The 72,089-nt window shown below is 39.0% G+C and overlaps 2 protein-coding genes across 4 annotated transcripts; both read left to right on the top strand.

Annotated features, from left to right (window-relative positions):
* The first annotated feature begins 28,106 nt into the window (after positions 1-28,106).
* On the top strand, positions 28,107-48,833 carry GPX4 (glutathione peroxidase 4). Of its 3 annotated transcripts, XM_010257572.3 has the most exons (7): positions 28,107-28,415; positions 28,554-28,646; positions 28,738-28,814; positions 28,962-29,023; positions 29,617-29,735; positions 48,244-48,411; positions 48,534-48,833. In XM_010257572.3, exons 2-7 carry the CDS (start codon positions 28,593-28,595, stop codon positions 48,564-48,566), a joined length of 513 nt encoding a protein of 170 aa, XP_010255874.1. In that variant the 5' UTR covers positions 28,107-28,415; positions 28,554-28,592; the 3' UTR covers positions 48,567-48,833. The 3 variants fall into 3 exon arrangements, with proteins under 3 accessions (XP_010255874.1, XP_010255873.1, XP_088751402.1); XM_010257571.3 differs by lacking the exon at positions 28,107-28,415 and having other exon boundaries at positions 28,487-28,646; XM_088895276.1 differs by lacking the exons at positions 28,107-28,415; positions 28,962-29,023 and having other exon boundaries at positions 28,592-28,646.
* Positions 48,834-54,418: 5,585 nt separating this feature from the next.
* LOC148804169 (small polypeptide DEVIL 14-like) lies at positions 54,419-55,096 on the top strand. Its single transcript, XM_088902647.1, has one exon. It carries the CDS (start codon positions 54,669-54,671, stop codon positions 54,810-54,812), a length of 144 nt encoding a protein of 47 aa, XP_088758773.1. The 5' UTR covers positions 54,419-54,668; the 3' UTR covers positions 54,813-55,096.
* Positions 55,097-72,089: the final 16,993 nt, after the last annotated feature.

The following is a 72,089-nucleotide window of genomic DNA, read 5'->3' as shown; positions in this document are numbered from 1 at the left end:
GAGCTCCTTCTTGGTCTTCCCGTCCAGGATGACACCAGGGTCTTGAACGGCTATCCTCCAATCGGTGGGAAAGGGCCACCCTGTGTTGCTCCGGACTACGAAGTAGTCCCGCTTCCAAGTTGGGACTTTGCTCGGGAGCTTGTGCATGAGTTTAAAACCCGAGCAGGGGGACAGGTAGTAAGACCGCCTATGCCCGGGGAGAGCGCCGGAAGCGCTCTTCTTTATAGCCAAGATCGTACTAAGAACATCTAAATCTATGGAAAGGGAACGGTCAAAACAAAGAGAAATGGACCCCACCACATTCTGTATGGAGTTCGGGTGGAGTTGGTCCAGGGTAATGTTAAAGTGTACCAACACCTCAACAATTAAAAGGTGAAGTGGAAGTCTGAGCCCGGCTATCAGTTGCTCCCTGAAGATCACGATCTCGTTGGGACCGTGCTCCCATGGGAAGTTGCCGGTGGGAAGACTATATGAGTACTCGGCAGGGAGGCGGAACCTCTGTATGAGGTCCTGAAGCCTCTCCGAGGTCATTATGGAGGGCCCGAACTGATCTGGTTCCCGACCTCGGTGGGAGGTAGACGCCAGATGACCCGAAGCCACCCGTACTTCAGATGGCTGGGTAGCAGAGGGGATATCCCGAGCCGAGGTACCTACCTCGGGCTCATCGATGAGACTGTCTACACTAGACGACATATCGGACTAACAAAAAGAAGCGAACTAGAAGGGAAAAGGGAGCTCGGGAGGACTCACCGAGGAAACGCAACCAGACTGGAAGAACATAACGAACTGGAGGACCCGAGCTAAGAAACCCCTGGCGCGAGCTCAAACACTAACGATGAAAGCTTTGTGGCGAAGAAAATGGCCAGGGGACCCCCTATTTATAGCCGCAACCGCGGGTTCTTCGAGGCGAAAACGATTTAGCGCGTTTTTGACGTCCGCAAAGTCCAAGTCGCGTGAAGTCCGCGCGTAACCCAGACGCGACTCGAATCCCTTTTTGGTCAAGCTAGGTGCTAGACCGGTACAGCTGGACGGAACGCACGACAATGCAGCACAAAACACCGACGCCAAATCCACCCGGCACGTCATGATCTCCCCATGCTGGGTCACTGCCGCCAGCGCAGGGAGTGGGGGGCAATTGATGGAGGGAGATTTGGCCCAACCTCGTAGCTCAGGTACACGTAGGCGTGACCTAGCTCAAACAGTGACTCAGCATGACAGCACAACGGACGTAAGCACAACTCGGTGGGGAGGTCCCACCGAGTTCAACACGACAACTCGGCAGGTAAACTACTCGCCGAAAGCCGCCTCGACCGCACCTCCTCCCCAGGGTTAAGGCACTTCGGGGGGTCCCGAGTTTGGGGCACCCTGACCCCTTTTGAGACCCGAGCTCCTCCCAATGGACCTCGGGCCACTCCCAAGCAAAAACGCACTGATTCTTCTTCGGACGCCCCGAGGCACAAAGACCTCGGGTTGGCTAGCTCGGCACAACCGGCTGCACTTAGCCCGTCACTCAAAGGACAACCCAGCTCAGGGAAATTCACAGGAGAGCAGCTCGGTATACCATAGGAGGGCTTCCTGCCCGACCGCCGTACCTGACAAACCTGCGAATTGTAGGCATGTCCCCTCACCACGCCTGCCACCTTTAGAAAGGCGTCCCACACCTGACAGACACGTACCTTGCATGACGGCCCCGCGCGTGCCACCTCAGCCCTGCCCGTAACGACTATGGCAGACTAACAGTGGTGGTTATACCTGCCCTGTCAGAAGTCAGAGGGCCTAGAGCAACGGAATTCTGTTATAAGGAGCTTATCCTCAAGGAACAATGTATCTGGAATAGCTAGCGCAACCTACACTCTTAGTGTTCACTCTCTTCTAGCTTCTTGCACACAGTACTAACTTAAGCATCGGAGCGTTCCCGCCGAGAAACCCCCCAGGAGTTCTTCCTCCTTCTTCTCGTTTCAGGTACATCTCAAGAGCCACGTGAGCGCCAGGTAGGAGTGATCGGATTGTACTACATCAATATACAATTGGAGTGTTGAATTGGGATAAGGTTGGGGTGGGCTCAGGCTGTGTCTGGACTACCTAAGGATAGGCCTGAGCCTAGTCGAAAAAAAAAATAAAACCCTGAAGTTTTGGACATAGCCTAACTTGAGGATCAAAAGTTCAAACCCATTACATGTAAAATTGTGAATTGGATCTGTCCAGGCTTAGGTTGGGCCCGCCCAAATTGCACTTCTATGTATCCCAAACTGTGAATGATCCATTACTCCCACAGAGTTGGACCATTGGCAGTTTGGCACAACGACACTGGATGCCTTCTTTCTCTTGGACCTCGTGAAGGTGGAAATTTAATTTATTGCATAAATGAAGATAATTTTCCCCTTCTTTGTGTTCCCAGTGTTAATTGTTCTATGTTATGTTAGAATGTATATATAACATTTATGAAATTTAGCTTCATATTAATGGATTGAGACTTGAGAGTTTATTTGCTATATAACAATTAGTAGATCTTTGTATTATATTGGGGAGTCCCATTTTTAACGTGGACTCTGTGGCTTGTTCCAACATTGAGATATTCTTTCTGGTGAATCATTTTCTCCCTGTAAGATCTAGAAAGGTCTTAGGAGGGAGGATACACACAGAGGTGCTAACTCTAACATGTTCAATGCTGTAACAACACTGTTTCCTGGTTTTGATCAGGTGCCTACTCCAATAAACCTTTAATTGTAATTTGACTGTCAAGTAATAGACGGATGGTCTTTTAATGTTTGTTTTAATTTGATCAGGTAAGCTATTTTGTGCTGGTTTTTCTATTCTCATCACATTTGACCACTACATTTTTGTCCAAGTCGTGATGGAGAAGCTCAGAAGCTGGTTCAGTTTTGTTGGCTGATGTTAGAGTAAACCGATATCCACTGCAACCGTTTGAAATAAATTCAAACTCTCTCACCATTTATCTCTGTATTTATCTCTTATTTTTCTTTGTCATTATCACTTCAGTAATATAGTCACACTCATCATACTGAACACAAGGAAAACTGTTCTCTCATAACTCCTTTATGGTATCAGAATCTTGAAAGACTCGAACTCTCCCTCTCTTTCCTGATCACCATGACAACCTCAAACTCCAATCAAACTTTCACCTAAGTCACGGCATTATCCATACCTGAACCAGTGAATTTGTGCTCCAATGTCACGGATGACAACTCAATAAGGGGAGCCTAGTCGGCGGTATGCGGAGTTCGGATGATCGGCATAAAGTCACCTTGGCATAAAGTCACTTCGGTGCCTAATCGAGTTCGAGGCCCGGGAACTGAAGTGACATGTAATCAATCCCAATAGCTTCCCAGCAGACTTCGAATATTACGGAATCACACTGCATAATGACAAGACTTATCTTCTCCCCGTCTGGGTTGGGCGGCGACAATAAGGTTCATTGACTAATACGTTACTCCCCGACTAAAGCGGAAACGGATCTTGTCCATTCAGGCCGCAGATCTCGGAATTGTTCCGGGAAACCTGCAATAACTCAGCTATATAAAGGCATCAATCCCTCCATGGTCCAGGTACGCGCGATTACTTGCATCCAAGCTCTCTAGCACTCAAATTCTAGCTCGCAATCACAACACAATACTGACTTAAGTATCGGAGTGACCTCGCTGGGTTAGCCGCCCCGGGTGTGCTCTAATCCTCTGTCTTACAGCTTGGTCCAACTCGCTACACGACTAAGGTCCAGGTCATCTTCCAGCTAGGAACTTATAGATCATGCATCTTCAAAACTATATATCTCCTATGGTGTCTGCAAATGTTGGCTATGCTGGACGGTGAACAACTAATGTCTTATGTTGATGGCAGTCTCAATTAAGTTCCCACCTCGATACATAGTCTCAACCTCAACCGATACTGACAATCAGAATGAGAACCCTGCCATACAAAGCTTGGAGAATCCAGACCAACTTCTACTAAGTTGGATACTCTCCTCTCTGACGGAGCATGTTCTGTCTCACGTAGTGGGCTGCATACATTTATCAAGTGTGGTCTCTCCTCGAAACCACCTATGATCCCAAATCCAAGGCAAGAATCATGCAGCTGCAATTCGAGTTAAATGAATTGAAGAAAGGATCACTCTCTATGGGAGACTATTTGCTAAAAATCAAGAACATTGCTGACTCCCTCTCTACAGCAGGGGAACCATTATCTGATTCAGATCTGGTGTACCAGACAATAGAAGGACTCTCATCTGAGTACAACAGTTTCACCACCACAGTTCACACTTGCCTTGATGGGATTTCATACGGAGTTTTACAGTCTTCTACTGCAATATGATCTCAAACTTGAATGATCCAGAAAATCACATGAACTGGATGGACATCACTGCCAATATGGCATTCAAAGCCAAAGGGAGTCGAGTCAACTTCACACCTGAACGGATTGAGGAGCACACCTCACAAGTCACAACCAACCTCCAATTCCAACCGCAGATGCAAAGGGACTCCATGTAAGATATATCAGATATGTAAGTTGCCCAACCATTCTGCTCACCTGTCGACAAAGATTTGATACATCTATTAAATACACTCCCAAGACAGTTCTAGTCTACAACAGTAAAATTTCATCCCCTAAAGCACCATTTACTGATTTGTGCTGGTATCCAGATTCAGGGGTGACACACCATGTCACCAATGACCTTAGCAACATTAAATTTCCCCCAGAATTTTCAGGACTAGATCAATTGAAAATTGGAAATGGCTCAGGTTTGAAATTTTATCACATAGGTACCTCCACTATTCCTTGCTCTAATAAGTCCTTACTTCTCAAAGATAAATTGCCTGTTCCAGATGTCACCAAAAATCTTTTATTTTTGCTCGATTTTCTAATGACAATGAGGTCTTCCTTGAATTTCATCTAACTTCTATGTGAAGTATCAGAAGTTGAAGCAAACTCTATTGGAAGAAACCACTGATCATGGCTTGTACGAACTCCGAGTACCGGATGCGAACATGGACCCATCTGCCTATCTTGGAGAACAGGACCTGAATATATGGCATCAAAGATCAGGACACCCTGCTACAAGAATAGTGAAGTAAATAGTTCGTGCCAATAAGCTTCTTGTCTCTCTTAATAAAGGTTTTTTTGTTCAGCTTCTCAGTTAGGCAAGAGTCACTGCTTGCCGTTATTTTCTAGTTCATTTCAAGCTATTAAATCACTAGAACTTGTATACTTAGTGTAGGCACCCCATTTTGTGCCCTTTACTCTTTTTGCAGCACTTCAAGCTTCAAGCATGCTTCAACTAACCTCTCAGCCAACCCGAGGGAATTTATGAAATTTTACAAAAAGTTTTGATTTATAAGATCTGACACCATAGGTACATAGATCCCAAAATCCAACGATATGAAGATCACCCAAATCTGATGCCATTTACCCCTTCACCTTAATAATACCCAAAACTGGAATCGATTTTGATCGTTCAATCAGTGTCATTTTAATCCTAGACCTCATTTTACATCAAACCATAAATCCAACACCATAGCTACGTAGAACCCAAATCCGACATTGTTTACCCCTTCGTTTTAAAAATTGAACTTAGAACTGATTCCGATCGTCCGAGCGGAGTCATTTTGATCCTGAACCTCATCTCATATCAAGTCATAAATCCAACACCATAGTTATGTAGATCCCAAAATTCCAAACCTGACAACACTAGGATCACCCAAATTTGACACCATTTACCTCTTCATCTTAAGACACAAATTCAAAATTGATTTTGATCGTCCGGTCGAGGTCATTTTGATCATGAACCATATCTCGCATTAACTCAGAAATCCAACACTATAGCTACGTAGAACCCAAAATTCCAAATCCAAAGACACCAAGATTATCCAAATCCAACACCGTTTACCCCTTCATCTCAAGACTTGAAGCTAAAATCAATTTCGATTGTCTGAACATGATCATTTTTTATCATAAACCATATCTCTCATGAAATAAGAAAATCCAACCCTATAGATGCATGGAACTTGAAATTTTGAGTCCAACAAAACCAAGATCACCCAATTCTGACACTATTAACCCCTCCATCTTGAGACCCGAAGATAGACTCAATTTGGATCGTTCATTTGGAATCTTCTTCACTACAACTTTGAAGACCCCCATGACTAGATATTTCTCTCAGCCTCTAGAATCATCTTAAAATTTAAAATTTAACCAGCTAAGGAGCCTCCAATCAATCAAGCCAATCACCTTAATTTGGAATGTTCAATTTAGGCAAATTAGTAAAATTTTCCACTTATTGATTGATTAAGAGGAACTCTCCCAAAGATGTCTTGACAGACTCTTCTCTCATTCAATCTCCCTCCAAAAAATTTTAAATTTGAGCCATTGATCTCCCCAATCTCAAATCTCAACCTTCCATTCCTTTCTAGAGTCCTCCCCAAAACTCTATAAATACCCATCCCTTTTCACACTAAAAGACACTCTAACCTAGGGAAAACCCATGCAAGCACATTCACACAACCATTAGCCATGTCCCAAAGCTTCTCCACTCACTCTCCAACTTCCCAAAGCCTCCCCACTCACTCTCCAATGTCCCTAGAATCCCCCCATATTAGTTTGAAGACGAGAGAACCCTTGAGGCTATGCATACATTTAAGAAGAACAATCCAAAGCATTCTAAAGTAAAGATTTTGTTGCAGAAGAATTATAGTTATCTAGCATGTTTCCCACCACTTGGGCCACATTACATCACATCACACTAAAATGACTCCAGATCTTGCAAAGAATGAACCAAAGATCTAATTCCAGTTATGCATTAAATCAAAGTGAGGAACTAGAGCAATTATGGTCCAAAGCTTGCTGAAATGGACTGTGAAGAATTCAATCGTGATTTACACCAATGGCTGCTTAACTCAGGTCAGTTTTTGTCTCCATTCCATAAGTCATTGAATCCATTTTACTTCTTTCTCTTTGTTTGATATTCTTTATTTTTTTATTATATGTCTAATTTGTTGGCTAGTTTTTGTTTTAATCTCTATACTAGTTTTTTTTTGGTAATAACATGATTACAGAGCAAAGGGAAAAGAAACAGAGTTCAAGGAAATCCCTTTCCCCAACCATATAGGCAAAGCATCAGTGAAGCAACCTAAATCCCTCAAACCTTTCCTCGTAAGCAAATGCACTAAGACATTTCCTTCCTTATTTACAAACATGCATAAAATTTTTCCTGGGTAGGAGATGAGCAATTGAAGGAGCCAAAATCCAACCAAAATGATTCCTTACAACCACTCCAAAAGCTGTTGAACCCACCTTCTCAAAGCTACCATCCACATTAATTTTAATCCAACCTTCTTGGGGAGGAATCCAATAAAGATTGTTGCTAGGCTTCTCACTAATTTGTGAAGAGCTTTGTGAATTTTTCTAGAAAATCATCTTCCTCTCCTTCCAGAATTTATTGCATAAATGAATAGACAAATTTAGATCACATTTTCAAACATAAATCTATTTCTACCCTTTCATACAATCCAGAGCAGGATGGCAGATTGAGCCAGGAGATCAAACTTTGTAGACTTGTCTAAGAAACAGATTTTTACCCAATTTTCAAACCATTGAGCAAAGGATGAAAAATTAGCCACCTGATCAGTTTTGTAATTAAGAATAGAGCCAAACAATGCTAATTTTGCATGATCACACATAAAAAGGGCATGTAGGAGTATTTTCGGGTTCTTACCACATATTGAGCAAATTGAGGAATTAGAGAGACCCCTTTTTTGAAGATTTTCTCTGACTGCTAAGGCATTCGAAGCACATCTCCACAAAAAATGTTTTATTTTAGGATCAATTTTTATGGCCCAAATTTTCTTCCAGGAATTACTGTTATTTTGACTTTCCTATTCTTGATTTAAGGGAACATTCAGCTTGAAGTTTTGCTCCTTTTTTGCCACAAAGTATGCTGATTTTATTGTGAATTTACCATTTCATCTACTTTTCCAAACCAGCCAATCCTCCCAGTTTTCTATAGCAAGAGATATACTTAGAATTTGGTTAGCAATTGCCTCAATGAAGTGGGATCTTGTTAGATAGTTTTGTATGCCCTTAGCTCCAATCAGTTTGATGTACTTATGACATTTATTGTAAATGAATAAAGTGCATATTTGATTCATGTTATGTGGTGTGTTTCTGTGTAATACCCCTAAAACCGGACACTTATGAGACTTGTGTTGGTTTAGAATGTTCACAGCCTGTGGGTCGGAGTGGAGAGACCTACCCTGATAAGGCTGACACTGATGTGCCGCGAAGTCGGTTGGGGTGGCCTGTCTCTGCCACCAGGGTGAGACCTGAGGTACATGCAGTGTGGGATCAACTTGAGACCTTGAAGCAGACCAGAATTCCAGTATTGCCCTGGACCTTGGCGATTAGTGGGCAAAACTACAATGTTACACCTGACTCCTAAACTCGATTATGGTACCGCACTGGGTGGCGGATTGGGCCATCTTTGATATGCCAGTGAGACCCTTAGAGGGGGTCAAAACCTGGGTATGTTGAGATGGTTCATGAACCCATCTGAGTGAGTGATCATAGTGACAGGATCAGCCCCTTTGTCGGACAAAGGTAATGATCGGGGAAATGCACTCTCTCTGATGGAAACCAAAACTGCCGATAGTTGATTTCAATCGTTGAAATTTTGTTTTCAAATATATTTATATAATATATATATATATATATATATATATATATATATATATATATATATATATATATATATATATATAGGTTTCCAAAAATTGCTTGCAAAAGGTTTTAATCCCCGGGGTCCATGTAAGAGGAGAGTGCGGCACTGTACCTTGCAGTCAGGGGAGAGGTCCTCCCTTGTTGGGCAGTGTTTGATCATTATGGGCTGAGAGATTAAGTGTATGGCCATTGAAGGTTAAACCTGATGGGCTAATCTTGCATCTACCCACAGTCCTTGGGTGTTACAAGGTGGCTTGGCCCAAGGACCACTTAGTGTAAGTGTTGGGCCCATAGAGTCCATATGATGAGCTCAAGGGGTTCACTGGGCTTTCCAGTGAATTCGGCTAGGCCTTGTGATAAAGGCTGGGCCGAACCCTTGTGGCTGATGTGTAGATCAACGTTTGGGTCCCACGCCATATAGAGAAAGCCCAACTGGGCAACAATTTGGAAGGCTTAAGTGAGCACATACACTTAATGGGCCAAAAGCCCAATATGAGCTGGGCTAATTAGATTAGCCTGAATGGGGCGAATCTGAGATATGGACCAGCTTTAAAGGATGAGGGAAAGTCCCTATCCACTCAGTAAGAGTCCAGATTTGAATATGATTCATAACTGGAAACTCCTAATCAAATTAGGAGGGTTGATCATGATCTGTAGATTAGATAAGAACTCTCTACCTTATCACTTAAGGGGATCAACATCTCCTAATAGGATTAGGATCTGATCCCTTTAGGGTTATAAAAGGAGGAGGGGGCGGCAGCCTCAAAACACACACTCATTTGAGATACAGATACAACAGAGAAGAGAGAAATCAACATACAGTGAGACTGTGCCAATTTCTCGCTGCCACCTCCTTCCTGCCGCCGCCGCCATTAGTAGTTCGTCTCCACTCACGTGGGAGTCATCAAGAAGTGTTCTTGATTTCAGTTCTTTGTGAAAGAATTGAAAAGAAGTTGTGCTCACCTACCATCCTGTGGGTTCTTGCGAAGGATCCAGTTCTTGTGAAGAACGTTGCTGATTCTGCTCCGTCTTATACTGCGCCATCTTCAGTGGGAGCAGTCTTTGGTGACTTTTCTGGGCGTGAACACCTTCGTTGGGGGATACTAATTCTCCGTATCAGGTATTTCCCTCTCCTACTGTTTTGTTTAGATCTGGTTCAGTTTTTGATTCAAGATTGATCCTTGAAAATTAGTTTTCTAAAATAGGGAATGCGATTCCTAGTTGTAGGAAGGAAAGAATTTTTTTTGAAATTTGCCCATTCTATTCCGCATTATCCGGGCATCCATACGATGGATCTTTCCATTCCTTCAGTGGTATCAGAGCAATGGTTCAAATCTTGAATCAAACTTGTTTAGATCTAAACCTGCGCAAATGGGCAGAAGGCGTTCTACCCTATTTGCGCAGTTTTTGTTTTTTGGGAAATTGCTCCCATAAATATGGGCGAATGATCTGGAATTAAATTTTATATAAATCTGAATTTTATATGGAATGGTTCTTTATAATTTTCTTGATTTTTGGGTTGTTCGTACAATGGAGATCGAAATCTTTTGTTCTTGGCACGTGGATATCTGTGATTTGCAGATTCTTGTTTATTCTTTACATTTGGTCTATAAATATTTTTTTTTTATTTTTTAGACTGGATGTATAGGATTCGATCTGATATAATAATTAATAGAAAATTAGGTATTTCTATTTCTGTATTATTTTGGATCAAAATTGGCTGCACTGGAAGGAGAATTCGCAGATATGAAAATCGCTATTTGCAATTTGCAGTTTGTGAAATTGCAAACTATGAATTAACCTCTGTTTTGCAGGATGGAGTGTGCAAACAGCCCTACTTGACTGATTTGTGTTTTTCTTTATCAGTATTTAATTTCAGATTATTAATCTTGATTTAATTCTTGAATTAAAAATCAAACCTAGACCAATTCGAATTAGATTTGGACCGAATCTAGGGTTCGATGGGGGCTGATTTCAGTCCTGATTTCTCCCACTTTTGGGTCAGGGATTAATGTTTAATTGTAAGTATTAATTTGGCCCAACCTGTAAAGGCCCAGTTTTAAATTGTTAAAACTACAAAAGCCCACCATTCGCATGGAAGCTATATGGGCCGAACTGCTAACTACTATTCAACCCATATACCTAGATAATATTAAATGTTAATATTATGTACTTTAAATGGGCTTTATAGATATTTAATTGATTGGATCAATTCTTCCTGCATGTGATGTATGGATGTGTGATGTGCTACGTTCATGGGCCGTAAGCGCTTGGCCCATGCGGATACGATAGTGGCTCTTGCGCACACCATGGCTGAATGCACATCATTGCCATGGTGTCCCTTATGGTCATTGGATGGCCTTCCCTTCATAGTGGGCCCCACACCCCTGAAAAGGACACGTGCGGAAACCCTAGCCGAATTGGGTCACCAGAAATCTGGTTTTATGAAAAACCAGTGGGAGCCACTCAAGTTTGACTTAAAACTAGGGCGTAACTTGTTCCCTCCTGAAATATGAGTGCATGTGATAGGGAGATCCATATGATGGACTCTCTAAAGGCTTTCTGTCATTAGCATGAAGACAGGTCCTTCAAGTGATGAGGGGAAGCACCAAAAAATGGGCCAACTGATTTGCTGCTGAATCTGTTGGATTGCTTCATATGATGATAGGGACATCATAGACCGATGTGGGAGGGGCTTCACTAGAAAATGGAAACTCTCTCATGGTACCTTGGCGTGGTCAAATATGATGGGTGAACACTCACTGGACAGAAAGGTTTACCCATAAACGGCTATGAACCTTGTCTGACAGAGGCCAAAGGGAAAGCTCATGTGATGAGTGGATATGATCCTTCACAGAAAGGTGGTGGGGTTATGCAGCTGAAACAGTTGGCTCCATGCACCCTATGTGGTTTCCCACATTTCCAAGAGACATAATTGTCACTGTCTCCATCATTGAGATAGGAGGGAAATCCCGGTGATGAACAAATGGAAATGGAACATATATTAAAAGCCATATCTATGTAGATAACATTAATCAAATTAGGTTGTGGACTGATGTCTTGCTATTTTACCAGAAAATGGCTAACGGACAATTCGCCAAGCTTCTTGATGACAACAAACTTAAAGGCCCTAATTATGCTAACTGGTACCGTAAGCTTATGTTGGTACTGACTTCTGAAAATTGGATCAAGTTGCCAAAAACCTAGCCCTAGAGCATCCGGGTGATCGGGCTTCTGAGGCCCGCAGAAGGGACTACCTTGAGTGGGAGGAAAAGAACTCCCTGGCCCGTTGCTATATCATAGCTTCTCTAGACAATCCAATACAGAGGCAGTTCGATCAGATCAAACTGGCCAATGACATATTGGACAGTCTAAAAGCTATGCATGAAGAGTAGAATCGTTCTACTCGGTAGAATGTCTTGAAGTAGTTCATGACCGCTCAAATGACCAAGGGACAGCAAGTGCATGACCATTGTCTTCGGATGATGAGATACATAAACGAGCTGGAGGCCCTAGGGTCCGGGCTAGACCACGTCACCAAGGTAGACGCCATTCTGAATTCTTTACTTCCATTCTACAATCAGTTTGTTATGAATTATAACATGAATAAGCTGAACGTCAGCTTACAAGAGCTCAACAATATGTTGCAACGAGCTGAAGAACTGATTTGTAAGGATGAGCCCGTGGCCATGCTTATGAAAGCAGGCAAGCGTGGCAAGAAGAGGAGGTCTAAGAAGAGGCCTCAAAAAAAGGGCAACAAATCCAAGAGACAAAAGAAGGACAAGGCATCTGATGCCTGTCACCATTGTCACCAGACTGGCCACTGGAGAAGGAACTGTCCTGCCTACCTGGAATCCAAGAAAGGTAATCCTGAATCCTGTGTCATAGAAACCAATTTGTTGGTTACTTCTTCTTCCCGGTGTATTGACTCCGGGGTTTCGACTCATGCATGTAACACATTCAGAATAAGCAGAAGACTAAGTGAGGGAGAGGTGACACTCTTCTTGGGAACTTCTGCAAGCGTTGCAGTTGCGGCCATCAGAACCGTAGAATTGTTTTTTAGATAAGGATCACTTGTACTTAAAGATTGTCTTTATGTACAGAATTTTAGAAGAAATTTGATTTCTGTCTCAAAATTGTGTGCTGGTGGATATTTTGTTTTCTTTAGTAATACGATTACTATTAAAAGAAACAACAAATTCATCGCATATGGAGAACTGGAGAACGGTCTCTATGTTCTGCATCCTTTTCTAGAAATCAACATAGCCGAAACTACATCGGTTAACGTTCCCAAGAGAACTCGTGATACGGTTAGTCCCACATGCCTGTGGCATTACCGTCTTGGCCATACCGGTATTGACCGAATCACAAGGTTGGTAAAGGATGGTCCTTTGGATTTTCTAACTGTAGAAGATCTTCCCACCTGTGAGCCTTGCCTTTGTGGTAAGATGACAAAACAGCCATTCGGCGGCAAAGCCTGAAAGATGTACAGGCACGCTTGACCTCATACATAGTGATGTATGCAGGCCCCTGAATGTTAGGAGTTGTAACCAACACGTATACTTCATCACCTTCACCGATGATTATTCGCGGTATGGTTATGTGTACCTAATGAGACACAAGTTTGAATCCTTTGAAAAGTTCAAGGAGTTTAGACAAGAGGTCGAGAAATAGTTGGGGAGAGAAATTAAGACCCTTCGATCCGATCAAGGTGGCGAGTATCTCTCTGACGAATTCAGGGACTACCTAAAGGTCAACGGGATAGTATCGCAGTTAGCTCCTCCTGCTACACCACAACTCAACGGTGTTTCAGAGAGGAGGAATATGATCTTACTTGATATGGTCCGGTCACTTCTCACACACTCAGAGTTACCCACATCCTTTTGGGGATACGCATTAAAGACTGCGATTTACGTGCTGAATAGTGTTCCAACCAAATTGGTTCCGAGCGGTCCATATGAACTTTGGAGCGGAAAGAAACCAAGTGTTAGACACTTGAAGATTTGGGGTTGTCCGATACACGTTAAAAGAACGAGCCTGGACAAATTGGAATCTCGAACCAGTCGTTGCCTATTTGTAGGCTACCCCAAAAGCTCTATGGGCTATCTATTCTATGACCCAGGAGAATAAAAGGTGTTCTGTAGTCGGAATGCCCATTTCTTGGAAGAGGATTACATCCTGAACAATCATCGTCAAGAAGTTATTCTTGATGGGGAGAGCTTAGGAGTAGTGGGAGATGTCCCACATGTTCCAGGTAGTGACCAACCTAGAAGATCTACCCGGGTATCCAGGTCACCAGTCCGTTATAGTTATGACCAGGATAGTTACCTAGTGGAAGCCTTAACTAGTGAGGAGGATCCTGTGACTTACGCGGAAGCTATGTTGGACATAGATTCCCAGAAGTGGGTAGATGCCATGAGAGCTGAGATGGACTGAATGGAGGCCAACGGAGTCTGGACTCTAGTAGATCCGCCCACTGGGGTAAAAGCAATTGGTTGCAAATGGATCTATAAGAGGAAGAAGGGCCACGATGGCAATGTTGAGACCTACAAGTCTCGCTTGGTAGTGAAAGGGTATACTCAGAAAGAGGTCATCGATTATGAGGAAACCTTTTTGCCCGTGGCCATGCTTAAATCCATTAGGATCCTGCTAGTTGTAGCAGCATACCATGACTACGAGATTTGGCAAATGGATGTCAAAACTGCGTTCCTGAATGAAGATCTTATTGAAGATATCTACATGCAGCAGCCACAAGGCTTCATTGCTGCTGGTCAGAAACACATGGTATGTAAACTTAATAGATCCATATATGGACTTAAGCAAGCTTCTAGGAGTTGGAACATCCGGTTTGACTCTGCCGTCAAAATGTTTGATTTTGAGCAAAACCCGAATGAGCCCTATGTATACAGGAAGTCCAGTGGGGATAAGGTTACGTTCTTGGTTCTCTATGTGGATGATATCCTACTCATTGGGAATGATGTGGGAATGTTGACCTCGGTCAAAGTATGACTTTCACAGTAATTCTCCATGAAAGATCTTGGAGAAGCGTCATATATACTGGGTCTTCGACTCTATAGAGATAGATCAAAGTGGATAATAGGATTATCCCAATCTGCTTACATTGACAAAATTGTTAGAAGGTACAGCATGGAGAACTCCAAGAAGGGAAACGTTCCTTTCAGGCACGGAGTTACTCTCTCCAAGAAGATGTCTCCCAAGACATCTGAGGAGATCGAGGACATGAAGAATGTTCCCTATACCTCAGCCGTGGAGAGCATCATGTATGCCATGCTGTGCACTCGCCCCGATATTGCTCACGCGGTGAGTGTAGTAAGCAGATTTCAGGCCAACCCAGGGTAGGAGCATTGGACCGCTGTGAAATGCATACTTAAGTACCTTCGTAGGACAAAAGAGTTTTGTCTAGTATTCAATGGTACATCACTACAGATCCAAGGGTATACCGATGTCGACTTCTAGTCAGACCCAGATGATAAAAAGTCTACATCTGGTTACGTATTCACGATAGGATTGTGTGCTGTTTGCTGGAAAAGCAACAAACAGGGGTCCACAGCGGATTCCACAATCGAAGCCGAATACATTGCCACAAGTGAGGCTACCAAGGAAGTCGTGTGGATGAAGAAGTTCATCCAAGAGTTGGGAGTAGTTCCATCCAGCAAATCACCCATCCCGTTGCTGTGCGACAACAATGGGGCCATCGCTCAGGCTAAGGAGCCACGAGCCCACTCGAAGTCCAAGCACATCGAGAGGAAGTACCACATACTGCGGGAGATTGTTGGTAGAGGGGACGTCAGAAGGTAGCTTCAGCGGAGAATGTTGCAGACCCATTGACTAAGCCACTCACACAGAAAGTGTTTGAGAAACACATGGAAAGTATGGGGCTTCGGCTTATTCTAGATTGGACCTAAGTGCAAGTGGGAGCTGTTAGACAGTTTTGTATGCCCTTAGCTCCAATCAGTTTGATGTACTTATGACATTTATTGTAAATGAATAAAGTGCATATTTGATTCATGTTATTTGGTGTGTTTTTGTGTAATACCCCTAAAATCAGACACTTATGAGACTTGTGTTGGTTTAGAATGTTCACAACCAATGGGTCGGTCTGGGGAGAGATAACCTGATAAGGCTAACACTGATGTGCCACCAAGTCGGTTGGGGTGGCATGTCTCTGCCACCAGGGTGAGACCCGAGGTACATGCAATGTGGGATCAGCTTGAGACCTTGAACTGGACCAGAATTCCAATATTGCCCTGGACCTTGGCGATTAGTGGGCAAAACTAGAATGTTACACCTAACCCCTAGACTCGATTATGGTACCGCACTAGGTGGCGGATTGGGCCATCTTTGATATGCCAATCAGTGAGACCCTTAGAGGGGGTCAAAACCTGGGTATGTTGAGATGGTTCATGAACCCATCTGAGTGGATGATCATAGTGATAGGATCAGCCCCTTTGTTGGACAAAGGTAATGATTGGGGAAATGCACTCTCTCTGATGGAAACCAAAACTGTCGACAGTTGATTTCAATCGTTGAAATTTTGTTTTGCAAAATATATTTATATAATATATATAGGTTTCCAAAAATTGTTTGCAAAAGGTTTTAATCCCTGGGGTCCATGTAAGAGGAGAGTGCAGCACTGTGCCTTACTATCAGGGGAGAGGTCCTCCCTTGTCGGGCAGTGTTTGATCATTATGGGCTGAGAGGTTAAGTGTATGGCCATTGAGGGTTAAACCTAATGGGCTAATCTTGCATCTGCCCATAGTCCTTGGGTGTTACAAGGTGGCTTGGCCCAAGGACCACTTAGTGTAAGTGTTGGGCCCATAGAGTCCATATGATGAGCTCAAGGGGTTCACTGGGCTTTCTAGTGAATTTGGCTAGGCCTTGTGATAAAGGCTGGGCCGAACCCTTGTGGCTGATGTGTAGATCAACGTTTGGGTCCCATGCCATACAGAGAAAGCCCAACTGGGCAACAATTTGGAAGGCTTAAGTGAGCACATACACTTAATGGGCCAAAAGCCCAATACGAGCTGGGCTAATTAGATTAGCCTGAATGGGGCGGATCTGAGATATGGACCAGACTTAAAGTATGAGGGAAAGTCCCTATCCACTCAGTAAGAGCCCAGATTTGAATATGATTCAAAACTGGAAACTCCAAATCAAATTAGGAGGGCTGATCATGATCTGTAGATTAGATAAGGACTCTACCTTATCACTTAAGGGGATCAACATCTCCTAATAGGATTAGGATCTAATCCCTTTAGGGTTATAAAAGGAGGAGGGGGCGGCAGCCTCAACACACACACTCATACAAATACAACAAAGAAGAGAGAAATCAGCATACAGTGAGACTATGCCAATTTCTCCCTGCCGTTGTCGCCGTTAGTAGTTCATCTCACGTGGGAGTCATCAAGAAGTGTTCTTGATTTCAGTTCTTTGTGAAAGAATTAAAAAGAAGTTGTGCTTACCTGCCGTCCAGTGGGTTCTTGCAAAGGATCCAGTTCTTGTGAAGAACGTTGCTGATTCTGCTCTGTCTTACACTGCGCCATCTTCACTGGGAACAATCTTTGGTGACTTTTCTAGGCATGAACACCTTCGTTGGGGAATACTAATTCTCCGTATTAGGTATTTCCCTCTCCTACTGTTTTGTTTAGATCTAGTTTGGTTCTTGATTCAAGATTGATCCTTGAAAATTAGTTTTCTAAAATAGGGAATGCGATTACCGGTTGTAGGAAGGAAAGAAATTTTTTTAAAATTCGCCCATTCTATTCCGCATTATCCGGGCGTCCATACGATGGATCTTTCCTTTCCTTCAGATCTCACAACATCCTCCCTCCAACATCTTCTTTCTCGATCCACTAGATCTTTAACCGAAACTAGGTTCTCTACAAGTAGATGAGGCCCCATGGTTCTAAACTTTCTAACATCTCCAAGCCATGGGTCCTTCCAGATATGCACCTTGTTTCCTGTATTAATGTCCCAGCAAGCTCCTTTTATTATGATTTCTCTACTTGCTAGTAGACTATGCCAGCCCCAACATCCCTTCTTTTGCAGGTTATCATGGGCTCTAGGCTTGTTTGCTTAGGGGAGCTTAATTAAAACAGTGGGGTCTTTGAATCCCATACCTCCATCATTTTTGTTCTTGCTGAGGTTTTCCCATCTGATCCAGGCTAATTTTCTTTTTGTTGTTGATGATTCCCACCAAAAAGTTCTTTGAGCTTTTGCCATTTCAGAACACACTTTCTTTGGGAGTAAGAAGTAGGACATTGTGTAGGCTGGGATGGCAGCCACCACCAATTTTAATAGCACTTCCTTCCCCCCTTGAGACAACAAAAGATCATGCCATCATGAGGCTTTTGCTTTGATTCTATCTGTTAAATGATTAAACAAAGCAAATTTGGATCGACCAATGTTAGTTGGCAAGCCTAAATAAATAGCAGGATTGTCTACTTTCTTCATGTTTAGGATCCTAGCTAACATTTTTTGTAGTCTTCAATGCAAATTTCTACTAAAAAAGATCTTGGATTTAGCAAGGTTTACTTGTTGACCAGAGGTCCTTTCATATTGATAGATTGTATCCAAGAGAATGTTCCCTTCATTTGGGTCAGTCCTCGTAAATAAATAGCTGTCGTCGACAAAGAAAAGATGGGAGACCACAGGGAAGTCCTAGTTAGCTTTGACCTAGAAATTTGATTTTGCATGACAAGATCATTTAACTTTGATGATAATGCTTTGGAGTAGAGAAGGAAGAGATAAGGCGATAAGGGATCCCCTCATCTTAGACCTCTTTCAGGCTTAAACTTCTTTGTGGGAGCTCCATTTACTAGGATTTGATAAGAAACTGTAGAAATGCATTCCAAAATCCACTTTGTCCACTTACTTCCAGTTCCCAATTTTCCCATAACCTCTTTGATAAATTTCCATTCAACCCGATTGTAGGCTTTGCTCATGTCTAATTTTATGGCCATCCATGTTTTCTTTCCTTTTGTTTTTTTCATAAAGTCTATTACTTCATGAGCAGTTATCCTGAATTAGTCTGCAGGGGTGAAGGCACTCTGATTTTCTCCAATCAATTTGTTTAGTAGAGATTTAAGCTTATTCACCAACACTTTTGCTATGATTTTGTAAAAGGTGTTACAGAGACTAATAGGCCTATAATGAGCTGCACAATTTAGGCTTTTTACCTTTGGAATTAAAGTTAGGAAGGTTGAATTTAATTCTTTGGGCAAGTGGCCATTGCTGAAAAATATTTACTGCATTAAGGACATCATTACCTACCACATTCCAATATTTTTGGAAAAACAGGTTTTGGAAGTCGTCTGGGCTTGGAGCTTTTCTAGGTTCCATTTCAAAAAGGGCATCTTTAATTTCATCATTTGAGATATCTCTTTCTAAGGCCCTGAAGAAACTCCTCACAACCCAAAGGGTTAGATGATTTATAAATATCCCCAAAGTGGTTAATAAGAATTTCCTTAATTTGATCATCTTTTTCTATCCATTCACCAACCTCATTTTTTAGATTTATTATTCTATTTCTATTTCTTCTTTTTAGAGTAATGACATGGAAATATCTAGTGTTTTTTAACCCAGACAGAAGCCAATTGGTCCTAGATTTTTTATACCACATCATTTCTTCTCTTTTAAGCCGTTTGTCCTATTCCTTTTCAAGCTCTCTGGTTTTTTTTTTTTTTTTCATTTGAAGCTTTGGGATTTTTGGCTATCTCTTGTAGCTCTTTTTTTTTTCAGATTTTGATTTTTTTCTTACATCCCCAAATACTTTCCTATTCCACTTTTTCATGTCCATCTGTAACATCTTTAATTTTTGCCTCATTGTAGACTGATCATAACCTTCTTCATCACTAACCTAGCAATCCTTGACTAATCTTTCAAAATCTTCATGAGAAGTCCACATTTCCTCCATTCTAAATGGTCTTCTTTTCCAACTTGTTTTTCTCTCATTACTAATTAGAATTGGATAATGGTCAGACTTGAGAGGAAATACAATTTTGACAGAAGTTTCTTCAAAAGCTTCCTTCCAAAGTTGATTACAGAAACCTCTATCCAATTTTGCTTTAATGTTTTTTTCACCCTCCCTTTTATTTGACCTGGTAAAGGTGAGACCATGACTCTGAATTTCTTGTAAACCATAGGAATCAATAAACTCTTTGTTTCTAGCAAGGTAGTACTGCCTACAAGGTTTGCCACCAATCTTCTCTTCTCGGTGAAAAACTAGGTTTTAAATCACCACAACAAAGCCAAGGCCCTTTAACGAGGTTTGCCAGAATTCCCCATTTTCGAAGAAAAGATTTTCTTTTTTGTTTTTTGGCTCACCATATATGAAGGTGCAATAGCAATTCCTTTTGACTTTCTCTTTACTTTAACATGAATGAAGTTTTTATCAACATACAAAACTTTATCAATTAAGTCATCTTCCCAAAAGATAGCTAGACCATCTTTTATTTCCATAGAATCACATCCCCAATAATTCAATGCTTCAAAAAGTTAAGTTTCCTAATTGGCTTATTATGATTACTGTTCTCTTTTTCTTCTCCATTTCATGACTTTTTAGCCTAGTAGGATTGGCTTATACCAATTGTCCGAAGGTGAATATAGGATTTCTAGATCTTCTTTTGCATAATCTTATATATTCAAACAAGTTCCTTCAATCATTTTTAGTATTTATATGTCATTGTCTTTTTTTGGTGTTAATTTACAAGCAGCTTATCTCACCCAATGATCAGATTTAGTCATCTACCATTTAGAAGTATGTTATGGGCCCGCAAATAGGATCTCGTCACGGGTTGGTCCACGGGGAAAACTCTCTGTTTTCCCTTGTTCCTCCCTGCTCTTGATGGACCTATCTAGGCGCCCTAATGGTGATTTGTTCAAGAGATCACCTAACTCTCCTTTACTCTTTTTCTCTACTGAATATTCGATATCCTCATTCAATAATAGTGTCTCCTTAAATAGGAGATTACAAGAGTCCTAATCTTAGGGAGTCTCCTTGCTGAATAGGGAGACTTCCAATTCTATCTTGCTAAGGATAAGATAAGCTAATCCTAATCTGATAATAAGATAAACTAATCCTAATCTGATAACAAGATAAACTAATCCTAATCTAATAATAAGATAAACTAATCCTAATATGATAACTTACTAAAAAGATAAGATAAGAGCAATAGAATAAGATAAGAACAAGCAAGATGATCTAATCTAATCTGGCGGTGGGTCAGGTTCCTATTGTTGCCGGCGGCGATGGTACGTCTTTCCGAGGAATGCATCCATAACATTACTCCCCTCTTGGACTATGGGATCCATGTGGCTTTGGCCGATGGTAAGATACACCATTTCACTAAGACTTCAAGAACTCCTTGATTGAAACGAGAGCGAATGACAGCTTTAGGTTGGGGAATCAGTTTGCCATCTTGCAGGGGTGGCAGGGAGGGGACTTGGTCCAGAGGAACACCCGTAAATGGTTTCAGCAAGTCGATGTGGAAGACATCATGAATCTGGCTGGTCTCTAGCAGTTCCAGTTGGTAGGCCACACTGCCAATCCGTCGTAGAACCTTGAAGGGCCCATAGGACTTAGGGGCCAGTTTCGAGGCAACTATACTAGGACTAGTAATAGCTGCTCGGAGAAGCTGTTGTTGCTGTTGTTGATCATGTTGTTGCTTCTGCTGCTGCAGTTGTTGCTGTTGTTGGTTGTCTGGCTGTTGTGGCTGAGGGTGTTGCTGCTGCTATGGACCAAGAAGAGTCTGCTGCTGCTGCTGTTGTTCGCCAGACGGCTCCGTCAAGTCTGGTCGGAGGCTGTTTGTGGTTACAGCCCCTTCTGGATTCCTCTCCCTGTTAGAGAAATACGATTCCAGCAAGCGTCGCAACTCCCGGACATCGTCTTTGACCTCACGAACCTCCCTGCTGGTTTCTACGAGCCTATGCTCCAATTCGTGGACCCTGGATGATAGCTACTGCAGATCTCCCATGACGACCGGCTCTGATACCAAGTTGTTATGGGCCCGCGAATATGATCTCATCACGGGTCGGTCCACGGGGAAAACCCTCTGTTTTCCCTTGTTCCTCCTTGCTCTTGATGGACCTATCTAGGCACCCTAATGGTGATTTGTTCAAGAGATCACCTAACTCTCCTTTACTCTCTTTCTTGACTGAATATTCGATATCCTCATTCAATAATGGTGTCTTCTTAAATAGGAGATTACAAGAGTCCTAATCTTAGGGAGTCTCCTTGTTGAATAGGGAGATTTCCAATTCTATCTTGCTAAGGATAAGATAAGCTAATCCTAATCTGATAATAAGATAAACTAATCCTAATCTGATAACAAGATAAACTAATCATAATCTGATAACAAGATAAACTAATCATAATCTGATAGCTTACTAACAAGATAAGATAAGAGCATTAGAATAAGATAAGAACAAGCAAGATGATCTAATCTAATCTGGCGGTGGGTCAGGTTTCTGTTGCTGCCGGCGGCGATGGTACATCTTTCTGAGGAATGCATCCATAACAAAGTAGCACCAGGCTTTCACTTTCAGTAATAAGTAGTGTAGGATATAATTAATTTCTTATTGAAATCATCATATTTTATTATTTTTTGTATCATCAAATATGTTGTCTCCTCTCATTTTAGTTTAGCAATCATTTGGCACTTAATAATTAAATTTCATCTTTTTATAGCACTTTGCAAAGCCAGCCCCCTCTTTTTTTCTATCTCTTTAGTCAATAGGCCACTAATTTCCTAATGATCAATTCTAGGATCAATTATCTAGTTTCATCCTATGAGTCTTTTTAATTCCAGGACTCATCCCCGTTTCCTTTGGCATTTAAATTAATACCATGCCTAGTTTTTATTCTTTTTGTAGGCTTTTCATCCATCCATAACATCTAACTTCTAGATAATTGCATTTAGTAGACTGTTTCCTTACTCGTAAATTCTTCTTTTGCATACCTTATTAGCTAGTTTCATCATCAATCATTCAGTCTGCTAACTCTGCATAGCTTCCTTAATCACTTAGGCTGTGTTTGGTTGCTATGCAATTTTATTTGCTCTAGTACAAATACATGGGAGTGCAAATGTAAAAAATGCAAATTTTTGTTTAATTTTGTTTTGGATTTTACTTTATTCTGCTTCATGTCTTAATTTATTTCATTTGTACTACGATCAAACAAAATAAGCTAAAATTTGAAACAAAAATAGGTTAAAATTGACACTCAAATCATTTGCACTACCATGGTTTTGCTTCAATGCAAATTTATTTGCATTGCAACCAAACACAACCTTAGTGTCATTTATCAATTTAATTTCAAAGAAACACAACACTCTCCAATGGGTCATTTCCTATCTTATTTCTACCTGTGATAAGAATATTTTGTTTCACTCTTCTCCTAGATCTCTCTCAATCACAACCTCCTCTAATCAGCTTGTGGTTTGCTTAATTTATTAATTTGTGACAATTTTACTCAATCTCATTACTTAATTCTCTGTTTTGGCATTTCCCCTTAGTATTGTTAGTTTATATTTCAGAATGTTTTGTTTCATCTTGCCAATTCTCCATTTCATGTAATTTCATTTATATGTTTGAATTTGTTCACTTTAGCAATTTAATTTGTTTTCTTTCTAGCTTTTTTTTGGCAAATTCTATCTCTTTTGTCTTGACAAATTTATGTGTGTGTATGTTAATTAAAATTTAAGCTCAAAATTATGAATATTTCCTTGGAACATTGGTGAAGTAAAAGGCCGGTTTAATCGAATGTGTGCGGGGTGCCTAACACCTTCCCGCACTGTACCTTGGTCCCTGAACTCAAAGAATCTCTATCCCATAGGGTTACAAGTCACCAAGAAAAAAACATTTGCTTTTCTTGAAAAATCCTGGGTTTTCCTAAATTTCCATTTTCCAAACATTTGCTTTTCTTGAAAAATCCTGGGTTTGGGTAGCCACACTCAGATCTCTAGGTGGCTTTCATTATTATATCAGCTTTATTGATTCACTCAGTAGATTTACATGGATCTTTGCTCTTGTTCAAAAAAGTGATGTAGTTTCAACATTTATCATATTTAAAAATCAGGTCGAAATTTTCTTAAATTGCAAACTCAAAGTGCTGTAAACAGATGGAGGTACAAAATATAAGAAACTAAAATCTGTCTTTGAACAACATGGTATTATACACCAGACCTCTTGTCCACACACACCACAGCAAAATGGCTCAATAGAGCATAATCAATGCCACATAATTGAATTTGGATTGACACTAATGGCAAGAGCTTCTACACCACCTTCTCTATGGTTTGATTCTTTTCAACCTCAGTCTACTTAATCAATTGACCATCCACCAAAATACTTCACTTCAAAATTCAACGGGAATGTTTCTTTCAATGGCCACTAGATTACTTATCCTTACGTGTCTTCGGCTGTGAATGTTTCCCATTTACACACCCATACAATGACAACAAATTGCAGTATCAAAGTGTTCCTTGCACATTCATTGACTATTGTGATCAAACAAAGGGCTTCAAGTGCTTACATATACCATCGAGTAAGGTCTATATCGTCTCACACCATGTTACTTTCAATGAGCATCAATTTGCTTTTTCAATAACCTCACAACAACTACCCTCTCCCTCTCACTCTCCCTCACCTCCCGTTGGACCCCCACCTGTTCTCTCCCCCACTCATCCATCTTATCCTATACCCGATCCACACCCTTACACACTTCGTCATGTCAATCTCCCCTACCCTTCATCCTCCCCGTACTTGGTCCATCTCCGAAATTCTTCACCAAACTACCTTTCCTCCCACTTCTCCCCACTCACCTGAACCACCATCACAGAAACATTTACCTGATAGTCCCTATTCCCTAATCCCTAACCCATCACACTCACCATCTCCCATGAACCTCCACATATGTCATCAGCCCCTGTTCCTCCTGCCCTTACCTAAACCCACCACATGATTACACACTCAAACCCAAATTATACCTCAGCTCTCATTATACCCTTCCCACTTCCATCACTGAACCAAGAATGGTCCACCAAGCCCTTAAAGACCCTTGACGGTATACTGCCATGCAAGATGAAATGCTAGTTCTCTCCAAGAATGAAACATGAAGCCTATGTCCTCCTCCAGCAGGTGCAAACATTGTAGAATGCAAGTGGATCTTTCGTCTTAAGCATAAACCCGATGGTAGTGTTGAGCACTTTAAGGCTCGTTCAGTCACCAAGGGATACACACAACAGGAAGGCCTTGATTATGTGGACACTTTTAGTCCTGTTATTAAACCTGTCATAGTACGTGTGGTTCTTCATCTTGCTCTTGCAGATGTCTGGCCACTTCACCACCTCGATGTCACCACAACTTTCTTGAACAGTGATCTTCAAGAGACAGTCTTCATGTCACAACCACTTGGATTCATTAATGCAAACAGACCACATTTGTTTGCAAACTACAAAAGGCATTATATAGGCTTAAACCACGGGCATGGTATCATCGCCTCAGCACTTTTCTTACTAGCATTGGTTTCTCTATATTAGTGGCTGATTCTTCTCTCTTTATTCGACACTTCTCCACTCATACCATTTTCATTCTAGTTTATGCAAATGATATCATAGTGAGAGGCTCGAGTCAGCATGCTATTTCCTCACCAAGGATTAAAATATCAACGTGATATGCCTAATACGGGGTATATTGTATAGGTATTAGACTATACCGATATGAGATACGATTGCAGGTGTATCATGTCAGTCACCGTATTGGCACATGTCGTATAGTATTGGCCAATAAGCACCGATATGAAAACGTATCGACCATGGTTTCAATGAATAACACGGTGCCTCACTATAAAAAAGAGGAGCGGAATGTCTCAAACCCAGGTTGGTCAATGCCCAAGCACGCAAGCACCTTTAACCACAAGGCCATTTCTTATTTCATGTCAACAAGTATAATAAATTATCTTTTATTAAAATTAATGTTTACATGTAAACAAAAAACATATATTTATTTTCATCAACTCCAAATTAAAAAAGAACAATATTCAAAATTAGTATTTTATAAATAATTTATAAAATCCATATATATACAAAAATGAATTTTAATTTCAAAAATTTATATAAATAAAATATTAATAATAGAACAATTATGTTTTAAGAGTAGTAATAGAATAATTATTTTAATAATTAAATTTTATAAATTTGCACATTATATATATATATCTTAAAATTTTTATAAACTATTAATTAATATTTTAATTTGCATTAAATAAAAATGTAAATATTGTTTATAAAAATAAAAATATTGTTTAGAAAGTATTTGAAAATATAATATAAATTGAATCTTTCAAATTCATTAATCTACATTTTATATAATTTTTTTAATTTTAAAATTTTATAAAAAATAAAATATTAATAATAGAATAATTATTTTAGTAATTAAAATTTATGAATTTTCATATGATATGCATCTTCAAAATTTTAATAGATTTGATATATTTTATGTTAAGGTTATATTTTAATTTTAATTTTATAATAACATATTTATAGTTGTTTTGAGATTAAAATTAATGCTATTAATATATTTATGGAATTTGTATGCATTTTCTTAGCGTATCCAAGCGTTTCCATATTTTTCATCCGTATCCATGTGTTTTCCAAGCATATCCATATCTGAATCCAATTTGTCTGATATGATACCTGATACTGATACTTTAGTCCTTGTTCCTCACTACTTGCTACCTTAAGCTCCACCTTTTCCATCAAAGATCTCGGCCAACTTCACTATTTCCTAGGGGGTTGAAGTTCTCATATATGAGTCCACTATTCACCTATCCCAATGGAAATACATCATTGATGTTCTCCAAAAACCAATATAGATTTTGCCAAACCTATCTCCACACGTGACGGGATCTGCTCACAAATGGGTGCCTCACAGGCACATCCACCGTGCATTGGCTGCTGGCTCCACACCGGTCTCTCTCCACACCAATGCAGCTGGCTGCTGGTTTGTCATTATCCAAGACGATGAACACTCCACTTACTGATGCCACAATCGCCAAATAGTTGGTAAGCATGCACTCCAATATATAACCTTTATTACTCGCCCAAAAATATCATTTTGTATTAATAAGCTCTGCCAGTTTCTATACAGCCCTACCACTTTTCATCTCTCTGCTGCCAAGCGTCTATTACGCTGTTTGAAAGGCACGCCCTTGATGATCATGCCATACAGTCTGATTTCCTCTTCCTCCTTCCAGCGCCATGCCTTACCTGTTGCCGATTGGGCTGGATGCCCGGATGGCAGATGCTCCAATGGGGGAGTTTTTGCATTTTTCTTGGTCCCAAACGGATGTCCAAGAAGCACTCAGTAACCCAGTCTCATGAAGTGGCTCCAATCACTTTTCTCTGCATTGCACATATCAATGCCTTCTCCTCCAAAACTGTGGTCTGCCAACATTGGTGCCACATATGTCATGACTAACCCAGTCTTTCGTACGTGCTCGTATAAAATACATAGAAATTGATTTTTACTTCGTTACAAGAAAAAAGTGACAAATAAGCAATTGAGTGTTCATTACATTACATTACATCACAACAAATGGTCAACCAACTGATATATACTCACCAAAGCACTCGCTGGTCCACGGTTCACTCGACTACGTACCAAGTTGAAAGTAGGTCTTCTCCTTCAACTTGGGTGGGGGATGTTAGAGTAAGCTGATATATATCCACTGCAACCGTTTGAGATAAACTGATCAAACTCTCTCACCGATTGTTGTAATTATCTCTGTAATTATCTCTTATTTTTATGTCATTATCACTTCAGTAATACACTGAACACAAGGAAAACTATTCTCTCAAAACTCCTTTAGTTAGCTATAGAAAAGTTGTGTAGTCTCATCTCCCGTCTCCGTCGACCTGAACCTTTAATTTTCTGGTTGAATAACATTTTGGGCGTGGAAACTTGATGCTTACGCTTATCTACCCAGACGAGCTAGCTAGTTTTGATTGGGGGTACTACCTGGCTGATTCATGAGAATATCTCAACGAGCCAACCAACGAAGCATTACTTGCATGGGCCGTTCAGCCGTTCACCGTTGGGCGAGCGACGACCTTGTTTGTGAGTCTGAGAGTTTAGCATAACTTGAGTTGATGAGACCATCGGATCAGACCACCATACCCCATTAATTCCTCTCTCAACTACTCGCATTTATTATTGATGTGGCTAACAATTAGCAATTAACATGGCCGTCGTCTTTTCCACCGCCCATCAACCAACAGATGGAGACGGAGATGGTGTTCTCATCAGTCATCACCTCCTCCTACATAAATTATAAATTTAATGAACTCAGAGGCCCAAGACCCGGCGGTGAACTCAGGATTGATTCCGAAATCCGAATTATTGATGATATACGTAACGCAATAATTTCGGTTTCGGCCGCTTTTGGTTTTCGGTTTTATACTTCCAGATTCCAGTTCTGGGTCATAAAGGTCTGGATGCCATCTCTTGTAGGTCCTACACAATTGTAGGTATCATGCCTTAAGCCGTATAACAGAAAATCTCGAGGTCTGAGCGAACGCATAACAGAAAATCTCGAGGTCTGAGCGAAGGAGCGAAAGCCGAAGGAGCAACTAATTTTCACGTGGATTTTCCGTTAGTTAAAGATTTTTCAGGTATCATACCTTTGCCGTATCACAGAAGTTGCCTTTAATAATTAATAAAGGGAGAAAAAGAGAAAATTTCTGTTTGGTTTAAATTGGAGGTCGTCCCCAGCTAGCTAGCCCGTTTCATCTCGGATTTGTATTTTCAAGGGTACAAGAGAGCCATTTGTTTCTGCTGCTGCTGCTGCCATGGGTGCTTCTGAATCGATTCCGCAGAAGTCCATCCATGAATTCACTGTCAGGGTAAATACAGATATCAGACTTCAATTCTCTCTGTTTCTGTCTCTGGAGATTTAGACGTCGGGGTTCTGACAAATTCCATGCTTTAATACAGGATAGCAGAGGTAAGGACGTTGATCTCAGCATTTACAAAGGGAAGGTTCTCCTCGTCGTTAACGTTGCTTCCAAATGGTACGTTCCTTACTTTTTTTTTCCTTTATATGCCCTCAATCTCCTAATATTTTCTTCTCTTCTTATTGCCTATTTCCTTGATTTTCTTTCTGAAATTATGATTCCTTTTCTTTTCTTTATTCTTTAAATCGTACGGAACCGAATCAGTGGATTTACAGATGTTAATTACACTCAGTTGACTGAGCTTTATGGCGAATACAAGGACAAAGGTAGGATAATTGTTACTTTTTCTTTATTCTTTTACTTTCTTTTTCGTTTTTATTTATTTTTCTTTCTTGGGAATTTGGAAATTTAAAGGGTATTCCCTCGTTTTCTAAGAGACCAGTTATGAGGCACTCGTGAAGCTGCTTACCCTGTTATCTGAGTCTGAATTCTTTTCTTTTTTCTTTCTTTTATTTTGTTAACGCCCACGAATCTTTCTGGAAGAACTCTCTTCTTAATACTTGTTGAGGATTTCTTCCGCTGGGTCGCTTTTTTACTTGCCTAGAATATTTAAAATAGTTATTAATAATATTGAAATACTTACTTCGGTCTTTGTTCTTTTACTCCCCTGGGTGCCACGAATGGTTTTGCATTCTTTTTAAAGGTTTTCTTGATAATCTTATGTTTAATTAAGACATTGTGATATATAATTGAAAATTCTCCTTATTAATGTTTTAGCTGGCCTTCATATCTGTATGTTTTAGCTGGTTGGTTATTTAAATCAAGACGTTTAGCTAGAAATATTAATCTTTTCCCTCGAGTTATATATGGTTCTTTTATAGAACTGAAAGAATATTCTTATCCTATTCTGTTAATTTAGGTTTGGAGATATTAGCATTTCCATGCAATCAATTCCTCTACCAAGAGCCAGGGACAAGCCAGGAAGCACAGGAGTTTGCGTGTGCAAGATACAATGCTGAGTATCCGGTGTTCCAAAAGGTAAGTGATATTGTAGGTGATTAATTGATTTAAAGCAGTGAACTGGATTTTCAGTTTTTAACTTGTTGTGATTGTGGAAGTTAAGTTTACACTGGATTAACTTTGGTCTGCTTTTGTTATTTTAGATTTCAGTTTTTCCCAAAAACAACTAACAATTTTAATCACGAATTCCTGTTTATTGGTTGGATAAAGGCTTTGGAAACTTATTGGAGTCTTTTGCACTTAGATGTTATTCATTTTCTAGCCTGTTATCAAAATATTGAGGTCATAAACCCTCCAATATTTTGATATATCTTTCTCTCTCCCCAACCTCCTCCCTTGAATTGCAACAGACAGGAAATTGTTTGTGGTCTTTTCTATGACTAAATTTGGGACATTGTTGGGACCTTGGGAGGATTATCAAGAAAAGATAGAACAAGCAACAAGGAAATGTGAACTACTGAGAAAAATGGAAATACAATGTAAGGAAAAACAAAAAGGGAGAGAAGGCTGACAAGGAATGAGAAGCTTCCCAATTTTTTGCAGAAAAAAAATAATTTTTCTCCTTTCCTTTTTGCCTTATCTGCATGGATGGATGCTGCACTAAGACAGATCTTTGATATTTCGTGTGCATTAAGTGAAAAGTGAAAAAGAAGGAATAAATTATCATAATTTTTATTGGAAACGATAATTTTAATTCAATGATTAGTTTAAAAAAGTACAGCTATCAAAACCCAGAACAAAGGTGCTGACCCCTCAAAGAAGTTCCCAGTTACAATGCAGCCCAAAACAGAAAATTTATCATAAATTTGTGGCCTTTTCTTTCCTAGAACCTTCATCTATTCTGACCATCGACACTGTGTTCCTTATACCCGTTTTAAATTCACATATTTTCTGATACTTGTACATAAAAGATACTACACAGAACTACCTTGAAGGGAAACAGAATTGACCATCCTCTCTTTTTCTTCTGGGGAGAATGGACCCAGCAATGGTTCATGGTATGGCACCATGGTAGCCCCCAGATTTATAGTGCGTAGTCATGCTCAAAATGATTTATATGTTGGAACATCTCAAGTGCACATGGACATGTGCCTCTTATGGATTAAGATGTGGTCCCCCAGTATAACCCTAAAGGTGTCTCTTTTCTTTTCGTTTATTTATTTATTTTTTGTTCTAAATGTGGTACAGGATGTGAAAAGCTTGGAAACGATATTTAGGCTTCAGAGTTCAGACTTGAGTCTAAAAAGATTAGTCAGAGATTGGTATGGAGGTTCATAAGTTTTGTAATGGGGTGTTATATATGCCTCGGGTATAGCACATGAGTGTTTTTGTCATTACAGTGATCTTTATGTCGTCCTAATAAATTAAGTGTAGGGGGGGTGCTGCCAGACCCACAAGATACTTTCTCCCACTCTTTTCTTCTTTTTTCTTTTCTCTCTTCATCTTTTCCAGCACTGATTACATGGTACCAGAGCACTTCCTGGGTGATCTGAACTCTTTCTAGGTCTTTTTCTTGAGTGGATTGAAGGGCTGATCAACTAATTAGAAGGAAAAATCTTGTAAAGTGTTGGACTGATCTAAACACCTTTGTTCTTCTTTTCTTTTGTTTTTTCTTGGTCTTAGTGCTAAGAAACATCAGTTGTGGTAACTGTTTTGGGAAGATGGGAGTGTAAAACTCATTATTCACTATAGAGTTTTGGATCATGTGATGTTCTGGGTGCTGGGTGTCTACCAGAATTTTTTCTCTTGATCATGGACTGTGTGATAGGACTGGGAGCCATGTCTAATGCTAGCGGATCACTCTAAGGGACACCATAAATCATTAAAAGGCTGAGGTAAGTGGATTACGTGCTGTTTAGTAAACTGTGGTTGATTCCAGCCCTTGTTTTGGGCCTGTTTAGCCTCTCTTGTACTAGGGAGAAGTCTGTAAATGAGTCAACAGATTTTTCTCTAGTTGGTGGTGGTTGATTTTTCATTTTAGAAGTCTATGATTGATTCATTCTGGTCCATGTAATGCAAGTAAGGTGGACTAGAGTTGGGTGTGTGACCTGCGAATGTTGGTTTTTTCTTCTCGTTGTTAGGCATTATGGTTAAAATTGTTTCTTTGAAGTAGTTGTGTGGAGTGCACAGTGCACCACATTGTAGTTTTTGGAGCCTGTGTAGGCTGCTAGTTGTGTGTGTTATTGGTGGGCTGAACCATATGTTAGTGAATTTCTTCATTGGATGTTATGGAAACTGAGGATTCAGTTGGGTTAGAGAATAAAAACCTATTCAGGGACCTCACCTAATAGCTTAAGCTTTTAGGTTGAATGTTTCCTTGACATGGTGTTAGAGCTTGTTTGACCAAGTGGTCTAGTTTTCGATCCTTGCCATCCCCATTTATAATTAATTAAATTTCAATATAAGGTATGGGTGGGCTTGTGCTTGTCCATGCTTCAAGCCTGATGGGCTTGCGTGTGAGGGGGTGTGTTAGAGAATAAAAGCCTATTCAGGGATCTCACCTAACAGCTTAAGCTTTTAGAATGAACAGCTTTAATGCAGCTCAAGCATGAAGAAAGAAAAAGAAGAAATTTTCTCAAAGAAGAAATGGAAAAGAAGAAGGAAATTTGATAGAACTTCGTTAATATAAGGCAGATTACAAAGAGACAACAAAGTTGGGCACTTACCCAAGAGAGGACTCTCTCAACTCTCGAAAGAAAGCTCTAAGCTTCACAAAAACAGAATAAAAAACTTGATGCCTTTAGCTTGAAATTACAAGGCTATTGGAGCATTAAATGAAAAATTAGCTGTTAGAGATTTTAATGAAAACTAGCTGTTAAGTCTACTAACAACTAGCTGTTAGAAACCCACTAACCAAAATGGCTGTTGGAAGCCCATTAGTGAGTTTAAATTAAGGCCCACTTATTTTATTCTCTGAAAATAATTTTATACTTCTTGGAGCATAATTTTAAATTGCATCAATCTTCCCCTCGTGAAAAGAACTCGTCCTTGAGTTTTAGCAGCTCCAAAAGAATGATTTGTCACCATGCCTCCGTTGCATTTCTTTGTTATTGACCCTTTGATAGGAAATTGATGGTATAAGCCACCAATATGGATTGGAATTTCTTCATCATGTCTCCTATCTATTGAGACATGCTTCATGTGTTTCAAGTTAGCTAATTCTTCTTCAACACCCACTCAAAACTTTAAGAAAATGGCTTTCAATAAAGGTCCTTGTACACTTGTATGAAGTAGTCAAAATCTCCTATTTGATAAGCATTATCTCCATCGCTTTGAAATTCATTATAGGCAATAGAAGATTCCTCATACACAACAGGGTCTTCATCAAATATTGGGGGACTATCTGATTCAATATGTTCTTCCTCAGTAGATACCACTGATGAGAATGACCACATAAGATTGTCATTGCAATCTGCCAAGGCTTGCTCCATAAACAAAGTTAGAGCAAAATGGTTGCTTTTTGGAGCTTATTTGTGAAGCCTTCATAAAATTTCTTCTATCATGCATTGAAGGGTTTTATAGATTTTCTTAAGCTCATTGATTTCATCACTAAGGTTGATATTTTGAGTTGGAACTTTATTAATTATTACCTTGTTTCTTGAAGAATTTGGTTGTAGTAGGCAGCTCGTTGGCCAATATTTCATTGCTTATAACTTTTTTGTAGAAAGCTCTGATTGATGAATTATTTGTTGCATTAGAAAATAGACTCAAATAGCTTTTCGATGATATACAGAATGACCTATTTTGGTGAAGATTTCGTTGCCAAATCTGGGATGTTATCTGCCCTATTTTTTTAGATCTGTAACACTATTTTTGAATGGGAAAAAGAGTAGAGCAATGAAGATACAAGCTCTAAAGTAACCTGCTTTTATATCGATTTATGTAACTCAAGTATGAAGAAAGAAAGAGAAGAAATTTGTTCAAAGAAGAAATGGAAAAGAAGGAAATTGGATAGAATTTCGTTAATATAAGATAGATTACAAAAGAGGCAACAAGGTTGGGAATTCATTCACATAGAGGGGTTAGGGACTCACTCACCCAAGAGAGGACTCTTTGAACTCTCAAAGGAAAACTCTAAGCTACATAAAACAAAACTAGCTGTTGGAGCATTAAATGAAAACCAATTGTTATAGATTTTAATGAAATACCAGCTGTTAAAAATGCACAAACAACTAACTGTTAGAAACCCACCAACAAAACTGGCTGTTAGAAGCCCATTAGTGAGTTTAAATTAAGGCCCACTTGTCTTATTTGTTGAAAATGATTTGATACTTCTTAGAGCATAATTTTAAATTTCTTTAGCATGTGGGAGCGTGTTGCTGTGTTTGAGAATAAGAACCTACTCAAGGATCTCACCTAACAGCTTAAGCTTTTAGGATGAATAGTTCCTTGACAAGCTGCATCTAATGTAACTTCCACCCCTCTTGCACTTGGTAACAGCATGGAGAACAATTAGTCGTAGCTATTACTACCCTAGATGGACTCAACTACTTGAAGTGGTCCAAAGGTATGAAATTGTTCATGGGGGAGGGGGAAACTTGGTTACTTGGAAGGTGATGTTGTGGAACTCAAGTGGGTTCAAGAGAATCATATGATTATGTCATGGCTTCTCCCAACCATCCAACCCAATTTAAGAAAGAACTTCATTTAGGAAGACACTTGAAAGGAGACATTGGAGTAGGCTAATGCCACTTATTTTGAGCAAAGGCACCATGCAAGGAAGGGGAAAAGAGTCTTTCAGCTTATATTTTTGCTCTTACATATATGCAGAAAGAGCTGGGCCACTATCAAACAATAGCTTGGAAGTGTGAAGAAGATTCTAAAGCTTATCGTACATTACTATCACAGTAGAAAGGCCTTCCTAGCTTGTCTTAACCCATCCTATTAGCCTATATAAGTATAAGGATTTGCCCACCATATGGGAGGTTTATCCTCTCATTCAATCAAAAGAAAGTAGGAAATTGGCTATGAATCCTTTTCAAGGCAAGTGGATTACCTTGGCTACGAAAGGGGGGTAATGGTGGTGGTAAGAAACTTGAAACTAGTAAGAAACTGATGGTATGTGTAAAGATAATTTATGGTGCATTCATTGCTAGAGAGCCAGGCACACTCAAGAGACATGCTAGGATCTTGTTGGCTGACCTAAGAAGTTCACCAACAAACCTAAGGGTGAGAAGTATAATTCAGCCAAAATTGCTTCCTAAGAGTCTGAGCCTAAGTATGATCTGCTAAGTACCATGAGAGATTACCTTGAGAAGTATGGTAAGGTGCTGCACAAGTTGTAGGAGACTTCACTTCTTCCATCTACTTCATATGCATCTATATCATGTTTGGGTAATACAATTGTATTGAATGTTTTCATTCCTAAGAATGTTACAGAATCCCTGGCTTGACCTAAATGGACATGCACTATGAGGGAAGAAATTTGTGCCTTAAACTAAAACAACACATGGGAATTAGTAGATTTTCCTAAAGGGAAGGGACCTAATGCCTGTTGGATGTAAATGGGTTTTTATAGTGAAGCATAGTGATAATGCTTCAACAAATTGGTACAAATCCAGATTAGTTGCAAAAGGTTTCTCCTAAGTGTATGGAGTAGACTATGCTAAAACCTTTGCTCCGGTGTTAAAATGATCTCCATAAGACTCCTTTTGTCATTAGCGGCCAATTTTAATTGGGATCTCCACCAATTTGATGTCAAGAATGCATTTCTCAATGTTGACCTAGAGGAAGAGGTTTACATGTCAAGGGATGTGAGAAAAAGGTTTGACTTTTGAGGAAGTTCCTATATGGGTCGAAACAGTGCCCTAGAACTTGATTTAGCAGATATAACATGGTTGTGCAATAGGTAGGTTTCGAACAATGCCAAGTTGATTACACATTGTTTGTGAAGAGAGAAAGGGCACAGTTGCAACTTTGATTGTTTATGTGGACAATAATGTGATTTCAGGTAATAGGGAGTCAGAAATAAAGAATTTGAAAATTTTCTTGGCTTCACAATTTAAGGTGAAGGATCTAGGTTCTCTACATTATTTCTTTGGAATGGAGGTTGCTCATTCCAACAAGGGCATCTTCATATCTCAAAGGAAATATTTCATAGACCTATTATAGGATGCTTGTAAGTCGGGCCAAACCAGCAAACACACCCATTAAGCAGAACCATAGATTGAGGGAAAGTGAAGGGGAACCCCTTCTAGATGTTAAAACAATTTCAGAGATTAGTGGGGAGACTGCTGTATCTATCTATGACTAGACCTGATATTTTTTTTGATAAATATGACTAGACTAGACCTGGTATTGCCTATGCTATGGGAGTTCTTAGTCAACATTATGTATACTCCCAAGAAATCTTATCTTGTAGCCGTAGAAAGGGTCCTAAGGTACTTGAAGAGGCAACCTGGATGGGGTATCTTGTTTGCTAAAGATGGCCATATGAAAGTTGAAGTGTACACGAATGCTGATTGGGTTAGGTTGGTTGATGATAAGAGATCCACTAGTGGTTATTGCACATTTGTAGAAGGAAATTTGGTGTAACTTGGAGGAGTGAGAAGCAGACAAAGGTAACATGGTCTAGTGTAGAAGCTAAGTACCGAGCCATGGCTTATGGAGTGGCTGAAGTGTTATGGATCAAGAACCTTTTGAGAGAGTTGGGATTCACAGTTGACAGTATACTCTTTACTGTGATAGTAAGGGTGCTATTAGCATAGCTGTCGATCTTGTCTTACATGAGCAAACTAAGCATATTGAAGTCAATAAACACTTAATTATAAAAATTGCACACCTTATCTAAGCTCTGTTAGCAATTAGCAGATGTATTTGCAAAGGAAGTCAATACCCTGTATCACAATGACTTATCTACCAAGTTGGGAATGATCGACATTTAAGGTCCAGCTTGAGGGGGAGTGTTGTAATGTGTTGAAGATTAATCAGTTTTATGATGTTTTTCTGAGTAGATGTTTTATGTTAGTTGTTAGATAGGAGGTGGGGACCACAGTAGTTATGTGAGTCCAAATTTTATTATGTTTTTGAGTGTTATATATGCTGTTTTACGTTTTGCCACCCTATAAGGGCATAGTTGTCTTTGTACTGCTCTATTATTTTTAGTATAAATAATAAGTGAAGGGGGCGGCCATATTATTGCTCTCTTTTCTTTTCAACTTCTCTTCTTCTCTTCTTCTCCTTCTCTCTTCCTTCTCTCTTCAAGAAACTACTCTTCTTTCATATTTTTTAATTCAGCAGATTTCTACTTGGTATCAGAGCATTGGCTAGGGTTTCTTAAAGCATTCTCATGCAGCCCTAGATCAGCCGACTGCATGAAGTAGTAAAGGGCTGATCGATCTACTATAGATTGCCCAGTTCTTGGATTTTTTGGTGGGATCTAGTCATTAGGAAGGTGATCTACTGTTCGACATCAAAATCAGGAAGAACTGGAGTAGGGGGAAGAGTCCCAGAAAAGTTGGACTCTTTGCTTTTGACCTGATCTTGGGCGCCCAGGTATTGTTAGTTTTCTTTTGATTTTTTGAAGAGGGCGGTTTGATTTCTGGAATTTTCTAAGCCTCCTAGAGTGATCGATTCACTCTTTTCTCCGTTGGGAGGCATGGGGAGGAGAGAGATTTCTCTCTAGATAGGGTTTTCTTCTTCCGGAAGGGTTGGTGTCTGTGTGTGTGATATTAAATTATTTTTGGAAGGTCTCCAATCTAATTTTTCTTACTGTTGAACTATTTAAACTAAGATGGAGAATTGGAATACCAAGATGAAATCTATCGGTACTGCGGGATTGGGTGTCGCAGGTAGTAGTGATATTTTTGGGTTTGGGATCATTACTATAGTAAAACTTGATGGAGTGGGCACAATCAGCTAAGATGGCTATTGGTGCCCGTGGAAAATTAGGGTATTTCAACAGGGAGGAGAAACCTGATATAGACTCTTCCCGATGGGTGTAGGAGAATTACATGGGAATGTCCTGGTTGTGTAATTCTATGTTACCTCATATTGCAAAAAATTTCCTATGGGCTAATATTGCTAAGGAGATTTGGGATGGAGTGATTGAAACCTACTTTCATAAGCAAAATGAAGTCAAAGCCTATCAGTTAATAAATTAGGTGATAAGTATGAAATAGGGAGAAAAACCTCTTGCTGCGTTTTTCTCCATGCTGAAAATCCTATGGCAGGAAATAGATCACTTAGAAACTGTGGTATGGGAAAGTGTAAATGATGTAGCAACCTATCACAGACTGGTAGAAAGGAATGGGGTTTTTGAGTTCTTGGCAAGGCTGAACCCTGAATTTGACATTACTAGGCAACATATTCTTGCTAGGGAGTGTGTGACGCTCTCTCAAGCCTATGCCTTTGTCTCTAGAGAGGAGAGTAGGAGGAATGTAATGCTAAGACAACCTAGGATTGACCAATCGGCTATGGTTGGTACAACAAAACCTAAGCCGAATGGAGATAGGGGGAGTAGTGAGACTAGAAGGGAAGATAAGAAGGACTTGGTGTGTGATTATTGCAAGAAGCCTAAGCATACCAGGGACACTTGTTGGAAGCTTCATCCAAATCTTATGCCTACCCGGATAAGGAACACGAAGGGAAATGCAAATCAAATGTAGCCACTACAGGAGACTCTTCAGCCCCTCTTTCCCAAACTTATTGGGAATTCATTGCAGTAGCAGTAATGAGAACAGAATTGGAGAGGTTTGGACAGCTTATGAGTAAGAAAGATTCACCTAGCTCTAGCCTTCCAGATGGACAATAGAATGCAGGAGCCAACTACACCACTTCCTTTGCACATACAGGTAGTTCATATACAACTGCAAACCTTGCATCCACTTCAGGTAAGGAGAGACCTCCCTGGATTATAGACTCAGGAGCATCTGAGCAAATGACTAATGCCCCTACCCTTTTCAGTTCCTATCAGTTGTGCTTGGGTAGAGACAGGAGACCGGATCTGCTCCTCACACCTGGCGCCTCACACGCACATTCTATCATGCATCGGGAACATCTTCCATACTTATTGGTTATCATTCACGGGAGATGTTCCCAATGTATGGTGGATGTGCCTGTGAGGCACCCATTTGTGAGGAGCAGATCCTGTCAATATAGACAGTCTCTCTACAACAGATGGTTCACATATTCCCATTGCTGGGAAGGGGACAGTTAGAGTGACCAATGATATAACTTTGTCTTCTGTTTTATATGTCCCTAGACTTCATACCAACCTACTGTCTATTAGTTCTTTGACAAAAAATTTGAATTGTTCCGTGAGGTGAATGGAGTCTACCTTCTGGATGAGATTTTGAGACATCAGGGCCATCATGTTAGCAGTAGCAGTAGTAGTGGGTGAGTCAGTGAACTAGATTATGCTTTGGCACAATCACTTGGGACATCTTTCTTTTAGTTCTTTGAAATGTCTTTTCCCAAAGTTGTTTGAGTCTATTCAGTTATCTACTTTGGAGTGTGAGAGTTGTTAGTTAGGAAAACATTGTAGACAGTCTTTTAAACCAAGTAATAAAAGAAGCACTTTTGTGTTTAATATTGTTCACACTGATGTATGGGGGTCATATCATATCCCATCCATGGGAGGATTTTGTTACTTTTTCTTGTTTGTGGATGATTATACACGATATTCTTGGATATATTTGATGAGATCACGTGATGAGGTTCCTAATTTAGTACGACAGTTCCACCAGATGGTTCTTACACAATTTGGAGTGAGAACTAAGGCTTTTAGATCAGATAATGCCAGAGAGTACTTTGAGAAGGACCTGACCACGTATCTCTTAGAACATGGTGTAATTTATTAGAGCAGTTGTGCATATACACCGCAACAGAATGGAGTTGCTGAGAGGAAAAACAAACATATTGTGGAGGTGGCAAGGAGTCTTATGGTGTGTGCTTCAGTTCCTGTGCAGTTCTGGGGAGATGCAGTTCTTATAGCCATGCATTTGATAAACCATGTTCCTTGACGGACTTTGGGGTTTAAGGTGCCATTTAGTCTTCTTTTTCCAGATGGGGAGATATTTCATATACCTCTGAGGGTTTTTGGTTGTGTTTCCTTTGTTCTCATTCTTGGCCCTCATCGCAAGAAATTTGATCCTAAGGCCAAGAAGTGTGTTTCTCTTGGGTATGCTTAGAACCAAAAGGGTATTGCTGTTATGACCCAGTGTCGAGGAGCAAATTTGTCACTCCAGATGTTACCTTCTTTGAATCCACCTTCTTCTCAAGTGGTTCTCCTCAAGGGGAGAGTTTTGGGGAGGAGAACTCACAATCTGTTCCTCTTCCTGTTTCTTTGGTGCCTCCATCAGTTCAGCCAGCACCTGTGCCTCCAGTTTCATTACCTGAGCCACTACGGGCAGCCTCAGAGAAATATTAGCGTCGGTAGATGATGGTTGACTTCATACATCCTCAACCCACACCACTCTCTATTAGTCCTTCTAAAACTCCAGATTCGGCAAATACAGTTCCAGGTATTCCTCTTGAGCCTGAGCCTGTTATGTTTTTTTATGATAATGTTCCTATCCCTAACACCATTGTTGCAGTTGATCCCACTGACCTTGATCTTCCCATTGCACTTCGTAAGGGGAAGAGAAAGTGTACAGCCCATTGCATTTCGTACCATCTTTCCTACAATGCCTTATCACCTTCCTACCGTGCTTTTCTTTCTTCCCTGGATTCTGTGTTTATACCCAGGAATGTTATTGAGGCTCTCTCCAAACCTGAGTGGAAAACAACCATGCAAGATGAGATGAATGCTTTGGTCAAAAACCAAACTTGGGAAATAGTTGATCTCCCCCCCCCAGACAAGGAGACAATCGGATGTAGATGGGTATTCACAATGAAGTATAAGGCCGATGGCAAGATAGAGAGGTATAAGGCAAGGCTGGTAGCAAAAGGGTATACTCAGACCTATGGTGTTGATTATCTGGAAACCTTTGCACTAGTATCTAAGATGAGTTCAATTCGTATCCTTTTATCTCTAGTAGCTACCTATTTATGGCCCTTGTTCCAACTTGATGTCAAAAATGCCTTCCTCAATGGTGATTTATAGAAGGAGGTATATATGGACATTCTAGTAGGCTTTTATGAAAATGTTGGTAAAGGAAAGGTGTGCAGATTCAGAAAATCTCTATATGGACTGAAACAATCACCTAGGGTTTGGTTTGACAGGCTCACAGGGGCACTCATCCGTTTTGGATACACACAGACATAGTCTGATCACACCCTCTTTGTGAAGATGAGAGATGCTCTGGTGTCATTTCTGATTGTGTATGTGGATGATATAGTGGTGACAGGAAATGATCTAGAGGAGATTGGTGATCTCAAAAAATCATTGCAGTAAGAATTTGAGATCAAAGATCTTGGTGAGCTCAAATAATTCTTGGGGATTGAAGTTGCAAGGTCCAAGCATGCGATCTTCATTTCATAGAGAAAGTATGTAATTGACCTACTGCAGGAGACTGGGAAGCTGGGGACCAAATCAACAGACACTCCTATTGATCCAAATCACAGAATTAATGGTGTGGATGGTGAGTTGGTAAAGGATGTGGGGAGATATCAAGGAATGGTGGGCCAACTGCTGTATTTGTGTATGACATGACCAGATATTTCTTATGCTGTCAGTGTTGTGAGTCAGTACATTCATGCACCTCAGGTTCAACACTGGGAAGCTATTGAGAAAATACTTGCATATCTGAAAAAGCACCCTAGCAGAGGCATTCTTTTCTCAAATCATGAGAATCTGAAGCTAGAATCCTATACAGATGCAGACTGGGCAAGATGCTTAGATGACAGGAGGTCTACATTAGGAGTGTGTACCTTTGTAGGTGGAAACTTGATCTCCTAGAAGAGTAAGAAGCAAGCGGTTGTGGCAAGGTCAAGTGCAGAGGTTGTGTATAGATCCATGGCTCATGGTGTCTTAGAACTTCTTTGGGTTAGATCTCTTTTAAGTGAGATTGGGGTGAAAGCAGAGGAACCTATGATGTTATACTGTGACAATCAGGCTGTAATCAATATTGCCCACAATCCAATTCAGCATGATAGGACAAAACACATTGAAGTTGATAGACACTTTATAAGAGAAAAGGTAACAACCGGAGAAGTTTGTTTGCCTTATGTCTCTTCAGAGTGGCAGCTGGCTGATGTTCTCACTAAAGCAGTGGCAAAGAACAAGCTTGAACATGATCTACGCAAGTTGGGAATGTGTGACATTTACTCCCAACTTGAGGGGGAGTGTTGAAGATTAATCATTTTTATGATGTTTTTCTGAGTAGATGTTTTATGTTAGTTGTTAGATAGGAGGTAGGGACCACAGTAGTTATGTGAGTCCAAATTTTATTATGTTTTTGAATGTTATATATGTTGTTTTATGTTTTGCCACCCTATAAGGGCGTAGTTGTCTTTGTACTGCTCTATTATTTTTAGTATAAATAATAAGTGAAGGGGGGGCGGCCAGATTATTGCTCTCTTTTCTTTTCAACTTCTCTTCTTCTCCTTCTCTCTTCCTTCTCTCTTCAAGAAACTACTTTTCTTTCATATTTTTTAATTCAGCAGATTTCTACTTAATGGAGTGTTATATGCCCTGGGTATAGTACAGGGGTATTTTTGTCATTACACTGATATTTATGCAACCCTAATAAAATAAGTGTGGTGCGATTCTTTCTCCCATTCTTTATTTCTCTTCTCTTCTCTCTCTTACTTCATCTTTTCCAGCACTGATTACAATAAAGTTTCGAAAAGGGTTAGCATGAAACTACTTTAGGTTTTCAAGATAACGATAGATAGCATGGTGTTCTTGGATAGTGTATAATGATGTGGACTAGGATTGGGGTGAATATCCCTAAGCAAATTGGAGAGTAATAAGGTGAAAAGGGTGGATCAATAACTGGATGGGGAAATAGAGAAAGAAATGAAGAAAATTACAAGAAGGTTATGGAGATATCTTAGAGGAGCTTACCCTTTATATCTTCAATCCTCAAGAACAGGAATCAATACCTTCTAGTTGTATTCAATAATAATGATGAATGGAAACCTATTTCTCAAAAAAGAAATTGCAATTTTACTTATTTTAATTAATAAATAAATAATTTATGGAGCAAGAGAACTCACTTGGAAACAATAAACCAACTTAAGTACAAAACAAGTTTCAAAACTGAAACTAGTAAAATGTGATACAAACAACTAAACGCAACAAAAATATGGAATTGCACTATAGCCAATTAATCATATTATAAAAAAATTGGAAACTTGGCAATTATTTCCACTACTATGCTTGTTGGGCATGCCAATTGCCAAAGCATTTAATTGCAGGGCCTGTTCTAGAGCCCACTTTGTCTCACTTTGTCTGGGTTTTCCTCTTGTCCTCCATTGTTTATAGCTATATACTTCTGGGCCATATCCTGGATCTTATTGCCATTGCTCCTTTCCCATGTTATTGTGAGCAACTGGAGAATGTGAAATAGCATGTTTTGTTCTTAAAATTGTGATGCTTCTCCTAAATCTCTAGTGTTTTCATTAGCAGTTTACACATGCATGTTGTATGTGTCTCCATTTTTCTAGATTTGGTTTTTGTATCTCTGTTGAAATGCAATACTCAGGATTATTACATGTCCTCATACCATGGATTTGGTTTCTAGCAATTTACATCAGAAGTATGATTTAATTAAGTTGTTTTTGGGGCTACACTTCTGTCCTATATTCCCAGAGTGATTTATTCTTGACACCATGAGCTTGATCTCTGTAGAAGAAAGTTAAGGTTTTATAGACCAGCAACAGCAATAGTAAAGGAGTGAAAATAATTGGTTGGGATATGCCCACTGTCATATATGCTAGTAAAACTAGAGTTTTATGCCAACTAGTAAGTATCATTCCTCAGTAACTACAAACAAATGGGACTATGAGATAAGATCTGGATTATCCAGTTCTAGGTTTTCTTTCTGGGAAGAAAAATCAAGTTTCCATTCTCGAGGGTTATAGATCATTCCCCTCTATTTTTTGGTAAATTTCAGGAACTGCCTTGTATCTGGGGATATGAACTTAGCCCCCGTCCCTCCCATCCCCCTTTGTGACAACCTTCATGTATGATTGAAGGGATGAGAGATCCATCCCATGGACGCCCAAAGATTGCGGAATAAGGGGGCGAATTTCAAAAATTTCTCTCCTTTCAACTAGGAATCGCATTCCCTATTTAGAAAATCATATTTTCAATGATCATTCTTGAACCATAAACTGAACCAGATCTGAACCAAAAAGAGTAGGAGAGGATTATACCTGATACGGAGAAACAATATCTCCCAATGGAGGTGTTCACGCCCAAGGAAGGATCCAAAATCTGCTCCCACTGAAGATGGCGCAGTGCAGGATGGAGCCAAATCAGCAATGTTCTTCTCCAAGAACTCTGTCCTTCGCAAGAAACAACAGGATGGCACGTGAGCACAGCTTCCTATCAATTCTTCCTCCAAAAATTGATGTCAAGATCAAATCTTGACTTCTCCCACTAGTGGAGATCGAACTGGCAAAACAGGACGGCAAGAACAGGGAGGCGGCAAGAAAGAATTCGCAGGGTGCAAAATTCTCTCTTCTTGTAATTTCAGCACTGAAGAAAATCTGATTGTGTGTCTCCTAAAGGCTGCCGCCCCCTCCTTCTTTTGTTAACCTAAAAGATCAGCTCCTAATCCAATTAGGAGCTACTTATCCAAATCATATATGGATAAGACCCCTTTTAGGTGATAGGGATAAACCCTTATCTTATCTGCAGATTAGATTAGCTTTATCCTAATCTCATTAGGAGGTTTCTAGATCTGAATCACATTCAGATCTGGACTCTATGAGTGGATAGGGTCAAGACCCTATCCTATCTGCTAATCCATCTCAGAATTCGCTCATTTATTAATTAATAAAATAACCCAGTTCGAAATGGGCTTTAGGCCCATTAAGCTTATGTGCTCACTTAACCTTCCTAACTGCTGCCCAGTTGGGCTTCCTTGTATGGTGTGGGACCCAAGCACTGATCTACACATCAGCCACATGGGTTCGGCCCAGCCTTTGTTACAAGGCCTGGCCGAATACACTGTTATGGACAGTGCACCCCCTGAAACCCATCAAATGGGCTCTATGGGCCCAACACTTACCCTAAGTGGTCCCTGGGCCAAGCCACCTTGTAACACCCAGGGACTGTGGGCAGATGCAAGATTAGCCCATCAGGTATTATCCTCAATGGTCTTACACTTAACCTCTCAGCCCATAATGATCATACACTGCCCGACAAGAGAGGACCTCTCCCTCGGCTACAAGGAACAATGTTGCACTCTCTACTTATATGGATCCCGGGAATTAAAACCTTCTTGCAAACATTTTAGAAACCATAATATATATACTTTTATATCTCATATAAAATATACTTTGCAAAACAAATCTCAACGGTTGAAATCGGCTGCCGGCAGTCTTGGTTTCCATCAGTGAGAGTGCATCCCCGATCATTACCTTTGTCCGACAAAGGGGCTGATCCTGTCACTATGATCACCCACTCAGATGAATTCTCAGACTGTCCCAACATACCCAGGTTTTGACCCCCGCTAAGGATCTCACTGAATGGTACATCAAAGATAGCCCAATCCGACACCTAGTGCAGTATCATAATCGAGTCTAGGGGTTGAGTGTAACTTTTCAGTTTTGCCCATCAATCTCCAAGGTCCAGGGCAATACTGGAAATCTGGTCCAGTTCAAAGATTCAATTAATCCTACACTGTATGTGCCTAGGGTCTCACGCTAGCAGTTGAGACAGGCCACCCCAACCGACTTGGTGGCACCACAGTGTCAACCTTGTCAGCATAGGTCTCCCCAGACCGATCCACTGGCTGTGAACATTCTAAACTAACACGAGTCTCATTAAGTGTCCAGTTTAAGGGTATTACACAGAAACATACCAAGGGAACATGAATCAAATATGCACTTTTATTCATTTACAATAAACTCATAAATTACATCATTCTGATTGAAGCTAAGGGCATACAAAACTGTCTAACAATGATAACATGACCTCCTCCTTTAATGTTCTGTCAAAGGAATTAATGGTGAATTCCCATAATCCCATGTCATGAAAATCTAAATGATGTATAAAGGTTTGAACTAATCTTGGCCATGGACATGGTATAGTAGATAAAAGTAAACATTAGATCCATCAGGATGGTTTTTCAAGTAATGCTTCAATATTTCTAAAGAATCTAGGCCATACACCGAGTCAGTCCAAATATATAGGCCATGAAAATGGTCTTTTAAGATAAATGAGTTAATCTCAACCATCCAAGCGATGCACCAAGGTTCCAATTAATTTGGACCATCCAAACAATGTATCAAAGGATTCAAATCAACCCAAAAATCTAGGCTATAAGAGTGGTCTCTTAAGAATGCACCAAGATTTCAACTAAACCTGACTGTTCAAGTAATGCACCAAAATTCCTAAAAAAATGCAGGCTAGTAAAGTGGTGTACCAAATAAAATCCAGGATCTGGAACATCAAAATGACCTCCTAATATCATTCATATTAATCTCAGCCATCCAAATGATGTAATGATTCCACTAATCTAGCCAATCCAAATTATGTACCAAATCAACCTAAAGGTCTAACCCATTAGATTGGTCTTCCAAGATCAGTGAATTAAACTCAACCATCCATGTGGCATACCAAGATTTCAACTAATCTAGGCCATCCAAATAATATGCCAAGAATGTTATTAATCTTGGCCATTCACATACTGCACCAATTTTTTTCTGAAAAATTCAGATCATCAAAGTAGCATTCTAAGCATAGTTGTCAAGACGAAGCCAAGGCGGGGTGCCTAGGTGACAAGGCGCCTTTGGAGGCTAGCCTCGCCCAGTTTCCAAGCAGTTTTGCATACTGTGCAATAAAATACTTTTATATTGTTATTTTTTTAGATTATAGTTATAAAATAGACATTATTAAAGAAAAACAATCATTTTTTTTGTGTTTATAAACTATTTTTTTTTTTATTATTTTCTTATTTGTTAGGGTTTAATCAATACAAACATTGCTAACTGCTGTATTGAACCCTCAATGACTTCAAAATCTGAACCAATAAGGGGAGAACTTAAAATTTTGTCTAATCAACACATTTCTTCTTCCACCTTTTCTTTTCTTCTTTTTCTATAACAAAAATAGGGGTTCAACCCCTATATTTTTCGAATTTTTTTTCCTTTCTTCTTTTTCTTCTCATAAATATGTTGATTTTCTTGACTTAAACATGAAGTTTATAATTTTCTTATGAAAATTATGGATAGTTATTAAAGAAAGTTGTTTATGGAACCTAGGGAGTAGGGAACTACCCTGGGGCATGTGGTTTTAACTTTAAAAAAAAATCCATCGCCAAGGCGACAAGGTGCCCCCCTGTCGCCTAGCCTCGCCTTGGCGCCTTGAAAACTATGATTCTAAGACCAATTTATTCAATCTCGGCTATTAAAATGCTTTACTAAGACTTCATCTAATCTTGCCCATCCTAAAGATGTATGAAATCAACCTAACAAAGTGCTTTCCTAAGATTGGTTAATCAATCACAACCATCAAAGTAATGTACAGAGTTCAACCAATCTACACCATTCAAAAAATATACCAAACTAACCCAAGAATCTAGGCCATTAAAGCAATCCCTTAGAGCAGCAGATTAATGTTGTTCATCCAGGTGATATTCTGAAATTTCAACTAATCTAAGCCATCTATATGATATACTATTCAAATCAATAATCTGCTTCATCAAAATGGTGTTCATAAATGAATGAAATGGCTATAGGGCATCCAAATAATGTACCATAGTTTCCAGATGGTAGGTTATATGAATTCTGCCACTGATAAAATCAGACATTATCTCTGATTTTCTCTCTGGACCACTGCTTTTACCACTAGTTTAGTCATTCCTTCTATCAACATATTTGCCTTAACCATCTCCAATTGCTAAGGTCAGTCTATTACTCCCATTATCAATAAAAAAGGTCAGTCTATTACTCTTAGACATCCGAAGGATGAGCCAATATTTCAGCCACCCCCACCTTTCCTATTATCCCAACATTGCTGCTGTCTCCATTTCCTCCATCTCCACCATCAGTCCATTGCCCACACACCAACACCTGTTTAATCTTTTTCTTCACCCGACCTTTACCATCCTCATCATTACCTTATCCATCACAACCAGTCTACTCATCTCCACTTCAACCATTGCTTCCTCTGTCATCCCCACCACTAGCCCCTATACGATCCTATGCCACTAGGGAGTTGATATAATGTGAAAGTATTGGTTAAGTGCAAAAAAATGGTATAGGGGCCTAAATGTCATAGCCCTCAAAGTACAGGGGTCCCTGTAATTTAACATAATTTCAATCCTTGTTCTTTATCAGAGAAGACTAGGCTAACTGTTAGTGTAAATGTTTTCTTTATGCTTACAACAGATTTACTGTTACTTTCTTGTTATAAAAATTCTTGTATTTAATTGGATGTTCCACCACTTTTGCACTTTTGTTTTACTAGGTTCGTGTGAATGGTCCAGAGACAGCACCTGTCTACAAATTCCTAAAATCAAGTAAATCAGGAACATTTGGATCTAGGATAAAATGGAACTTCACAAAATTTCTAGTTGATAAAGAAGGCCATGTCGTCCATCGTTATGGCCCGACAACTTCCCCATTGTCCATTGAGGTAGGCTACCAGTCTTCTGGTTGCTTATGTGGCAACTTATTTATTTGTTTCATTCATTCATTCCGTTGCCTGCATTTCTCCTTTTGGAATTCTTATTCTTTGCTTCTTTGGTGTAAATGCAGAAAGATATCAAGAAAGTGTTGGGAGAGATATGAGACTTCGTTAGTTCATATTCAATTTGGTTTCAGACAACAGACAACTTATGTAATTGTATTTACATGTTCTTCAAGAATTAGGTAGAGATTCTTTAGTTCTCCATTTATGCCTGGGAAGAGGTTCTTGCTTCCCCCCACCCCCTGCAGCCATTGGATTAAAGTATTGGTATCACAGAGAATTCTGGAAATGCAATTACACTTGGGAAATACTAAGACACATAATGTCATAACATCAATAACACATTCTGAAACCCCATTGGCTATAAATACTGTTAATAGTTTGTATGAAGTAATACTTTGCAATCAACACTATAGACAATAGACATGGAGAAACTATAATTTACATTTATATGCAAAGTAGACACAAACTCGTTAAGGTATAAAGGTGTAAGATTTATTTTGAGATAATCTATAAATTGTTTACACATGAACCCATTTTATGAACTAATATCAACCAATTGACCCCATCTACCCTCTATGTAAGATCAAATATGAGACTCTAGAACACTTACTTTTCTACTGTGATGCTGCTCAGTCTGGTTTGGAAGTTGGCTGGCAGTTTGTATGAAAGAACATGGGGACAAATCTTTCACTGACAATGGATGCATATATTAACATAAGGAGTATCAGGGTTTGAAAATACTGAACATGTTTCCTCTGGCCATGGCGCTTTCCTGTTATGGAACATACAGAAGGGAAGAAACAAACTGCTTTTGACAAATCCCAGTTTGACCCAGCAACAGTCATTAGAACGGCACGATATCAAGTCTCAGAACGTATTCAATTGAGCACAAACAATACAATGAAAAGTAATGAGAATCCTCAACATATGTGAATATCTATCAAGCTATGGTCCTACCACCTTACCAATTGGAGGGCCTCAAACTTGCACGAGAACTTCAGATGTCAATTAACTTTATGCTGATGATAGATTGGATCTTAGTTTTACACTTTTACCAGATTTTTTTTGAGGCGTCTGGAGAGTCTTTTGGGTACACTGTAATTAATATCTGAACTGATTTCTGGTCTTGGTTGTTTGGTAACTCTCTACCTCAAGAAGAACGCTTTGCCAACTTTTTGATGGTTTTTAAGAACACAGCGAATGGTGCAGGGAAGTGTTGGAAAGCTACGTCTACAAGCTCTTCAAATCTCCCCTTTTTTCATTCAGCGGTTCTCCCACTGACAGCGACTAACAGTAGTTATGACTGCTTTCTTTCTGAAACGTCTACTTGATAATATTCTTCTGGACAGTGATAGATAATATGATCAAGTATGCCTGCTCTCTACGTGACTGCAAGTATTTCAATGGCTCTGAAGTAGTCTAATCGCTAGGATCTGTTGAACCATGCATGCCCAATCCAGAGAATTAATTGGTTGGCCTCTGGATGGTGCGAGTGAAGGTGCTCTATGCAGACATACGCTCTACATGAGAGCTCTCTTGCAAGTCATGTCCTCTTCATCTTTCCTTTTCAGATAGGACATGAAGTGAACTACTAATTGGACCCTTGATCTGGGACGCACTAGTCAATTCAACAAAGGTGGATAATTCCTATTTTTACTAAAAAAGAATTCCTTGTTTGGATCAGAATGCAGTTGGGAAGAATATGTCTATACGATTTGCAACTCGACATAAACATGTCAAGCACCCAGAATCCAGATCACTCTGGCCTTTTCAAACCAGCTAGCAAAATGGGAATCTCATGCTGTTAGACTAATATGTGCTAATCTACTGATGACCCAGATCGAAATTGTTTGATTTCGATAGGACGGATGAACCACCAGGCCAAGTTTGATGGTTGAGGTTCAGTGGGCAGTACATCTGTCAGCATCTGGTACAAGCCCATAACCCAGAAAGCAGATAAAAATGCAGAGTTGGGTCAATAAACTTCTAATCAATCTCCTGTTTAATTTGCTCAAAAGCACTACAGCTAGCTGGAACTTGCAAGGATAGAAAAGGTCCACCCTAAGTAACATTGGGATGGAAGAATTGGGGGGGGGGCATACACGTATAGGTTGAGGCTTATTGAGGAATGAGAACCCTTTTGAAGAGCAAAATAAACCTGAGCCAGGTGGTGTTAAAAAAAAATCTGTCGTCTTGGGCCCTGATCCTGAAGAGTACGCAGGCTGTACGTACCTATGGATAGTACTATGATGATACTGCTCCTTAAAATATTTGATTCAATCAGTAGAAGAATGCATCAAATAGCTGGTGGGTTGCTTACCAATATGGACGTGGACCCAAACAGAAGAAAGATCGATCCCCCAATCAATATCAACATGCATGAGAATTATTTCAGGGTAGGATATATCAGTGATCTTAGTCGGCTAGATCTTTTGTTTACAAGTCTCAAGTCTGGCTGCTATACAGACAGTATATATGGCCCGAGGATCATAGACCATCACCATCAATGAATTTGGATATCTCTGAATCCACGTGAAGTCACATGAGTCGCACATGATCCCTTGAACTAGGGGATGTGACCAAGTGAAATAATCTAGCTATTTCCTTTCAAAATTCCAAGAAGCATCATTAAAGCTATAGAACTAAGCAAATCCATGATTCAACCAATGGAGCCATGGAGGGGAGCCTTTCAACAACCGGATTATGGATATATCTACATATGTTTTTTTTTCCTTTTTCTTTTTTCAGGTTGTTGCATGTAAGGTTGAGAAATAATTCATAATTCACTATTAATCATTCTAATGGTCGAAATTTGAGCTGTCTATATATGCTGCCAAACACCCTCCCTCTGCTGTCGGACAACCATGAGACGTGAGTGGCCCTCATTCGTTATAAAGAACTATTTTATGGGTTGAGGACAGAACTCATCCAGTCCATCCAAATTTGGATGGATATTAATTTGCACATATGATATTATCAAACGTGTAAGTATGGATTCTGCTTCTAAATTCAGATCTCAGACACCATGATTTTATTTTATCTTCTTTGGAAGCTCAATGTATACTACCTGCCATTTTTTGGTAGGCCATCGGGCAATGGTTTAACATGTGGGGAGGGGCCCATGCATGAGTAGAATCATATGAGCATGATGGACACTTGTCAAGCTCTAAACCCAATTTGTCAAAGGGGTCTGCTCAAGGTGTTTGGGAAAGAGGTCATATTGGGGGCCATGTGATTGTTGTAAGGTGTATTAGGGTCGTTTGCTTTGTATTTGTAGTGTCTTTAACTCTTTATGGAGATGTGGACTTGTAAGGGTTAGGCTAATCAGGATAGAAGATAAGAAGAACGTCTCTGAGGCTTGAAGAGTACTGGATTAGCATGGGGATAATTATGAGTGGATTTACAAACTTCATAGTCACACACTCACAGGCGACACGGGGGGAGGGAATAGAGAGGCAAGAGGGTTTGACTTGAATTAATGCAGAGAGAAATGGAGCGTGTGATAAGAGGACGGTGGTGGACCCCTGGGTTAAGCCATGATATTTTGGCTTGGGCATTCATTACCCACCAGAGCAGACACCGATAAATCTGGGTTTGTAGCTACCAGTGGGAAGTAATCAAGGACAATGTGTGTGAAGCATGATGGGTTGTAGTAAGAGATCTACTAAGTGGAAGAGAATGATGAGACAACAAAGGGGGAAGCTTTACATAATGAGAGTCTGCATCTCTATGCTCCTCTGTTGGCACAAGTACTCCTAGCAGCTGAACTTCTTCTTCTTCTTCCTTCTTCTTCTTTGTGTAATATTTCTTCCTTTTCTTGATGTATCTTCTGTTTTGTTTCTCCATGTGTGTAGCTTTTGTTTTTATTAGGTCCAAAATGGAAGAATTAGATGTCTTTCTGTTTAAGTCCATATGTGATTAGAAACAGAAACGGATGAATATATTCTTCTGAAAATTGAGGCTTTAAAATGTGTAATTTTTCACAGGTTGGATTTCATTTATGTTAACTAAATAAATTGATTTTATTTCTTCCTCCCAATGTTCTCTGGAAATAGAATGAGCAATCCTATCTGATCAAGTATGGCAACCATAAGATAAGTGCCTCCGGAGAATCTAATCTATCGTCCAACTATCATTTCTTTGAGAGCCAGATGGAACTCTGAAAATCAGAATACTTCATTGCCATTCATGTTCTGCAGTTTGATGTTTCAACAGTTCTCTTTTTCTAAGGCAAATCCACTCTGACTAGTGGAATGGAAAGTAGTTTTTCCACACATGGCTGTTGTCATTTTGACGCTACATCTGCTGTGACCATCGTGACAGCACTCCTCTGCAACCCCTCAATTAAACATGAACAGGTCAACAATGGAAATAATTTTATTACATCACGTGTTTGCTTGCCTTTGTTTTTCATTTGAGGGAGGGGGAAGGGTCAAGGGAGTTGTACAACCATGGTCGCAGCAGATGTGAATTCCTTCTCTCTTGGCAACTCTTTTCGTTTATTAAAATTCAGGATGTGGGGTAGGCTTTGATACCAAATGTTACATAACTGATCAATAGGCCAAAAGCCCTAGGACCAATGAATTGAAATCTGACAGATGACCCTTAGAACTGTAATACCTTGGAATAAAAGAAATATCATCAACAAAGAGGGCACCATATGTCGAAACCAGCTTTAAATGACTTAAATGACCAAAATACTCTTCTGAGTTATCATTTTTCCTTCATGTATGATTGATGAAAAAGGCCCTCTAGGGTAGTCCACTGGAAGCCAATTCCTTGGCTTTTTTCTCCTTGTGTCTCATGACTTTGGTTGACTCACCTTGGTTTTATCCTCTACCTGTCCCACCCCTTCTTCCCCTCTTTCTATATTCCACAAGTTGTGGATCTTGTCAAGGCCCCCTCAAAGAAACCAAACAACATGCACCCCAAAAACAGCCGTAGGATAGATTTTATAAAAAGGTAAAGAAATTTAGAGAGAGAGAGAGATCCTAAGTTCCTAACTCTTAAGGTAATGCATTAGTCAACTCCGTATTGAATAAGCATTCTGTTCACTATTGATCTTTGTGAACTTGACTAACCCACGCGATAATAATTGATCTTTGTTATGATGTAGAAAAAGGCTAATGATAATCCTACTCAGTAGTACAATTTAATCATCTCCCCAGATGAAACCATCTACTTGTTAGTTAAGCCCAATAATTGTACTCCCAAGACTTTGAATAGAACTATTGCAAAAACACTTCATTATGGATGTTGATTTCCAGTTCAGATAATCTTGCACAGTTACACCGACTAAACCCATAGATTCTGCTATATATATATATGTATTTCCAAGATCAATTTGATTAGGGGATACAATTAAATTAATCTGCTACTGCTGCCTGGTCCCAGGCTCAATTGTCAGTTTAGTTACAAGACCCAACAGAATTCATTCCCAAATCTCAACCATAGCATACATTTGTAACCCAGAAGGGTGACCATGAACTAATAATGAATCACCCAAAACGATTTCCATAGATCAGATGGTCCCAGTCCTGGACGGCGTCCATTTTAGCAAACAGATTATCCTCCATTGGGCCACCTTAAAGAGAGAAAGAAAACAGAGACAGGAAATTAGAGTATTAAGATGTGCAGTCCACAGATGCAAATGCATTCTGAGAAGACGAATCTATGCGCATTTAATTTTCTAATTGATGACTCTTATATATATAATAAAGTATGCATACATGAATAATTAATGGGTATGGTGTCCATCTGAGACAGTAATGGCCCACAAAAAGGAGAGAATGGTAGCAGGTCTCTGTCGCCGGAGTTGGCAAGGTAACAAGCTAGTAGGCCAGTCTTGTCATCTTCTTACTGATCATATTTGTGGCTTTGTGGGTACAGCGCGCCTAGCCCAAACAGGAGCCAACAATTGTCACCCACCCCACTTCGTCTCCCACTCCCCACACATATCGTAGCTCCTCTCTTCCAGTCCTCCCTATAAAACTCCATGCCATGCGCAGGAGCTCTTCACTTCACTCAAAGTTGAGAATTTCTTACCAATTCTACGACAGCCTAACAGATTCTCTTCTTCTTCTTCTTCTTCTTCTTCTTCTTCTTCTTCTTCTTCTTCTTCTTCTTCTTCTTCTTCTTCTTCTTCTTTCTTCTTCTTCTTCTTCTTCCTAGTTCCTCCCATATATAGTTCTGTAGCCTACATGAATATGGCAGTACATTCGTTCTCTCTGAGGAACCCAAAGCTTCGTTCATGGCAACGGTGCTCCAGGCACATTCGAGAGCAGCGAGCACGTCTGTATATCATATGGAGGTGCACGGTGATGCTGATTTGCTGGCACGACTGAGCCTTGGAGCTCAGCACATGGCCTACTCTTCTCTGAAGCCAGACATGAGCTACTCTACTAACCACGGAGGCGATTAAACTTAAAAGAGAGGGTGAATGAAGCCAAGAATGAAGAATTTCAAGCAGCCTGTAACAAACATGTATGTATATATATAATAGAAGACTATATATGCTTATGATCTGAGGGCGTCTGACTTTGTAAAATTGCATGGGAGAGTCCAATTGGTGTTTTCTGTAACACAAATTTTAGGAGATGAGTAGGCAATCAAACCACTGTTACTTCTATCTTCTGATCTCTAACATCAAGAATTGAATAATAAATAGTGTTACAAGAAATTCAGATAAACTGTTGAGCAGTACTGTAATTAATATGGTTGTTCATGGGGAGAGTCTTTACTCCTTGGCATACTTACGGGAGCAAAATGTTCTTTATCTCTGGGTTCACCATAGATTAGTTTTTCGGAAGTTCGAAACAGAAACGTAAGAGAATCTGTTATTACCATGTCTTCAGAGTTAAGATCAAATCTTTGCCACAGAAGTATGCACCCAAAATGAGATAATTCTTCTACACAAAGAGAAAGGACCAGAGTTTAGTCTTATGATCATTAGAAAGACATGTAAGACCCTGATCCCACCTTAAACATGAATCAATGGATCGATTCTATCTTGTTCGGTAAGCCAATTATTAATTATATGCCTGCTGCAGATCTGACAATTTCTCCTGTATTCGTTCTTGGGTTGGCAGTGCAAGCAGGACTGAAAGTCTGAAACTCCATATTTACAAAGTTTTTTGTTTTTTGATCAAATCCATGTTTACAAAGTTAATTATAGCATTCCTGGGAAAGAAGAAATAATAGATAAAGTGAGTGCAATCGTTGAAGAATTGCTTTTGGCCAGTATTCCCATGTCTTTGGTCGTTATCAGAAATTTCTCCTATTTGAGATCGTTGAGATGGGCATTCCTACCTTCTCTATTTCATGTCAATGTCATCTGAACCGGTAACCGGAAAAAAAAAAAGAACCAGGTGGGGGCCAAAGGGTGTCAAAGAAAGGTTCCGGCATCAGACTACGATCTTGCCAACTTCTGTTTTCTCAATTAAAAGTACATCAGAAGCCCCGAAGACTACGGATTGTCAGAACCAGCATTGGGTAATGACTTCCTTTTTTGTTTTAATTCTGGAATTGTTACATTCTAAATGTCAATGCCAATGATCCCAAGTGCCAAGTATCTGAATAATCAAATCTGAAGTGAAACAAGATATCAAATTCTATGTACAAGAAAAGATCATTAAGCTTAGTTTGGAAGGAGTACAAATGCAAATTTGTAGAGTGCAAAACCTTATATTTTGTATTATTTTGCATGTATTTGTATTGTACATATTTGCATTTGTACTCTTTCCAAACTAAGCCTCAGAGTCAATCATGTTCTTTGGCCAAGCTAATTTTTTAGCAGATTTCATTTACCACACTAGTTGTGACAAGAGTTTATTGAAAGATTTAGATTTTTGTATGTGGGGCAGTTCTATCCCCCACCTGTTTTAGAGCTTTTCTTCCATAGTACCAAAAAAAAAAATCTATGTAAAAAGCCCCACCATACAAATTCGGATTTGATCGTCACAAAGTGCCCTTCACACCAATTTCCAATTTTGTAGCATGTTGCAGTTATGTATTTGAAACATCTCCCCATGAATGGCAACTTATAAATATGGAAATGTTCTCCATGTATCACTCCAAGCGCTGTGAGGGGCTCTCTCTTTGCGAGGAGCAAATCTGGATTTCAACCATGCAGTAGCACGTGAGGGAAACCATGCAAGATACAATAGAATCTCTTGCATATGCCCTACACCCGGAGATGATAAAAATCAGACTTAGTGATACGGTATTTTCACCCATTTTGCTGCTTCACTTGGACTCATCTCAGAAAAGATAGACCACACAGAAAACTGAAGGAAAAAAAAAAAAACTTTGGGATGTCAATAGCTATCTTAGTTGCATCAAGGTTTTAAAATTTTTTAACAGATTAGAGAAATTACCTAAAATTCACAATGACTTTTCAGTATTTCTCTTAAACTTACCAGAACCTTTTAAAACATCCAGAAAACCCTATGTCAGTGCCTTCTGTCTTTCAAAACTCACAATCTCTTAGAACACTGTTATTATTCATTGACAGAAGTTGTCCACATCAACATAAATGCAATTTTATGGCTAAACTGCCCCGGAATGTCATGTCAACCTTATTAAACATATTTTTTGCATATTTTTTATTCAATACACCTTTTGCTCTAGTTGAATCAAAACCATTCTTTTTTTTATTTATTTGAAGTTCCCTTTTTCACTTAAATATGTAAAATGGGCATAAAAAATTCTTATACTGAAATACTTAAGATATATTTTTGTTGTTATTTTTATCTAAGTTTTGCTTTATTTTCCATTAACAGAACAAAGGGTAAAATAATAATCTACCAATATAAGTTATTAGTCTATTAAACATCAATTTACTGACATGGTGATTACACGACTCATATTTTATCCAATTTGGCAATTGTTAGATGAACAAAAGTGGCGTCTAAAGGCTCCCAATTTTATTCCCAACTTGGAGCTAGCCCTATTCAATTGCATTAGAAATTCTAACAAATCTCAATAATTGCTCCTTATGTTTATATCATATTGCAGCTGTTTCTAGCTGCAAATTTATTCCTGACTTGGATTGGATTGTGTGAACAGGTTACACTGCTATAATAACCCAGAAGTCAGGAGTGGCATAGTCTCGCCCTCAGTCTGATCAGGAGACATGCATGTGATAAAATAGGAATCACTACATAACATCGACTGTCCAGAATCAATTCTCACGGACGTTTGTCTCGTTATTTGCAGAAATTTTCAACAGGAAAACCGAGTTTAAGAAACTTGAGCACAATCATTCTTCAGATGAATGGAATATTCCCGCAAGTCATCAGGCTCAGGGATTGTCATTCTGACTATATAGTACTAGGAAGCCACTTGTCTGAACAGCCAGACGACTGTAAGACCTACCTGGGACCGAATGTTAAATGTGGCCAGCTGACAGCAAGCAATTTGAAAGCGTTCCCACAAAGACAAAGGGACGCGACCTGGTTCAATAGACGCAAATACCAATTAGATGAACTGGAAAGTTGGGTTCATTTTCAATATTGTATACACGCCAAAGAAACAAAAGGTGAAAAGGAGATGGACCGAAAAACAAAAACAGCACTAGCTCGCCCAATTACTGTATTTACAATGTGGTATGTATCTCTGCATTGAAGGAAAAAAAAAAAAAAAACAGGAAGCCAAGGACACTAAGCAACGCCCTCGACTAAAGTTTGCATTATACAAAACAAATATGGATAATGATGACAAGAAAGCAAAGGCACTTTTTATTTAGGCCCTGTTATGTGACAATGATATCCCACATCTATAAAGCAGAAAAATCAGGTCCCATTTGACAACGTTCTTTAAAAGCTTTTCTTCTGTTCTTGGCATTTTCACAGAACAGAAATGCGTTAGGAAAAAAAAATGAAAGAACCGAGTCATTTCTAAGTAGGAGATCCGGATTGGGAGTGAGTCCGGATTTCCTGCTCACACAAGCTCTGCCCACGTCTACCCATATAACATCGTAGCTATATATGGAAAACATCTCATCCTCCTACATAGTATTATGAAGAAGGAGATCTGGATTGGAAGTGACAAATTGACTTTTCAAAGAACACGTTTCCTGGGAATATGCGGTTTTCACAACGTACATGTCTAGTAACATTCACGTGTGCGACATTCCCACATGAAAGAATGGTCACTTTTGTCATTTTGCACAAAAATGATAAATTCAAGCCCTCAGACAGCAGTCCTCAGTCATTCAACTTCAAAGACTACTGCTGCATCAAGAACTGGACGACGAGCGACCAGAATACATCTCTGACAACATTTTTCTAGCCAGATCACATAAGCATGTAGGGTTGTCTTTCTTCTCGCCGTTTCCTCGTTGTATACTTGTCAATGCTCTGTTTTGTGCTCCTTTCATCTATTTCTCCCAAACTTATACGTCTCTAACAACCCTCTCTTCTCTACCTGTGGTTGAGCTTCCATCTGATCTGATATGAGTTCATTCCTTTATATTATTATTATTTTTTTGAATATCATGAAATGCGGGGTTCTGTTTTTAGTGTCTGAACGTGGAACCAAATAAACTAGTTAGTAATAAAAAATAGGTATGTTTGATTCTTTACCGGTGGGCTTATAGTTGCGTCGTCATTATTGGTAAAATGGGGTTACAGAAACTTGAAGGAGAACGCTCTGAGGTGTGTTTAAAGATATTGTCTTTAGAAGGCTATTTTTCCCATTCAATTTTATTAAGTTCGTTGTTGGGTTATAGGCAAATTCATTCTCAAGATACAATAGAACCTTGAGCGAGAATATGCAATCAACAAAGTTGAAGAGTCTTCGAAGAAACCTTCTATTAGACAATAGCAAATTGAATTGAAAAAGACGAGTGATTTTCGAAAACTTGTGTTCAATTGCTTGATTCACATTCCTTAAATAGTTTTTGAAGAGTCACGGAGAAGAGGAGGATGCTGGTTCAGAAAAGATTCTTTGAACAGTCACAATTTTAAAAAGTAGTTAATAATTAATGATTTTTAGCTTTAAATAGTGTCTCTTGATCACATCCGATCGAATCGTGACCATTGAAATCATCAACCTTGCACCAAAAGGTAAAGTCGCCTTACACAGACACACACGCATGCATGTGCGTTGCACGGTAATAAGCCTCCATACTCTACTCTTAATATTTCTAAGGAGCATAAATAAGCTCTTATTTAAAAGCTTTAATCAAGTTTAATAATTTTTCAATATGGGACAAGTTGAAAACTGATTTTATTAAGAGAAAAAATTGTTTTTCAAGACATGTGTACAAGAATGTTTTTCATATAATTAATCAATCAAACCCCACTAATGAGATTAAAACCCAACAATTGCTGTTCAAGACTAGACCCAATTTGTTTAACTATAATTGCAGTTATGTGTAGTCTTGCAAAATCAATCATTTAAATGTAATTCAGATTCACCTGATTCGGCATATGGAGCCTACATCTAACCTCCACGAGAATTCAAAATCAGTAGTAACTTAGATTCATCTTTAAATTTTAAACTCTATGATTCCCTCATGCTTTAATCACTCTCATCATATGAGCTTGAAGCCATGATGCTTCAAGGCCGAGTGGTTCAACAAAATATAGACCTTGTGGTATAGGCTTCAAAAAAAAATAAATAAATGAACTGACCCAATTAATTCTGAAGAACAAATATATTTTAAGATTATCAACCATAGGCTAGTGGTATAGGCTTAAAAAAATAAATGAATAAAATCAAATGAGCAACTAAAACCAGTTCAATAAAGTGAAATTACATGACATCAACAATTATTATATAGTGAATATTCATACTAAGATAGTTTTAAGTAGTCAATTGAGTCAATTCAAGACATGAGTCTCCCTAGAATTCTACTGTGATGAACAAGTGAACTAATATTTTATGTTTTATTTGTTTTGTATTTGTAGTTGCTCACTTCTACTGTTCATAATTTAAACAATATAGAATGATGAAAAATTTTACAGCTTACATGCAAGTTTAAATGCATTGATAACCTCTAGATGGAACTTTGCTTATGAATGTGTATTGTCACATGATACTCTTTTAAATGCATTTGATAACTTCTACATATAATTGTTTGTGTTTTGTTTTGCTTATTTTTTTATGAAGAATGCAACTAAGGGTAGTAATGAGTCGAGCTTTTCACGAGCCGTTCAAACTCGATTCGGCTTAGTTTAAACCGAGTTTAAGCTTAATAAGGCTCGACTCATGAGGCTTGCAAGTCTAATCGAGCTTCTACATACATACATACATACATACATACATACATACATATAATATTTTTATTTTTAATAACTAATTTTTATAATTATTAATTTTTTTAAATATCAAATAAAAAATACATTTTTTATATATAATTTTGTTTTTTACTTTTATAAAGCATTTGACTCACAATCGAGCTCGAACCTTATACTGTTTTGGCGAGCCAAGCTCAAATAGCTATTATTTTTCTTGGCTCGACTCGAATCCACCCTTGTATACTAGTCAAGAATTAATGCCCAATTTGTGCTTGTAAATGTGGCCAGATGCTTCTGTTTATGGCAAAAACAGAAAGAAATTATGGACGATGGTTCTATTGATGCCCTTTTAGAGTGGTAAATCTCTTATCGGTTATGTTTCTTATTTTTAATATTTTAGATATTTCATAATAGAGTATTTATTTATAAACATGCACATGACAATGATTTCATATGGGTAGACCAATTCATACCCCCTGACGGTAGTAGACATTTGAGGTGTGAGAACAACCAATTGCATGAAATAGGGACTGATTTGTAGCCATTACTGCTTGTGGGTGTTGTTGTTTCATGGTGTGCTGGGATTTTATTTTATTACTTGTATGTTTTGTTTCCTCAAGTAATCAATGATTAAGCGGCCCAAGACATCAAAGTGATGTGACACTTATTTTGTTTTTGTTAATTTTAGGCTGAATGGGGATGGATTTGTAAAACTAATGTATAGTTTCATTATCCAATTTTTTTTCTATAGAACAAAAATCCGTTCTCGAAGAATAAATTGCTAAATGCCTTTGTTATTCCCAAGGAACAAGAAATAAAATTCTTGTTCTAGAACAGGAATTTCTAAAAGATTAAGAACAACTGGGAGTGTTGCCAAACAGGGCCTTAGATTATGAGAAATGCCTACCTTACAATATTATCTATATAGATGAATTTAATTGTTTAACTAATTAATAAATAATTAATTGTTAACAATTTAGTCAAAAGATAATAAATTAATTAAATTATTAAAAAAATAAATAAATTTATTAAATAGTTAATTATTATTAAACCAATTATTTAAATATTTTACTTATTATTAATTTTAATGAATTATTAATAAATAATTAATTATTAATTGTTAAGTATTAATTAATCATTAATTTAATATTTTCATTAAATATTTAATACATATATTAATTACTTAAATGATGAATCATTTTATAATTAATAATAATTATAAATAATATTTTAATCATTTTATTTTTAATAAAATAATTAAAAAACAAACATTTTTGTTAAACAATTAAATTCATCTATGAGGGTGAAATTGTCAAATAAATATTTCTCAAAACCTAACATTCATATTCCAAAACAACATTCTATACATTCAAATATCCAAAATAACAAGAAAAACAAAACTTTTAAAATCACTTTTTCAATGTTTTTCTACTTTTCATATGCTAGGTGTCAATGTACGTAATAGAATAGGGCCTAAAGCCATAACTTAAATGTTGTTCTACCCAATCTTGGTACACGATGAAAAGCACCTTGTGATTGCCATGATTAATTATCTCTTCATTACCACTAGGGGTGGATTCAAGCCGAGCTGAGCCGAGCCGAATACTATCAGGCTCGAGCTCGGTTCGAGAGTGTTCTACAAGGCTTGAGCTTAGTTTGAGCCAGAACCTTGAGCTCGAGCTCAATTTTGAGAGAAAAATATTTTATAAAAATAAAAAATCATATATAAATTTTTTTTATTTGATATTTAAAAAATTAAGAATTATAATAATTAATAATTATAATATTTTTATTATATATATATATATATATATATATATATATATATATATTCGAGTCAGCTTGCGAGCCTCACGAGCCGAATTCTAGTAGGCTCGAGCTTGACTCGATTGAAACCGAGCCGAGCTGAGCTTCTTGGCTCGTTGCCACCCCTAATTACCACCCTCTCTAGGTTATTGATGATTAACATTGTTCAATAAGATCTTGTGTGAAAGATCTTAAAAGATGAGCTTGATGAAGCCACTATGCAACTCGTTTGGCTTAAGGACAGAATTGTTGATTGGGACACACTCATCAAACTTCTCCTTGAATAACTTCACATCTTGACAAATTAAAGCTAATTTTCCTATGCAAGAAATAAAGAAAAGAGGGTAAATTACATATAGGTACCCTATACTTTGGGATAGTGACATATAGGTACCTTGAAGTTTCAATTACAACACTTGAGTACCCTGAATTCTCAAAAATAGACACTTAAGTCCATTTGTTAGTTAAACATTACTAATGCCAAAAATACCTTTCTTGTGAATTTCTGAATTCTGATATCATTCTCAGGTAATATGACATTCTCACATGGCATGGACAGCAAATAACATATTCAATTTTTTTGGTGACAACATTCTCTGTAGATGATTTTACTCTGTAGAATGATCTAAAAAATACATGAAAAGGACATTTTTGATATTATGTAATTTATAATGTTTAACTAGCAGAATACTAACGAATGGACCCGTGTCTATTTTTTAGAGTTCAGGGTACTCAAGTATTGCAAATAAAAGTTTAGGGTACCTATATGTAATTTACCCAAGAAAAGATCACATTTACATTTTTAGGAGCAAATACTATTGACTTAATGGAATTTCATGGTAATAATAAAAAAAATATAAATTTTTATTCAATAGTAAAAATCAAAATAATCCAATGAATGATTAATGATTGAATTATTAACTGAGTTTTGGAAGTAAACCCAGACCCTCTATAATGCGTACAAGTTGCATATCTACAATTTGTGTTTGACATACATAGTGACAAAGGCCACAAAGAATATTTGTCTGTGGGCAAAGGTAAAGGCACCTACTTTGCCTGAAATAACCTTTGCCCTTCTAAGGGTGATGATGCTCAAGTTTCCCATGATCCTACTAAAGGACAGCTCGGACAAAGAGCCACTGAGGTCGGTAGACCGATCTGCAAGATAGATGCAATTAGAGTACCCAGGGGTTTGGACCCAAGTTAGGCACTCTGATGCTTAAGTTAGTCGAGCTGATTGCAAGAAATCAAGGAAGTTGAGAGCGAGAGAGTAAATTAAATTACACTTACTTGTGTGTACCTTGTGAAGGTATGGTAGGGCCTATTTGTAGGCCTTAGGGTCAATGATGCCGAACAACTTACAAATAAATACATTGAGCAATTGGATAGGAAGAAATTGCTCAAAAAGGAATGAGGGGATGAAAACGCATAGTCCTACGGAAACACTCAACTTTTTTATTTGTTTGTTTTTTAAGTTTTCTAGTCTTAATAGAGTTCTTATATGTTTGTTTTCTTTTAGATTAGTTTGGAAAGGTGTAGGAGTTGTCTCATTTCCTATTTGTTTCCTTAGGAATTGGTTTTCTAGTTTGAGTAAGTTTGTAATTCAAGGCCTATAAAAGGGGCCCTAAGCCTTTGTTTAAGTAGTCATACAAGACTATAGAGAGTTTTTAGGTTTTGAACAGAAAATAAAAGAGAAGAAGAGAGATTGAGAATGAGCATTCATGGGAGAAGCTTTGAAAGAAGAGAATGGTTGGAGTGCTTAAAACAGCCACCCCACTCCTTAAATTATATACATGGTTTCCTAATTGTAAAAGAACTTTAATGCTTACATGGCAATAAAAGATAAGATTAAAATAAAACTAATCCTAGACGAGATAGAATGACTAATCCTAGATAAGATAGAATAAAACTTATCTTTATCCTACTAGGAAAGCTGATCCTAATCAATTAAATCTAAGTACATCTCAGGGGGTGTCACACGAATACTCTCAATGTGGGGTCCACAATTTCCTACACTCCCCCTCAAGTTGGGTAGTAGATATTTGTCATTCCCAACTTGCATAAATCTTCTTCTAACTTCTTTCTTGAAATAGCCTTGGTGAAAAGGTCTGCAAGTTGCATGTCAGAGGTGATGTAGGGAAAGCATACTTCTTGAGATGTAACCCTTTCTTTGATAAAACGCCACTCCACTTCCATATGCTTTGTCCTATCGTGTTGTACTGGATTATGGTCTATATTGATGGCAACCTGATTATCACAGTACAACATTAGGGTTTTCTCATAAACAATACCCAATTCCTCAAGTAATGACCTCAACCATAGAATCTCATCCACACCATTTGCCATGGACCTATATTCAGCTTCAGCACTTGAACGAGAATCAACACTTTGTTTCTTACTCTTCCAAGAGACCAGATTACCTCCAACAAAGGCACAATATCTAGAGATAGATCTTCGGTCATCAACACACCCATCCCAATTAGCATCTGTGTAAACTTCTATCTTCATGTGGTCATTTTTCTTTAACAAAATGCCTTTGCCTAGGGACCTCTTCAAATATACTAATATCCTTTCAACTTCGAGGTGAGTAGTTCTAGGAGAGTGCATATACTGACTAACTACACTAACTGCATAACTGATGCCAGGTATTGTGAGGCAAAGATAGAGAATATTTCCAACTAACCGTTGAAACATAGCTTTATCTTCAATAGGCTCTCCACCCTTTGCACTAATCTTGTGGTTCTGTTCAATAGGTGTGTTTGCAGGCTTAACTCCCAACTTTCCTGTTTCTTCTATCAGATCAAGAACATACTTTCGTTGAGAGACAAAAATCCCATGCTTTGATCTAGTTACTTCAATTCCCAAGAAGTATCGTAGTTTCCCAGATCTTTTACCTCAAACTCTTGATGAAGGAGTTGCTTAAGAGACTCAATTTCACTAGTATCACTCCCGGTTACTACAATATCATCCACATACACTGCAAGCAAGGTTACGGAGGAACCCACTCTCTTAATAAACAAGGTGTGGTCTGATTGAGCCTGCACATATCCGAACCTATCAAGGGCTCGTCTGAATCTGTCAAGCCATGCTCTGGGGGACTATTTTAATCCATATAGAGCTTTATTCAACCAACAAACCTTTCCTATCTCCGTATCATAAAATCCTAGAGGCAATACATGTAAACTTCTTCCAACAAGTCTCCATTGAGAAAGGCATTTTTAACATCCATCTGATACAACTGCCAAGAGTAACTAGCTGCAAGAGATAATAGTACTCTGATAGTGGTCATCTTTGCTACTAGTGCAAAAGCTTCTAAATAGTCAATACCATATGTCTGAGTAAATCCTTTTGCAATTAATCGGGCCTTATACCATTCAACAGAACCATCAACATTATTTTTCACAGTGAATACCCATCTACATCCAACTGATTTCTTTCCTTTCGATTGATCAACTATCTCCCAGGTATTATTTCTGATGAGGGCATATCCATTTCTATTTTTATTGCATCTTTCCATTCTAGTACTTCCAATGCTTCCTGTATTGTTCTAGGAATGTGAATATCAGCAATGGATGCGAGAAAAGACTTGTAAGAGGGAGATAAATGATCATAGGATAGGAACTAAGAAATGCAGTGAGTCGTGGTGCAACAGTGTTTGCCTTTACGGACTGCCATGGGGAGATCAAGGTTACTGAATGAAGGTGAAGGCTCCATGGTTGAACGTCTCTCATCTGTAGAATCTGTGGTACCTGGATCTGGATCTACAGAAGGAATTGCGGCTACTGTGGTACCGGGATCTGGATCTGCACTATTGATGTCCAAAATCAACTTGTTTCCATCGTTTGTGATAGACTCTCCATATCCTTGCATCTTTGACATCCTTCTTCACTTAATGGGATTGGAAGAAACTTCCGATGAACTACTCCCGGCTTCACTATTCTCCCCCTAAGGAGAAACCCTTGGATAATAGGGTTTATCCTCAAAGAATGTGACATCCATTGAGACAAATCTTTTTCAAGAAATCGGCTCATAACAGTATCCCTTTTGAGTTTGGACATAACCAAGGAAAATACATTTGGAGGCCTTGGAATCAAATTTGAAATGATGAGGGCCAAGGATTTGAATGAAACAAGTGCACCCAAAGGTTTTGAGGGGAATGGTAAACAATTCTTTATTAGGGTATAAAAGGGTAAATGGAGTTTTCATGTCATGAACCCATGAGGGAATCCGATTGATGAGATAAACAGTTGTAAGAACAGCATCCCCCCAGAAATGTATAGGCACATTTGAGGTAAACATAATGCCTCTAGCTACCTCCAATATGTGTCTATTTTTTCTTTCAACAACCCCATTCTGCTATGGTGTATATGGGCAGGTACTCTAGTGGATAATCCCATGATCAAGCATGTAGGAAACTAATGGGTTTGCAAAACATTTTTTTGCATTATCTGATCTAAAAATTTTAATTTTGTCCCCAAATTGGGTTAAAATCATTTGATGAAAGATTCAGGTTAATGTTGGAACCTCATCTCGAGAATGCATAAGGTAAAAACCCAAGAAAATTTAGTGTAGTCATCAACAAATAATAGAAAATATATACCCCCCATGGCAATGATATGATAGAGTCCCCAAATATCTGTACCCCCACAGTCATATGATCAGATGCTCCTGAATCTATTATCCAAGAATATTCTATACTACCTGGAGCTGAAGCATGATAAGTTGAGGCCCGATTACCTGATTGAGCAAAAGATGAGGTTGAAGGAGCTGATTATGGCTGAGGAGATGATACTAAATTATTGACTTCACTTTCTAATTGTGTTAGAGCAGCTCGGACAACACTGTCAGTGTTGACAGCCATATTGGCATTACCCTTTTTGTTTCTGAGTTTTGCTAGAACTAGATGTGGATGCAACTTCCAATAGGTGTCTTTGGTGTGTTTAGGTTTCTTGCAATGTTCACAAACTAGGTCCTTTTCAACCTCTTTCTTCATATCCCTTTCCTTATCTCCCCTGGCTTGGGTTTAATTGCTGCCAGGGCAGATTTGAAATGTTGCTGTTGTAACATAACATTTTTCCTAGTCTCTTCACTATGCACTAGGGAATAGACTTGAGATAGAATCACACTTTCTCTTGTCAATAGTTGTTATCTTACAATATCATATTCAGAATTTAGACCAGCCATGAACTCAAATACTCTGTTAGTTTCAATCTGCTTTCTGTAAGTCTGTGCATCTTTCTCACTCTCCCATTCAATTGTCTCAAGATGGTCAATCTCATGCCACAAAGATTTTAGGGTTGAGAAATAATCAAAGACATGTTTCTCCCCTTGTCTGAGATTTTTAACCTCACATTTCAGCTCATAAGCCCTAGCAACATTAAGGGGCTGAGAGTAGGTTTCTTTCACAACATCCTAAATTTCTTTAGTTGTTTTTGCCCATAAGTAATTTCGGCTAATGTGTGGTTGTATAGAGTTGCACAACCATGTCATCACCAAATAATTTTCCTGAATCCACTTAGCATAAGTGGGATCCTCCTTGTTGGTTCCTTCACATCGTCCAACAAATAGTTCAACTTTCCTCTTCCCCCAATGTCCATCATGGCTGATTGGGCCCACTCTAAGTAGTTTGAATCATCAAACTTTACAGTTGTAATATAGAAGGTGTTTTCAACCATGCTACCTGAACCAGCCCCAAAAACACCATCCCCTTGGCTTTTAAACTCCATTAGAATGCTTCCTAATTACTATAACTATCGGCCTAATGGGTTTGTAGCAGATAACAGGAGGGTTCTGATTCATAAAACCTAATTTTGTGACAGTCGGCCTCTTGAGACTGAACTGTATCTGTCTTGTTAAAAAGAACTACTGGATCTTCCAAAGAGCAAAGAAAAATAAAGGGAGACAAATCTGATTACCTCCCTGAAGCAATAACAACCCTTAAACTTGAGGGTTTTCTCTTAAACCCTAAAAAATGCAGAAAGGAAGGGTTTTTTTCTTAACCATACCTCTTATATCAAGAGACCCTTGCTGTTGATTTCTAATAAGGCTTAAAAACTTACCAAAAAATTCTGAGAAACTGTGATCTTGTTAATCAACTTTAGTCTTGAATAGCGGAAATCGATCTTGAACCAGAGTTCTAAAATTTTGATCACCACCTCTAGTCTTGATCAAGAACTGACTTGATCCTCTTCTCTTCCTCTGATTCTTCCTAGTTATCAAAGATCTGATCAAATCTTTGGACTGTTGTTGTAGATAACCTCCAAGAATGAGCCAAAGGGAGCTTTCTCTATTCTTCCAGCTCTAGGTGGTTCTCATGTGGTCAGCTGGATTAAACTCACATGAGAAGCCCTAAACCTGGCTTTGATACCAAGTAGTTGCACAAGACTACAGAGACTCTTTAGTTTTGAACAAAAAATAAAAGAGAAGAAGAAAAGGAGAAGAGAAGAAGAGAGATAGAGAAGGAGCACTCGTGGGAGAAGCTTTGAAAGAAGAGAATGGTTGGAGTGTTTAAAATAGCCGCCCCACTCCTTAATTTATACACATGGTTTCCTAATTTTAAAAGAACTTTAGTGCTTACATGGAAATAAAAGATAAGATTAAAATAAAACTAATCCTAGATAAGATAGAATAACTAATCCTAGATAAGATAGAATAAAACTTATCATTATCCTATTAGAAAAGTTGATCCTAATCAATTAAATCTAAGTACATCTCAGGGTGTCACACGAATACAGGCAATGAATTTCAAATACAATTTTTTCAAAGAGTTTCTCTTATTTTCTGGTGCATTACCAGAGTTTCAACCTAGTGGATTCTAGGTCTTTTCTTATCAGTGTGGATTGCACGATATCAAGCTCAACCATGGTTCCTGTCTTGCATTAATTGATATTAGAGCAAGTTATCTTGCATGTTTCATCAGAACTCTTAAGTATCCTAATGGTTGGTTGTAGAGAAGACGCTCACTCTAACGACAAATGTGGAGTAGAATCTCTATGGGAAGCATTGGAGGATCAAGAACATTAAACAAACAAAAAGTTGGATCGCACAACCGAATTGCTAGAGGAGATATGTACTATACTTACAGGTCTCGGCCTCGACAACAGAGGACGCGAAGATAGAGGTAATGCTCATGAGAGAAATCAACCTATAGAGAAATGTGCTCCTATTCGTAGGCAACAACAAGTCTAAAAGGATGATTTTGAAAATGAATGAGAGTTTGAAGAGCCCCAAAAGTCTTCTACCACCAAGGATAAGCAGCCCCAGGTTGCTAACCAGACCTGGCCATCTGGAGCAAAACCTAGAAAGACTCAAGCAGAGGATGGCTCGAAACCCCAAGTTGGAGCTTCTACTAGTAGGACTAGCAATAACCCTTATGCCAAGCCAATGCCTAATGGTCCTTGCTACAAGTGTGGTGAGTACGGCCACAGATCCAGTTGTTGCCCTCTATGGAAGGGTGTTGTTCACATGGTAAATGAGCAAGATCGAGAGAAAGACAACCATGATCATGACACAGACCCGGATGAAGGTGAATTCAATGATATGGTTAATGGAGAGGATGGTGAACCAGTTACTTGTGTGGTGCAGCGAATCCTCTGCACACCAAAGAAGGAGGAGATCTCACAACGACGGAAGATCTTCCAGTCCAAGTGCTCGGTTAACCAAAAGGTATGTGACCTGATTATAGATAGCTACAGGTGTGAGAATTATGTTTCCAATGCATTGGTTGATCGCTTGCAGTTGACAACAAAACCACATCCAGCCCCTTATCAAACCAGGTGGATCAAAAAGGGCCCTGTCATTAAGGTGACAAAAATCTATAAGGTTCCCCTCTTCTTAGGTAAATTTTATAAAGACATTGTCACATGTGATGTAGTAGATATGGATGCATACCATGTGTTGTTGGGGCATCCATGGCAATATGATGTTGATTCTACAGATAGGGGTAGACAGAATATGTATGTGTTTAGATGGGAGAACAAGAGGATTGCTCTTGTACCAAAAAAAGGCTCACCCAAAGATTCTAAAGTGAAGGGACAATCTTTCCTTTCAATATCTTCGTTGGAACTTGAGTTTTTTGTAGATACCAAGGAGGCCAAGGAGACATTTTCTTTGGTGATCAAGGGTGAGGCCTGATCATAAATTTCCAGAGCAAGTGTAACCCCTGTTGGACGAGTTCAAGGCCCTAACTATGGAACCAAACCACCTACCCCCTATGCGTGACATCCAACATTAGATTGATTTGATTCCTAGACCACCATGCCAAATATGCCACATTACCGAATGAGCCCAAAGGAAAGCAAGATCCTAAGAAAGAAAGTGGTGGATCTGCTACAAAAGGGGCATATTCGAAAGAGCATCAGCCCATGTGTAGTACCTGCATTACTAACACTAAAGAATGATGGATGTTAGAGGATGCGTTTTGACAGTCATGCCATCAACAAGATCACCATTCGATACAGATTTCCCATCGCTCGGTTGGATGATATGTTGGACCAATTGAGAAGATCCAAGATGTTCTAAAAAATTGACCTGAAGAGAAGATATCATCAGATCCGTACAAGGCCTTGCGATGAATGGAAAACGGCGTTCCAAACTAAGGAGGGCTTATACGAGTGGTTGGTGATGCCCTTCAAACTGTCTAATGCTCCTAGCACATTCATGCGGCTGATAAATTAGGTACTCAGACCCTTTATCGACAAGTTTGTAGTTGTCTATTTTGATGATATTTTGATCAATAAGAAATCTAAGGGAGAACGTATATAGCATCTACGGGAAGTATTGATGGTACTATAGGAGAATGAGCTCTATGTCAATTTGAAAAAGTGCCACTTCATGACCAACAGATTGATATTCCTTGGTTATAAAGTTTGTGTTGATGGGATATATATGGATGATCAAAAGATCCAAGCTATTCGCAATTGGCCATCTTCAAAGACTATGACGGAGGCATGTAGATTTCATGATTCGGCCACTTTTCAGAGGAGATTCATCCAAAATTTTAGTAGCATTGTGGCCCCCACCAACTGTTTGAAGAAAGGGAAGTTCAAGTGGACATAAGAGACTAAAAGAAGCTTTGCTGAAATCAAGGAGAGGTTATCTTCTGCACCGCTACTAGCTTTTCCCGACTTTGACAAAGTCTTCGAGCTAGAGTGTGATGCCAGTGGAGTTGGAATCGGTGGTGTTCTATCTCAAAAAGGAAAACCAGAAGCCTAGTTTAATGAGAATTTAAATAATACACGAAAGAAGTGATCGACATATGAACAAGAGCTATGCGTAGTTATTCGAGTTCTTAAAAATTGGGAGCATTATCTAATTCAATGGGAGTTTGTGATCTATTCAAACCACCAATCACTAAAGTATTTCAGAAGTTAGCGACACCTCAACAAGATGCATGCCAAGTGGGCAACTTTTTTAGAGCAGTTTCATTATGTTATCAAGCATAAATCTGGCGTTTTAAACTGTGTAGATGATGTGTTGAGTAGACATTCTTCTCTACTCATCACTATAAGTAATGAAGTTGTTGGGTTTGAGTGCTTGAAGGATCTCTATGAAACCGATGAAGACTTTGACAAC

The sequence above is a fragment of the Nelumbo nucifera genome, chromosome 1 (assembly GCF_055504915.1).
Source record: "Nelumbo nucifera cultivar China Antique chromosome 1, China Antique-T2T, whole genome shotgun sequence".
Lineage (NCBI taxonomy): Eukaryota > Viridiplantae > Streptophyta > Magnoliopsida > Proteales > Nelumbonaceae > Nelumbo > Nelumbo nucifera.
This window is presented reverse-complemented; position numbering and strand designations above follow the sequence as displayed.

Excerpts from the sequence above, each read along its gene's own strand:
- GPX4 (XM_010257572.3), top strand. The coding sequence starts at position 28,593 with ATGGGTGCTTCTGAATCGATTCCGCAGAAGTCCATCCATGAATTCACT. Across the intron at positions 29,736-48,243 it reads AGTATCCGGTGTTCCAAAAG|GTTCGTGTGAATGGTCCAGA; the intron begins GTAAGTGATATT and ends TTGTTTTACTAG. Across the intron at positions 48,412-48,533 it reads CTTCCCCATTGTCCATTGAG|AAAGATATCAAGAAAGTGTT; the intron begins GTAGGCTACCAG and ends GTGTAAATGCAG.
- LOC148804169 (XM_088902647.1), top strand. The coding sequence starts at position 54,669 with ATGAATATGGCAGTACATTCGTTCTCTCTGAGGAACCCAAAGCTTCGT.